At 46.4% G+C, this 62,838-nt stretch overlaps 4 protein-coding genes across 4 annotated transcripts in view; 3 read left to right on the forward strand and 1 right to left on the reverse strand.

The window, feature by feature from the left end:
• Positions 1–4,519, forward strand: part of RSPO1 (R-spondin 1) — a 21,501-nt gene extending 16,982 nt beyond the window's left edge. Inside the window, exons 3-6 of the mRNA XM_006099142.3 lie at positions 1–74; positions 2,291–2,440; positions 2,673–2,861; positions 3,835–4,519. The exon at positions 1–74 is cut by the window's left edge and continues 118 nt beyond it. Coding sequence (XP_006099204.1) covers positions 1–74; positions 2,291–2,440; positions 2,673–2,861; positions 3,835–4,007 — 586 coding nt within the window. The 3' untranslated portion in view covers positions 4,008–4,519. The remainder of the gene's footprint in view (positions 75–2,290; positions 2,441–2,672; positions 2,862–3,834) is intronic.
• Positions 4,520–20,214: 15,695 nt separating this feature from the next.
• GNL2 (G protein nucleolar 2) lies at positions 20,215–42,431 on the forward strand. Its single transcript, XM_006099144.3, has 16 exons — positions 20,215–20,442; positions 22,669–22,753; positions 23,721–23,815; positions 25,616–25,755; positions 28,644–28,828; positions 31,444–31,510; positions 32,398–32,556; positions 33,065–33,178; positions 36,576–36,704; positions 37,420–37,524; positions 38,313–38,471; positions 38,677–38,802; positions 40,047–40,498; positions 40,850–40,932; positions 41,509–41,594; positions 42,239–42,431. Exons 1-16 carry the CDS (start codon positions 20,379–20,381, stop codon positions 42,389–42,391), a joined length of 2,202 nt encoding a protein of 733 aa, XP_006099206.1. The 5' UTR covers positions 20,215–20,378; the 3' UTR covers positions 42,392–42,431.
• On the reverse strand, positions 42,392–52,035 carry DNALI1 (dynein axonemal light intermediate chain 1). The gene is given in 7 exon segments (XM_006099146.3): positions 42,392–44,085; positions 46,334–46,498; positions 46,819–46,997; positions 48,036–48,205; positions 50,487–50,629; positions 51,120–51,213; positions 51,215–52,035. Coding segments are annotated over 7 exon segments (972 nt in total). The 5' UTR covers positions 51,400–52,035; the 3' UTR covers positions 42,392–44,049.
• A 19-nt stretch (positions 52,036–52,054) lies between these two features.
• On the forward strand, positions 52,055–58,450 carry SNIP1 (Smad nuclear interacting protein 1). Its single transcript, XM_006099147.3, has 4 exons — positions 52,055–52,359; positions 54,016–54,115; positions 55,059–55,660; positions 56,803–58,450. The coding sequence occupies exons 1-4, from the start codon at positions 52,130–52,132 to the stop codon at positions 57,065–57,067; spliced, it is 1,197 nt and encodes a 398-aa protein (XP_006099209.1). The 5' UTR covers positions 52,055–52,129; the 3' UTR covers positions 57,068–58,450.
• Positions 58,451–62,838: the final 4,388 nt, after the last annotated feature.

A 62,838-nucleotide genomic window follows, 5' to 3' on the forward strand; every position in this document is an offset into this window, starting at 1 on the left:
GGTGGGCGTCTGCTTGCCGTCCTGCCCGCCTGGATACTTCGATGCCCGCAACCCCGACATGAACAAGTGCATCAGTGAGTGTGGGCAGGGCTGGAGACGGGCACAGAGACGCCGGACACTGCGGGAGGGTACTCTGAACTGTTGGTGGCCAGCAAGAGGAGGAGGGGGGACTCTGAGATGAGGGGAGATGAGGCTTCTGATTCAAGTATCTGGTTACTGGTCAGACATCTCCCCCGATATCCCTTCCACATTTCCAACTCAGTGCGTCTGTATCAGAACTGCATCTCCTCCCTCCAAACCTGCACCCACCTGTATTCCCACAGGCCACTCTGTGTCTCAATCCATCACCCAAGCCATAGACCTGAGAGCCAACCTCACATTGGGCTATTCCCCATCCATCCAATAACTGAATCATGCGTGCTTCATATCTTTTCGTGTGTGTGTGTGTGTGTGTGTGTGTGTGTGTGTATTGATTTTAGAGAGAGAGGATGGGAGAGGGAGAGGGAGAAATAGAAACATCAGTGCATCAACATTGATTGGCTGCCTCCTGCATGCCCCCTGCTGGGGATCGAGCCCGCAACCCAGGCATGTGCCTTGACTAGGAATGGAACCAGAGACCCCTTGGTACATGGGATGATGCTCAATCACTGAGCTGGGCTTCATCTTCTTTCTGTCCTCACTGCCGTTGTCTAACCCAGGCCCCCGTCATCTCTCTCCTGGACTATTGCAATAGCCTGTTCTGCCCTCCAACTCTCATCTGGTTCCCTTCTACCTGCCTCCACACTGCAGCCAGAAAGATGCCTCTGAGACACACAGCCTATTCCATCACACTTCTGCTTAAAAACCGCCACTGGCTCTACTGGCTGCAGAGAAATTCAAGCCCCGGTCAGCCTGCGTCCCCCTCCTCCTCCCCCTGGTCTCCTCACTCTTCAACTTTCTCCCACGCCAGCCACAGTTCCCAGGCACCTGCTGTCACCCCTGCATCCATCCCGGCTGTGACATGCTGGGGGTACGCGGTGAACACACTCCAGTGAACAAAACCAATGCCCCTCCCGTGTGTTCAGTGCGTTGGAGCTTAGAATGCGTTTCTGGATCTCATATCAGTTGAGTCCGCGACACCCCCTGGAGGGAGACAGGATCTAGGTGACGCTACCTTTTTATAGCTGATAACAGCGAGGCTGGAAGGGACACGACTGACCCCAGATCAGCCGGCTGGGGTTGTCCTCTCAGCTCTGCTACTAGTTCACTGTGTGACTTTGGGCGGGTCGTAACCTCTCCAAGATCTCATATTTTAAATGGGAGTACTCGCTTTTACCTCTGGGTTGTTGTGGGAGGCATATGTAAAGCCCTTCAAGTCTGGCCTTCAATACACGGTGGCTGTTATTGTTCTTACTGTGTTCCACCTGCAGCCAAACCCAGGCATCAGAGCGAGAGAGGAGGAGGGAGGGAGGGAAGCTGAGACAAAGCCACAGAGGCTAGGAGACACAGAGGAGGGTGCAGTGGGCGTGGGGAGCTGGTGAGGTTGGAGGTAGGACCCTGGGGCTGCCCTCTGGGTCCTCAGGGTGTTTGGGGTGGGGAGTTCCTGGCTGTGCCAGCTCCTGGGAAACTGGCAGCCCGGGCTCCAGGTGCCAGAGACGGGGAGGAAGTTAGCCCTGCCCACAATCTGGGAAGGGAGAGATTGTGAAAGACCCTGCCTGCTCCTTCAGCCCTGAACCCACCCTCCCCCCTCGTCCCCAGAGGAGGGAGAGCTGGCAGGAGGGGATGGGGAGGGACCCAGGAGTCCAACCAAGGCGGTTCCTGGAACTTGCCTTGTGGAGGGAGAGGAATTTGCCCTGGGATGGCTTCCCTCCTCCAAACCCATTCTTTCTGCCCCAGGCAGGAGGAGATCCGGGGTTTGGGTCTGTGGATGCCCAGCTGTGGGGGAAGAGGAGACCACACAGCCACGGTCAGGGGGTCACTGTATCCCTCAGTCCAGCTCTGACAAGGTGGCCCTTTGGGGTTCCATGAGATGCTGGGATCCTCCTCTCTCACCCCCACTAGTCCCCGGGGGTCCTCCCCCCTCCTCTGAAACTGGCTCTCTTGGACCTTACCTTGGGCTCCAGGGCCTGGAATTGAGTTTGGGTTGGGATTAGCTGACCCCGGTGAGTCCCAGCCAGCCCAGAGAGTGACACTTTGGCCCTTTCTCCCCCGCCCTGTCCTGCTCTCAGTGTGGGTGGGCCGGCACGGTGGGTGTTGGGATGGGGATGAGGGGAGGCTGAGCCAGAGGCCCCCACTCTGGTCCTCTCCTCAGAATGCAAGATTGAGCACTGCGAGGCCTGTTTCAGCCACAACTTCTGCACCAAGTGTAAGGAGAGCCTGTACCTGCACAAGGGCCGCTGCTACCCGGCCTGCCCCGAGGGCTCCGCAGCTGCCAACGGCACCATGGAGTGCAGCAGTCCTGGTACGCACGTGGGCACTGCGGGCAGAGGGTCCAGGACCCCCGGAGGAGGGCGGGCCAGGGAGAGTGTGGCTGAGGCACTGCCCAGAGAAAGCTCACCCACGACCACCCTCTGGGGCTTCTCTCAGGACTCTCCTGACCTCTGGGCCGAGCCCCAGGTAGAGAGCAGATGGGAAAGCTCCCCTGGGGTACTCTGTGACCCTCCTTTTCTCTCTCTCCTCTCCCTTCCTGTCAGCACAATGTGAAATGAGCGAGTGGTCCCTGTGGGGGCCGTGCACCAAGAGGAAGAAGCTCTGTGGTTTCCGGAGGGGCTCTGAGGAGCGGACGCGAAGGGTGCTCCATGCGCCTGGGGGCGACCATGCCATCTGCTCCGACACCAAAGAGATCCGGAGGTGCACAGTGCGGAGGACGCCCTGTCCTGAGGGTGAGCTGCAGCCTCCGCCTCCGCCTCCCCGGAGTCGGGGGCCAGGCCCAACCGCAGAGATGGGACCACCTCTGCTCCCTGCCTGTTGCCCAGAAGAGGGTCTCAGGCCAGGCCAAATGGGGCAGCCCCAACTCAAGAGCCCATGCCGTGCAAACCGGTGCCAGGCCTGGCCGAGACCCAGAACTCTGTGTGGTGGGAGCTGGAAACTTCCGTGTGGAGATCCTTTCAGTGTCTCCATTTCTCCTGAGCCAGCAGATGCGGGCACTGGGAGGGCCCTGCGAGGTCAGATAGGGCATGGAAGGGGGTGTGGTGATTCAAAACATTTTTTAACATGTTTTTATTGATTTAGAGAGAGAAAGGGAGAGTGAGTGAGAGACAGAAACATCAATGATAAGAGAGTCGTTGCTCGGCCGCTCCTGCACGCCCCACACTGTGGATTGAGTCCACAACCCGGGCGTGTGCTCTGGCCGGGAATCGAACCTTGACCTCCTGGTTCATAGGTCGACCCTCAATCACTGAGCCACACCGGCCTGGGAATGGTGGTGGAGGGGGCTAGTGATTTGATCAAGGTCACTGAGCCTGCAGTTGGCAATGATGTGGTGGCTGACCCCAGAGGAGGCGGGGCCATCCTGCGGGTCCTGAAAACTGCACTGAACCTATCGGCCCATTGGGATCCCAGGCCTGAGGAAGGCATGAGGAGGAGGAGGAGGGTGTGCGGTTTGTCCAGGGGTGGAGGATGAAAAGGCTCTTGGGACCCCTCTCAGTGCCCATGTCGCAGGGTCCTCTGAAGTGGCTGATGGTCAGAGGAGGCCTTCAGGGCGCCTGGCTGCCTAAAGGCAGCGATCCCAGCCTCCCCCCTGTCGCCCCTGCCCAGCTTCCTCATCACTCCCCTCCTGGGGCCCATGGCCATGCCTGGGGCCTCCCTGCTGTGGCAAGATGTCCTGTGTTGAGTCTTCCTACTGTTGGGTTGCAGGGCAGAAGAGGAGGAAGGGAGGCCAGGGCCGGAGGGAAAAGGCCAACAGGAACCCGAGCAGGAAGGAGAGCAAGGAGGCAGGCACTGGCTCTCGGAGACGCAAGGGCCAGCAGCAGCCGCAGCAGCAGCAGCAAGGGACAGTGGGGCCGCTCACATCTGCCGGGCCCACCTAGGGACCCTCCTCAGCCTCGAGGCCCGTGCAGAAAGAGGGACGGAAGCTTTACTGAACTGGAGCCCTGGAGGGCAACATGGACACACACTGCACACGTACATGGACACACACACACAGCGACCCCCATGTCCAAACATGGAATCAACAAACATGCAAACGTGTGTGTGCACACACACACACACACACATAAACACACATACACACTCGAGGCGACCGGAAGACACTTCTATGCCTTGGACATCATGATATGAACAGGGCAGGGAGGTGGACGGGTCATCTCTGCCAGGAAGAGGCCCCGGCAGCACACACTTGGTTTGTGATGCTCCCTGTGGACACGACGGAGAGAACATTTCCCGGCGTCCAGGTGCAGCCTTTGCCGAGGGGAGCCTTCGGGAGGAGCCGGAGCACCAGCCCCCTGTGGCAGACAGGAGCCGAAGCGTGAGGACTGTTCTGCATTTCCAGCGGTGTGACCTGATCGTTGTTACCCATCCATGATCTACATCAGGGCTGCCCGGACTCTGAAAACTGCTTAAAGGTTTATTTCCAATTAAAAACAAAAGCTAAATGACCACAGCGGCCCCAGGCACCACATTCTTTTTCAGGGTACAGGTTTTGGTGGGGCACGTATGGGAGCAGGAAGAGTCAGGGCTGAATTTTAAGAGACCCCTCTGGCCCCCTGGGCAGAGCAGGAAGAAAACTTTGGGGATACTCATGGCGGAGCCAGCTTTTCAATCCTTGTTTCCCAGAGTGCGGTCTGTGGACCAGCATTGACGGCATCACTGGGCAGCTTGTTAGAGATGAGAATCTCGGGTCCCGTCCCAGACCCAACGAGCCAGTGTGTGCATTTTAACGAGGCTCCAGGTGACTGGCGTGCACAGTCAAGTTTGAGAAACTCTAATTACCTGTAAGGATGGCAGGATGCTGGTCAGCCATAGAGGAGGACTCTCTGTCCGGGAGAGGTGCCATCTCTATCCCGAAGGGCCATAGTGGAACTCCTAGGCCAGGGGTGCTCAGGCTCTCTGAGACGGCTGGGGACCGTGGACCCAGAGGAAGGACAGCGGGTGGAAGACATCTTGTGGTATTTGGAAGTGTCCACTGGTGGCCACTCATGCACCAGGCTCTGGACTAAGTGCTTGCTTTCAGGAGGGGAACCAGACATGGCCCTTATGGAGCTTAGAGGTTGGTGAGGGTGACAGAGGTGAATCTAGTAATTATTCAAATAAATGTATCATTACAATGGGGCGGAGTTAAGGGGAGGCAACCACGGGCACATACACATAGCTATGAAAGTGAATAAATATAGACTTGGTCTCAGGGGAGCTTTTCTGAGGAGGTGATATTTGAGCCAAGCTCAGGACGAGTAGAGGCGTTAAGACGAAGAGAAGAAACGGCATTCTAGACCAGTGCCGTCCAATAGAAATACAATATGAACCAGTTATGTAATTTACATTTTTCTAGTAGCCACATTTAAAGAGAAAGAAGAAACAGGTGAGATTAATTTTGATTATATCTTATTCAATGAAATATATGCAAAATATCTTTTTAACATGGAATCAATACAAAAAAACTATTAATGAGATCTTTTACATTTTTTTTTTCGAACTGAGTCTTTGACACGGATTTTTTACACTGAATTTTCTCCAGAAATAGCTTACCTAGATTTAAATTTCATAAAAATTAAAATTGAAAAGTGAATTCACATACTCAGGTTGTTTCAAGAATAGTTGTTTGCCAATATTTAATGTTTTTTCAATTTAATTGATTCAGTTTTTCATTTGCACAAGCCATGCTTCAAGTGCTGACCAGACACATGTAGCTAGTGGTTTCTGTATTGGACAGCAGAGTTCTATATAGAGGGCACAGCACATGCAAATGTCCTGCAGTAAAATGGAGCTTGGTGTTACAGGAATTAAAAGAAGGCCAATATAGCTAGAAGGCCTAGAGGGCAAGTGAAAAGTGAGATCATCTCAGAAAGGTCATGGGTGGGGATGGTGCGGGGGGGAGGGGTAGAAGGACAGGGAGAAAGGTTACCCGGAGTTGGGTCTTTATTCTCAGAGCCAGGGCAGCTGCTGAAGGGTTTTTTAAATTGCAGGCCAATGCCATGACGAGATCTGTATGTTGCCAAGATCCTGTTGGCTGTAGTGTAGAAGACAGCCTGGAGAGAAGCTGCTTGGGGTTTGGAATAGGTTGACTAAAAAATGTACCAGGTGATGAGAGAGCTCAGGTCTTCAAGTATGAAGGTCAGATCATGGAGACTTGGTGGGAAAAAGTCAGAGGAGCAGGCAATAGGGAAACCAGGGGAATATCCTGTCCTGGAAGCCAGCAAGCAGAAGGGGAGATCAGGAGGACCAAAGGCTGCTAAGATAGCAAGTAAACAGGACTGGAAATTGACCTGGAAATTGATCTTTGGGCTTACAACATGTACCTTCACAAGAGGTCGAAATCAGTGCACACAATTCCTTCAGGAAGTTTAGCTGAGGAAAGGAGAGAAATAAGACGGACTACAAAGAGACAGGAGATCACGAGAGAGTTTTGTTGTTTTGGGGTTTTTTGTTTTTGTTTTTTTAGGTGGAAAGACTTAAAAATGTTTAAAACCTTCTGGGAAGGATCCAGTTAAGAGAATAAATACACAGGAAAGACAAGGGGAATCAGTAATGGAAGGCTCCAGGCGAGGGAGGGACAGCTCTATAGGAGCAGGAGAGCATGGTATAGGTGTGAGAGGTTTGGAAGGTGGGCATCTCCGGTCTGCATATCTGAAACCCCGCGGGGTCATCCCTCCCATACCTATGAGCCCGTCCCTCCCGTACCTGTGAGCCCCTTCACTGCTAGTCAGGAGCCTGGGTGATCACGGGCTACCCATGGCCAGCTCTGGCCTCTCCCCCAGCTCCTCGCCTTGCCTTCCTTCCCTGACCCTGGCTCTGTCTTTGCCAGGCTCTCTGGCCCTGTCGGTCTTCCATCTCTGGTCTGGTTCTCTCTGCCTTTGCCCTCTGTTTCTCGGACTGTCCCCTTCTCTGTCTCTCTTTTCATCACCCTGTCTTTCTCTGTTCCCACCTCAGCCTCTGATTCTACGTGTATGTGCCATTGTTTGTCTCTGTTTCTCTGTCTCTCTTCTGGGTATCAGTCATCAATCCCTGTGTGTCTTGGCTGTCTCTGGCTCTGATTTGCCCCAATCTGCCAGATCCTTAGGTCCTCGCTACTCAGAGTAACGTCATGGGGGTGTGGGGGGGCGGGGGGCAGGGAGGCTTGTTTGAAATGTAGAATCTCAGGGTCCTCCCAGACCGAATGAATCTGAACCTGCCTTGTAACAGATTATCACCCAGGTAATTTCTGTGCATGTTTAAAATATATATATATATATATTATATATAAATTTATATATATAACTATATATATAATTATATATAAACATATATATAATTATATATATTATAATTTATATATATTATATATATTTTTGTGTATATATAGATATTTTTTTATTTCAAAGAGGAAGGGAGAGGGAGAGAGAAATAGGAACATCAATGATAACAGAGAATCACTGATCAGCTGTCTCCTGCACATCCCCCACTGGGGATCAAGCCCGAAACTGGGGCATGTGCCCTAACGGGGAATCAAACTGTGACGTTTGGTTTGTAGGTCAACGCTCAACTACTGAACCATGCCAGCCGGGCTCCTGTGCATGTTAAACGTTGGTGAAGCATCACCTTAAGCTTTCCTCTAAAACAGCATCAAAACAAAAATCCAGAATCTTACCAACATGGGATGTATCTGCTGCATCACCTTGGGGATGCTCTGAGGCATTCGGCTTCTCTGCATCACCCCCTTGAGCCTCCCGAAGCTGCTCCTGAAACTCTAGGCAGCGAAGGGAGGGGACATCGTGAGCTTCGCATCTGCAAAAATGCTGGTGGGAGGGAATTCTCCTGATACTGATGCGTTGGGTGCCCCTGAAAACAGCCCTACCTGGACCTACTCCTCTCTGTCTCACTCTGCGCTTTCAAGAGTAAGCATAATTTTTTTCCAAGCCGGAGTTGGGGTGTGAGTTTCAAGACGTGGGCAGTTACCTGCTCATAGCCCTAGAAGCAGCCCCCCCTGAGGCCAGAGACCATAAGGATTGACCAGAAGTTACACGTGATTTTCAGAGTGAGTGGGGTGCTGGAGAGAGGGAGTCATGCCACGATTCCTAACCCTGCTCCCAAGAGTTAGGCAACACTAGCCTGTGATTTGTTTGTGACTGTTATCTGCCCACAGGTTCATTTGGAAAATGTGAGCCTTCTCCTCTACAGCAGTGGTTCTCAACCTTCCTAATGCCGCGACCCTTTAATACAGTTCCTCATGTTGTGGTGACCCCCAACCATAAAATTATTTTCATTGCTACTTCATAACTGTAATTTTGCTACTGTTATGAATCGTAATGTAAATATCTGATATGCAGGATGTATTTTCATTGTTCGCGACCCACAGGTTGAGAACCGCTGCGGGTCCCAGGCTTGTCCAGATTAACACGTTTCTTGGCCACCTGACCCAGTGTCAGCTCGGTATGTTTCAGACCAAGTCTCCAGAGAAAGGGTTTGTTTTCCATTTCAATATTTTGGGTGATGGGGTTGCGTTGTCTGGGTTTTGTTTTTTTAAGTATTTCTCTCTCTCCTCCCCCCGCCCCCGTTTGGTCTGGTTTAGAAGGGCTAAGAGGGGATTTAGGAAAAGGGTCAGCTTCCTAGGCCCCGAATCAGGTCCCTGACCCAGAGCCGGTCACCTAAGTGAATGACTTTTTTTGCCCCTGACACTTCCAGCTGTGGTCCAGACCAGACTGTAACAGACAACAGGTGGGAACCTTGCTGAAAGATGGTAAAGAAGGAAAAGTAAACCAGAGAGAACAGGTTCCATTTTCCAAGGTTGAGTGGGTTCATTGCAAAGGGCCTGGAGGACTGTCCGGCCAGGAAAAGTGAGTGAGAACAAAAGCCTTATTGTAGGGAAGTCGAGATCTGAAGATCAGATGCCTCAGGGGTTGCTGAGACTGAACACCAGAGTTGGGTGAACCTGTTTGGGTCAACCTCCTGGCTCTCCCAAGAGAAAGAGCCAAGAGGCAACGGAGGATAAAGAATCAACAGGTTTTGGCTGGAGGTTTTGTAGAGGCTCCTTCAGCTTCACATAGACCTGAGATGAGCAGCTGCTGATGGGGTGGTGGGACTGCCACTACCTGGGCCCCTTGGTCTAGTATCACTAGCCTACCAGGTTGGTGGTGAGGGGAAGAGAGCCAGGTCAATGGCTGGAGAAGGTGGCTTGGGTCCTACCCTAGAGCCTTCCAGAACTTAAGTAGGAAATTGCGAAACAGGGCTACATTTTAGAAGAGAAAGTATGTGAAATATGGTTCCTCCCTTGCCTGTCCGCTCTCCCGGAGCCTGGTGAGGGGAGGTCAGTGAGATGGGTTCCTGGCTGGGCTCAGTCTGGTGTGAGAACAAGGGCAGAGCCAACCCCCCAAAGGACCCCCAGGCCTGCCGCAGCAGCTGCCAGCCTTTGGTTATTGATTATTGTTATTGGGATGCACTTTTTCCATCTGTTGAGCATCAGCCCCCATGGAGAAGGCCAGCTCCTTCCTCTGGCTAAGTTTCATCTCCTGGAAGGGCTAGCTTCTGAGGGCTCCTTCTGCAACCCAATATGTACCATGGGCTGCTGATTAAATACTTGGAATGTCTTCAGGTCGAGCCAGGCCTGTCCATAAAATGGGAGGCATTTTGGCAGTTCCAAGGCCCCTGGCACCCAGTCTTGGCACTGGACCGGCTGTCTTCTTCAAGGAGCTGCGGTGGGCCTCCCGCCAGCATGCTTCCCTGGGAAACATCGAAGTGAGTTAAAGTCAACAATGAGTTCATCTCCAAAAGGAATAAGCCGGCAGCCTTCAGGGCAGAGGAATGGGAGGAGGGGGGAACAGGGATTTGGGGCAGTGGAGGGGGTTAAGTGATGCTGGAACAGCCAGACCAGGTCCAAAGCCTGTCAAACAAGCCGGCAGCTCAAGGAACAAAGAAAAGTGCTTTCCCAGGCCAGCCCTGGAACACTCACTTGGCAGAGTTGGTGACAATGAGGGTGTCACAATCCCAGGGACCATGGGAAGTGTCCTCTCAAGGATTGGGAGCTGGAGCAAGACATTGACATGGAGCAAGGCTGGGCCAGTGGCGTTGGTAGATCCTCGAGCTCTGGCTCCGCTGGCCCCAGGCCTGGGCACGTGAGGATGGCCATTTGGGCAGTTGAACTTCACTGTCTCATCTTCGAGGATTCAAAGAGGGAGGACTCAGATGTGAAGGCCAAGTGAAGAGCAGGCTCAGGATTGCAGAGCCCAGCATTTTAAAGCGATTGATCTCTGAGGGCTTTGCATTTGAATACGGTAATTGTTCCTGATTTGAGCCCAAGTCTCACTTCTGTGCTTTTTGCTTCCTGGAGCACAAAGGAAACCACATCCTGAAGGGCATCGGATGGCTCTCAACTCGGTTGGTCTGATGCACAGTGGGACTGAGGAACCAATGGCAATCAAAGCCCAAAAGGAGTCCCATTCTGGGACTGGCCTGACCGTGTGGAGGGAGGGGAGCAGCACCTCCCCACTTTGGGCAGAAAAGCCGGACGATGGCCCCACAGCTGCTGGTGCCAGTTGAGATACACATAACCCATCTGGTTCAGGCTTTGGATCTGCCCCCAGGGCTGGGAGACTGGCAACAACTGCCTTGAATATATACTTGGCCTTTCTCCCAAGGGCAGGACCATTACCGATAGACTGTGTTTGATTTCTCTCGAGCCCTCCCATTCATTTTCACAAGGTATTTTTTTGTACGAGGTATTTGCCTACCATGCATATTTACAATCCTTTTCCCAAACGAACAAAATGCCCACAGACATTGCATCTCGATTTCTCACAAACATACTCTCTTCGCATTCCCATGGTTTACCCTTCTCCTGTTTCCCTCTTTTAAAAAAAAAATTCTTTTTTATTGATTTCAGAAAGAAAGGGAGAGGGAGAGATAGAAACATCAATAGAGAATCATGGATCGGCTGCCTCCTACACACCCCACTCTGGGGATCGAGCCCACAACCCGGGTATGTGCCCTGACTGGGAATTGAACCGTGACCTCCTGGTTCATAGGTCGATGCTCAACCACTGAGCCATGCCAGCCGGACTCCCTCTTTTTGTTTTTAAACCTGTTTCACCCTTCTGGTCCTTCTGATTCTCTCCATGTTGGCTAACTTTGGCATTTCTACTCAACTCCCGAGAACTTTACGCTCCCTCCCACCACCATCCTTTGTCTTCCTTTCCTCCTCATGTGCAGCCACAGGTTCTTCATAACCATGGCTTGCCCAGTCTCCACTTCCCCTGTATATTTGACCAACTGCATTTGTCTTTTGTCATTTTAGGCCAGATGTTTGTTGCATGAATGGAAAGGTCCTACTGGCATGGGTTTATTCTCATATGATTCCTGGAGATCATAGTTATTGATAGGGCCTATTCCTTTTTCCTTCTGGGAGGAAAAACAAGGCCAGCATCAAAGTTCATTAGGGCACTAGACCGAAAGCAACTTGACTTTGATCTTTTTGTCATTTGGCCACAACGGGTTGTGACAGCCCAGCTTTTCCAGAATCATCTCCTACCACTCCCACCCCCTCCCATCTAAACTTCTCAGAATTACTCAGTGGTGCCCAATATAAATGAATTTTCAAATTCAGTGTCTTTGTTTAAGCTGTTTCCTCCCCTAATACTCATACTTCATATCTAGATCAAATTATTATGTGAAGGAGGTCCCCTCACTGGCAGTTGCTCCCCCCTCTGTGATTCTATGGACTGTCTACACACTTTTATCACATCTAAGTCTCTGCCCCTAGCCTAATGTCAACTCCTGAGAACAGGGGCTGTGGGATTCATTATTGCATCCCCTGTCCTTTCTCAAGTCTCACAAAGCTCTGTGTGCAGTTGGAGACATGACTTATAATAACAATAGCAGACATTTATATAGCACTTAGACTGTTAATCCCTTTCCTGGCCATTGCCTCACTCATTTCTCAACTCAGCCCTGAGAGGTGGATACTGTTATTATGCCCATTTTACAGACGAGTACACTGAGACACAAAGAAGTAAAGGGATGTGACCGAGAGCTCACAGCTACTAAACGGTGGAGCCAGGATTTGAACTCAGCTAGTTTCTCTGCGCTACTGCCTAGCTGTGTGAAAACTCACATTTTGCATGTCCTTTCCCTACCTGCGTGCCATGATACCCAGTCTGTTCAGAGTTTCACTCATTAATTGGGAAGGGGCGGGGGGGACCAGAGGATGGATCACATGTGCTCACAAATAATGCCATAAGGTCTTCATGGGCATCCACCAGGCCCTCTCCACTCCAGTCCCTCGTCGGCATCCTCACTCATGAAGCTGCTCCAGACCCTGGCATGGCTGTCAGCATGTGAGCTAGTGTTGGGCCTCCAGGCCACGGGGACGGCCTCAGGACACTCCTGAAGCTGCCCACCCTGGGTGCAGCCCCTGAAGACTCCAACGCACCAGAACCAGGTTGGCAAAGCCAAGAGTCTCTTTCCTACCTGTGTCATGCTTTGCCTCAAGGTCACCAAAACCTGTCTCACAAAGACTCGGGACCAAGGAGCTTTTTGGGTTTCTGCCTGAAGCCGCCTTCTTCTTTGGGCTCAGAAAAAAACAAAAATCCCAGGCTGGCCAGGGACTGACAGACCAGTGTTGCTCTTCCCAGACCCCATTTTCTCCTTCTCACAGGCTCCCTCTGTCTTCTCCCCATGAAATTTTAAACCTGGCAGAGTGCCCCTGCTGGTCCACTAAAGTGTCAGCTATACTCAGATGTGTAGTGGACCCCTCGTTTGAATCCTCAGAGCAGAAAATAAATAAATGAATAAATAAATAAGTAAATAAGTAAGTTAATAAATAAATAAATGTTCCTCCACATTGGGACAGGCAATGTTCACTCTCAGAGGACAATGGCAACCAGAGGGTCAGCTGATAGTCAGTTACATACCTATTCCATGCGCAGAACACACACCAGAGCCCTAGGCCAGAGTTGTGGGCAAGCTTTTCCTGTAAGGAGCCAGGTAGTAAATATTTCAGGCTTTGCAGGGCAGCTACTTTTCTCTGCCACTGTAGTTCAAAAGCAGCCATAGACCATCTGTAAACAAATGGCGTGGCTGTGTTCCAATAAAACTTTATTTATAAACCCTGAATTTTGCATTTCATGTCATCTTCACATGTCATAAAATGTTCTTTTTTAAAAACATAAAGACTGCCCGGCCAGTGTGGCTCAGTGGTTGAGTGTTGACCTATGAACTAGGAGGTCACGGTTTGATTCCCAGTCCAGGCACATGCCTGGGCTGTGGGCTCAATCCCCAGAGTGGGATGTGCAGGAGGCAGCCACTTGATGATTCTCTCTCATCATTGATGTTTCTATCTCTCTCTCCCTCTCCCTTCCTCTCTGAAATCAATAAAAACATATTTTTTTAAAAAAAGTTCTACATAACATTTGAAAAAAAACATAAAGACCATTCTAAGCTCATGGGCCACATGAAGACAGGAGGCTGGTGGGATTGCCGGAGTTTGATTACCCCTGCCCTTGGAGATAAACTACTTGTTTTATGCCTGGTGCACTGGGGAGGTAGGGGATGGGGGAGCACAGCAAAATCCCAAGTCCCCAGGTCCTGGGTACCGTGGCCAGGTATCCTGGGGATATGCTCAGCTCTGGCTGGAAGCAAAAATGACAACTCTAAAGTTGTTCAAATAGACATTTAAAGCCCCCAGAACAGTGGTTCTCAACCTTGGCTGCACATTAGAATCACCTGGCAATCTTTTTAAAATCCTGATTTCTGGGCCTCATCCTCCGGAAATTCTGTTTCTTTGTTATGGGGTGGGGCCACAACATTAGTAACAAAGAAACAGAATTTCCGGAGGACGAAGCCCAGAAATCAGGATTTTAAAAAGATTCCCGGGGGATTCTAATGTGCAGCCAAGGTTGAGAACCACTGCCCTAGAAGATTCCTCGACCTGGTTACACAGATGGAAGGATTGCTTTTTTGAGATGAAGGCGTGGTATACTTGTCTTTTTCTAATCAGGGCTCTAAAGAGGCACATGGATGTAGGTCCTGACAGCTTCTTCCTCTGCTGCTTGAGAAGGTATTCGTCCTACCTTTCCTCCACCTCAGTCTGAGTATCTACTAGGGAAGTAAGACTTTGTTCCCAGGCTAGACTAGACCAGACAAGAGAGCAGGAGGGGTGCAGGAGCCCAAGGAAAACCTGAGTATCTTGCTGGGCAGGAGCTGCCCAAGACTGACCTTCTGACAGACAGAAGTCTCCCTGACACGCTGGTTTTGGGGGTTGACTTTTCAGATTCTTTAACGTGACATTATTCTTCTGGAAACAATCCAAGGGACCTGGTTAACATTTTAGAAAAGTGTTTTCCTAAGGAAAAGGGGGTGGGGGTAGGCAGGAGATGAGCGGGTAAAGAATTACACAAAGATTTAGTCTAAAGGCTTAAAAATCAAAAGGATCATTGGACAGATAGGTATCTAGTATAATAGAAAACACACTGATCCTGGAGAGATGACTTAATATGGGCCCTCCAGCCATCTTGGAGCATAAACAATTATCTATGATTTGGAATTATACTTTAAATTCCCACATCGATGTGTGTTCTGGATCCATTTCTCAGGCCGCAGCCAGCAATCCTGAGTTATCTAAGCCAGGCTGAAAATTAGAGGCCATTAATAGCATCTCATAAAATGACTTCTCAGATTTTCTTAAGGGGCATATGCTAAGGACCACGGGGATTCAGTGATAGGAAGGAGCAAAATGCTGCTAGTTATTTTTCCAAAGCTTAATCTAGAGATCTTTTTGAAGAGCTCCTTACCCAGCAAGGAGATCACTGCCAAGACCAATACATACTGTTTTTCCCACTTAGAAGTGGTGACCAGATACATCATCCATGAAGAGAAGTTTCTTGGGGTTCCCAGAGGTAAGTCCCTCAGCCATTTTTCATAGCCATCCAGGCGACGAGCTTGCTGTATCCTTGTCCCAAAACTTCTCAGGCATCCTAGACTAAAAACTGAGGGCCATTTGGCCCACAAAGCTTCAATTCAATGCACCTTATTATTATTATTTTGTATTGATTGATTTGAGAGAGAGAGGAAGAGAGAGAGAGAGATTTATTGGTCCACTTTATTTATGCATTCATTGGTTACTTCTTGTATGTCCCCTGGCTGGGGATTGAACCTGCAACCTTGGTGTATTGGGACGATGCTCTAAGTTAGTGGTCGGCAAGCTCATTAGTCAACAGAGCCAAATATCAACAGTACTTCTTCAAAATAGACTAGCCCAGGCCGAAAACCGACTTCTGCGCATGGGCCACAAAGTTTCAATCACACTGTACGTGCACCCACACGTGGTATTTTGTGGAACAGCCACACTCAAGGGGCTAAAGAGCCGCATGTGGCTCGGGAGCCACAGTTTGCCGAGCACGGCTCTAACCAACTGAACTACCCAAGCAGGGCTCTGCACCTTATTTTCCTTAGATTTCCTTGTAAACTGTTGAGGTTGTAAGGCCAAGGACTCTCTTAATCTTTCTTTTTTCTACAAAAAAACACAATAACAAAACCCTGAAAACATATTCCAAGTGGTTTCCCTATTCTTCTAGGGTCCCAGAGCCTCTGCTTGGGGGCTAGCAACTGTTTCACATTGAGCGACAGCCCCTCCGGGGCCCAGCTCTTGGCCCCAGCGGGCAGGGGTCAGTTCCTCATGGGCTTGCCAGCGGAGAGACCCAGGAGGTTGCACAGAGAAGCCTCTGCTCTGGGTTCAACAGGGAAGGCTAAACCAACAAGCTGGCACTAATTAAGAGCTAATGGCCTTACAGTGGAGCGTTGCCAAAGGATAACGACCCTCCAGCTGCAGCATAAATATCAAGGCATTTGGGGCAGAGCCAAGACATATATTTTCAGAGTGCATTAGACACTGCCGCAGCCTTCCTCGCCCTGGCTCTGCTGGGAAAACCAGAGGATCTCGGATAGGTGGGGAAGGAGCTGGGCCTTACTTACCGGGGCCGCCTTCTGGTCATCGGGTCTGAGAGCCTCAGGGCAACTTTTGGGAAAGACTTTGCTTTTCAGATCTCAAAGTTTTGTGGAAACAAGAAGCATGTGAGGAGCTCCTTACAATGCATATTCTCTGGGCCCCACCTTCAGCGGGTCTAAGTTCAGTAGCTCTAGGGCGAAGCCCAGGAGTCTGCATTGTTAACCACTTCCCCCCAGTGATCCTGATGCTGAGGGCCCTCAGACCACACTTGGAAAAATGTTACTTTCGAAGCTGCTGCTCTTTGCCCATTAGATCCTAATGAAAGTGTTTTTACAGAATGAGGAAGACAGGGAGGTCAAGATCCTCTGCTTCCTGTAGAAACACCAGCCCATAGTTTCCTATCAGCACTTGGCCTGAGGCTGCTTCAGAAAAGTGGCATCTCCAGGCAGCTCCTTGGGGTCTTTCCATTCACACTAACCTGTGGGTTCCTGGAAGCAGGAGTCCAGGGAATGAGGGCTAACCATGAGTCTGCAGGAAAGGAGAAAGCAGCCCACCTGTATCATGTCTACAACGCTTTCAGCAGTCTTTCAGGGTAGTTACTATGTCCATTTTAAAGCGGAGCAGTTGTAGGCTTGAAGGTGTATCTTGCCTCATCTAGTTACCACGACATCAGAGAGGGGAGTGAAAAATAGTCAGTGTATTTCAATTGTGGTAAGCAGGGGAGGCGAACCAAACCAGTCACTTTAGCTTGACCCACCTGGATCAAGCTTATTTTTGGCCAGTAGAACTGAGGTTGGTTGTCAGGATCAGCAAATACTGTTGTAAAAGGATTGATGGACCAGGTTATAAAAATAGATGGAAAGTTTGTATGATAAATGCAAGCTGCGTATGAGAACAGGAGAGAAACAACCCACCATATCATCTGGGAAAATGAAACTCCTTGGCAAGACTTCACAACAGCTTGATTCAAAATTTCATAATGAAATTATGTCTCTGATCAAAGCCTGAATGAGCTCATGGGCTGATTTTTGCCATTCGTGTTTATTCTGGTTTGAACCAAATTGAGGCATCAGAAACACATTATCCTGGTCTTCTCTCTGGGAGTGGGCTATTGCACCCTCATTTGGGGGATCAAAGGGACAGTGTGAGGCAGAAGAGGACATCTTTGGATCCTCACTGGACAAAACGTTTCTGATCAGCTCTCAAGGACTCCCTGGGACACCGTGTCAGGGTCAGACCTTCGTAGCAAAATTGTGTTTAATCTCATGATACTTGCCCTGGGGGCAATAAACGTGAGTCTCAAGGGAGAGAAGGTACTTCCCGCCCTTGTTTAGGACACTGGCCTTCTTTTGCTCTAGGAAGAATGTTTTGGGGTTTGTTTGTTTCAGACTCAGAGAAATAAAGACTCAATCATACCTCCCACAATTAGAATAACTCACTTTATACTAAATTGTTTGTTTTTACGGAATGAGCTTCACTACAAGGCTGGAATCCGCCTTCCTCCTGCCTAACCTCCTCTTCTCTGGCTTATTGTGAAAGCATAGTGGTGGGCACTTCCTGGCAATTTGAGGTGCCAAAAAAAAAAAAAGAAAAAAAAAGAGGGAGGGATTATTGGTTGAAATGCTGGCATCTAGGAACTTTATTTTGACTAGTGGAAACAGAAACTGTTGGGTCTTACCACCCTCACTCCCCCTCCGGGCAAGAAGCATTCCCTTCTACTATTAACTAAGTGTTTGTGTCCCCTTAACGTTCGAAGGCTGAATCTCCAGTGTGACATTACTTGGAGGACAGGTGGTATGCAGGTGAGTAGGTTTAGATGAGGTCATGAGGGTGGAGCCCGTATGATGGATTAGTGCCCTTATAAGAAGAGGAAGAGACCAGAGCCTTCCCTGTCTCTCCAACACCTGAGGACACAGTGAGAAGACAACTGTCTGCAAGCCAGGAGGAGAGTTCTCACCAGGAACCCAACCAGGCTGGCACCTGATCTTGGACTTCCCAGACTCCAGAACTGTGAAAAATAAAATGTCTGTTGTTTAAGTCACCCAGGCTGATATTTTGTTACAGCAGGATGAGCTAAGATACCATCTATGCCAGCGGTTCTCAACCTGTGGGTCGCGACCCCTTTGGGGGTCGAACGACCCTTTCACAGGGGTCGCCTAAGCCCATCGGAAAACACATATATAATTACATATTGTTTTTGTGATTAATCACTATGCTTTAATTATGTTCAATTTGTAACAATGAAATTGGGGGTCACCACAACATGAGGAACTGTATTAAAGGGTCGCGGCATTAGGAAGGTTGAGAACCACTGATCTATGCATTCCTCCATTCAGTGAATAGTTTTTGAGTTCTTACTAAGTTTCAAGTGCTTTTCCAAATCTTGGAGATACTGCAGTGAACAAACTTATAAAGTCCCTGCGCTCAGGAAGCTTACATTCTAGTTTTGGGGAAGCAGCAGATGAAGTTGTAAATAAAATAATTTTGGCTACTAATAAATGCCAGGAAGTAAATAAAACAATATGTACCAGAATAACTGCAGAAGGGTGGGAGATGGCTGATTTAGACTGATGAGACAGTATTAAAGAACCAAATTCAACCAAGTAAATTTGAAGATCTAATTGATTTTATTAAGTTATGAATCAGGCAGCTTCCCATCTAGCAACTAGAAGGGCACTCCAAGGATTTATACAAAATGGAAGGTTTTTATAGGCAGAAAGAGAGTGGAACTAAGAAATTAAAAGAGTGGATGATTTCAGGCAGATTATCTCACTATTGTTGATCAGATTGATTGGTTTAAAATCCCATTCCTGGGAAAGGCAGAAACTGCAATTAGGTTAGCTTTTAAATTTTGTGTGGTGATGTAGCTTAGCAAAAGTGACTCCAGCCCTAACTGGTTTGGCTCAGTGGGTAGAGAGTCAGCCTGTAGACTGAAGGGTCCCAGGTTTGATTCTGGTCAAGGGTCAAGGGTCAAGGGTCAAGGGCACATGCCTAGGTTGCAGGCTCAGTCCCCAGTGTGGGGTGTGCAGGATGCAGCTGATCAATGATTCTCTCTCATCATTGATGTTTCTATCTCTCTCTCCCTTTCCCTTCCTCTCTGAAATCAATAAAAAAATATATTTTTAAAAAGTGAGTCCATTTTGGCCTGTTGTTTACTTTTTTAACAGCAGGAAAGACTTCTCCCAGTAGGAAGGGAGGCCAGATAAAATACAGGATGCCTAAGTACATTTGAATTTCAGACAATACATTTTTCTTAGTATAAGTATGTCCAAAATATTGCATCGGGCATACTTATACTAAACGTTATTCATTGTCACCCAGCTGGGCGTCACTTAGCAATTAAGCGTTGACCCAAGAACCAAGAGGTTACAGGTTCGATTCCCGATCAATATGCCTGGATTGTGGGCTCAATCCCCAGTAGGGGGCATGCAGGAGGCAGCCAATCAATGATTCTCTCTCATCATTAATGTTTCTATCTCTCTCTCCCTCTCCCTCTCTGAAATCAATTTTTTAAAAAAAGTTATTGTCTTTCTGAAATTCAAACTTAACTGGGCATATTTTTACTTGCTAAATCTTGCAAACCTACCAGTAGGTAACATTTGAACTGAATGACTAGGAGGAACTAACTAAGCAAAGATTTAGGGAAAGAGTGATTCCAGCAGAGGGAACATCCAGTGTAAATGTGAGAATAGTCAGAGGGAGGGAGGTACAGATGAAGTCAGATAAACAGGCAGGGGCCAGATCATGCAAAATTCTGTAGGGTGGACAAGGAGATTTCTGCGTCTGTCTGTCTCTCTCTAACTCTAAACCATTGGAGTTTTAAGGAGAGAGTGACAAAATCTGATTGATATTTAGCTGCTGTGTGGTCAGTCACTTTCAGAAGGTCTTAAAAGACAAATTCAGATAATTAAACTTAAGCTTGTGCCATTGGCTTGGGGCGAGACCCCTGTGTTTGGGGGTGGACCCAACTAGGAGCTCTGGGCCCTTGGACTCAGTCTAAGCCTTTGACTCTGAGTCTAAGGTATCTAAGCGGTTGCTATGGAGGGGCAGCTTGGCGGTTGCTAGGGAGAGAGAGGGGCACGGCCTCCGCGCAGGTCCTGGTCTAAGCGGCGGGCGGCGGGCGGGGGTGGAGCCAGGAGTGCGGCGGCGCGCTCCGCGCGTTCGCAGGAAGTCGCTCTGGGGAAAGACGGGGCGCGAGCGGAAGTGACGTCGCGCTCGCACACGTGTTCTAGCGTAGTTCACGCGGGTCACTTCGGCCGGGTTCGGGAAGTTACGAGCTCTTTTACCTGAGATAGGCCGGACCTAGCGCTCCGGTCCTCAACCCGTCGGCAAGATGGTGAAGCCCAAGTACAAAGGACGGAGCACCATCAACCCGTCGAAGGCCAGCACAAACCCGGGTACTGGCGGCGGGCTCGCGGAAGGCGGAGCTTGAAGGGAGCCGAGGGCGAGGCTCCGAGGGGAGGGGGACACGCGAGTGGTATTGCTCGGAGTGACCTGGAGCCGGGTGGCTGTTGGGGAATGAGCAGGTGGCTTCTTCTTTCGGAGGCACTGAAGGGGGCTGGCGTCCTGCACGCCTGTCAGGGCTGTGTGTCAGGCCCCGGGTCTGAGGTCGGGGCAGGGGGACATCCGGCCTGGCAGCCGCGGGGCGGCTCCCGTTGTGGGGTGCTGGGACTCGGAAGCTCTGAGTCGGAAGGGGCGGTTCACCTTGACCTCTTCTTGTGTTCTTGCGTGGATCAGGTGTGGCAGCCCCTTCCCCAATATATTGCAGTCTTGGGATGCTGCACCTTTTCAGCCCAAGGAATTTCCAGGAGTAAATTGGAGTCAGATTAAAAGGGGTGTAGGCCAGCCCAGGTGGCCTTTTATACTTGACCACGCTTGCCTGCACCTAAGCTTTGACCATTTAAATGAGAAAGACATTGTAGATTGGGCTTTTGGAGTCATCCCATGCAGTAAAGCGCAGAGAAAACCCTACATCAGTGGTTCCCAACCTTCCTAATGCCGGGACCCTTTAATACAGTTCCTCATGTTGTGGTGACCCCCAACCATAAAATTATTTTCGTTGCTACTTCATAACTGTAATTTTGCTGCTGTTATGAATCGTAATGTAAATATCTGATATGCAGGATGTATTTTCATTGTTACAAATTGAACATAATTAAAGCATAGTGATTAGTCACAAAAACAATATGTAATTATATATGTGTTTTCCGATGGTCTTAGGCGACCCCTGTGAAAGGGTCGTTCGACTCCCAAACAGGTCGCGACCCACAGGTTGAGAACCGCTGCCCTACATCAAGGTGTTTTTGAAGCTGTGTATGAGTTTTGTGGAGGTTCCACTTATCGGAGGAACAAGATAGACTTTGGGGGAGCCCCTTCCATTCAGGTTTAATTAGTAAAACTTTTTGTTTTTATATATGATTTGAAGTTTTTTTTTTTTTTAAATATATTTTATTGATTTTTTACAGAGAGGAAGGGAGAGAGATAGAGAGTTAGAAACATCGATGAGAGAGAAACATCGATCAGCTGCCTCCTGCACACCCCCTACTGGGGATGTGCCCGCAACCCAGGTACATGCCCTTGACCGGAATCGAACCTGGGACCCTTCAGTCCGCAGGCCGACGCTCTATCCACTGAGCCAAACCGGTTTCGGCTGATTTGAAGTTTTTGATGATTTTAACTCATGTCCAATGTCGTCTCTGGATTACCTATAAATTGTTCAATTTGGGTAGACTGGAATCTTAGAATGTGAGACCCCAAAAGGCCCTTAGAGATCATGATGTTATAGGTGATGACACAGCCAAAATAGGGGAAGTGGCTGTCACCGTTGGTACAGTTAGTGAGCAGTAGGGCCACCAGTCCTGTGATTTTAGCCTTTTTTTTTTTTTTTTTTTTTTACTGCATCGCTTCAAGAGTAGACGGGTGATTTGAAGGGATCCCAAAATGAGAAACTAGGCTAGTACTCCCATGCTTATTTGTCCTTCTCTTTCTCTCTGAGATGTAAGGCAAGAATTACTAGCTGTTGCTCAAACTAAAATCAAACATTAGAAAGTTAGGGAACCGGTACATTAGGAACATGACTGCATCAAGATTAGTCTCCATGGTGCTTTTCATGTGGCAGACACTCTATTTTTGTTCAGCTGAGACCCAGAGGTAGGTTCTTAGAAGGTAAGGCCACAGATGGTGATCAGATGCTTTTGTTCGAATGGTGGCTTTGCCATTTGGTACTCTGTGACCTTGGGCAAAGTGTCCGAACTCGGTGCATCGTTTCTAAGCCTGCAGAATGGTGATAGTGTGCCCATCTTTATAGGATTGTTGTGTGAATTGCATGAGATAGTGCCTGTGATGTGGTTAGGACAGTGCCATAGTTAATGCTCAAAGATATTAGCCATGATCATTATCAAGTACAACCCCACTGAGGATCAGAGATTAGGTCAGCTTTGTCATGCCATGTAGCTCCCAGGAATAACTGTTGGAACAACACATGGAGAAAGTAGAGATTTTGCCATGAGGTGTCAGCCTGCCTACTCTTAAGTGAACTAATTAGTGTGCTTGAAGCAATGTTCATACTTAGACTTGGTTATCAAGTAGTGTGCAGTCAGGCAGTCTACTTCTGTGTTTCCTAGATCGAGTACAGGGAGCAGGAGGCCAAAACATGAGGGACCGGGCCACAATCCGGCGCCTGAATATGTACAGGCAGAAGGAGCGCAGGTGAGCATCGGGCACTGTCATCTGTTCCCCTTTCCTCCATGCCCTTGACTTGTAGATGGAGACCATTAAACCTTTGATATTCTCACCCCTACTTTCCCCAGTAGGAGTAGTATGTTTTCATATGTCATTTTATATGGGTATTGTTATGATAAATTGTGAATTTTGGGTTCAAGATGAGGGTAGTGGGTGGTGTAGTTGTGTCATCGTACTCTACAACAATTAGAGGTCTTGTTCCTCACAGCCTTGGCCTCCACGAGTGGCATATTAAATCTCAGGTTAAGTATCTGTCAGACAGAATCTGGTTTTCTTTAACAAAGCAGATAGGACTGTAGTTATAAAAGCAGCCAGAAAACTTGTTTTTTAATGCCAAACGTTTGATCACAACGTTGTGGCACTTGAAAACTCATCACAACTCTGAGTTCTGCTGAGGCAGCCTCGATAGCCGGGACTTGCTGAGTTGTGGCATTTCGCTGGCTGGTCTTAATTTGTTTAGTAATTAGAATCTCCATCTGTTCTAAAAGATGTGTCTAAAACACAAATGTCAATGAACTTAATCTGCCTTAGTCACCTACCCTGTAGTGTGTTTTAGAATTTTGAGTTCCAGCATAAATCACCCTCTACTTAAAATTCATTTAAAGCAGCCTTCAAATAATTACTCAAAAAACTCAAGTATGTGATTTTTTTTTTAAAGCAAGAAACAGTAAACAGATTTTTAAACATTGGCATTATTTGTTACTCATCTAGCAGAAATCATTACGTGCTCTGTTGCAAGAGGATAAATGGCTTTTGGACAATCTGTTTCAAATGTAGAAGTACTTTTTGTTTACTGAAATCTGTATTTCATGATCATTTAAAACAAAGAAAGAAAAGAAAAGGTCCTTTTGATGGAAAGGGTGTTCTGTAAACCAAACTTTGCTGTTGCCTTTCTTCTGTCCTCACCCAAAGCCTGTTAATTTCCTCAATTTAGGAACAATCGTGGTAAAGTGATTAAGCCTCTGCAGTATCAATCATCTGTGGCTTCTGGCACAGTGGCAAGAGTGGAGCCAAATATTAAATGGTTTGGTGAGTATAATCTGTTACTTTTGCTCTACAAAATGTGTGCTCTGTGGAAAAGGGTGGGATATTCAGGTGTCTGGAAGGCAGGAGTTTTGGGGTGAGTGGAACTGTCAAGGATTGTATGAGAAAGGGAATGAGAAAAAGTGCATAGAAAAGTAGAGGTGAGAGATTTCATCAATAACTTCTTTTTTAAAAGAACTCATGGTTATTAATTGTAAGTGACTCTCTTAAGCAGGTAAGACCACCCTAATGACCACCATTCATAGACCTTAGAACTGTCATCTCTTCGTTTCTGGTCATCTGGACAGGTTACTGTTTGAGAGGTGCCTTGCGGGTGTGTTTGGGCTTCTGCTTGCAGAGTGAGTGCTTTCGCTTGGAGTTCCTCTGAAACACTGTCTGTAATGGGGCTGTATTTGAACTGAGTGACAGTGTGGGTTCTTCCCAGGAGTGAGTAGAGTATCTGCAGTCACAGAGCGATCAGGCCTCCTTTGGAAAGTCCACCTTCCTTTCAGCCTGGGCTTTCAGGCTCTCCCTTAGCCACTGCGAGGTGTGTGGGCCTGCAGGTGATTGACCCCTTTGTCTGTCTCGTGTTTGACCTCTCTGCTTGGAGGCCGAGGGCAACTACCTTTGAATATCTCCAACATCTTTGGATGGGATACCCCCTAGGAAACTGCAACATAGAAAAGCGTCAAAAAAAACTCCATAGATGCCTTCAGCATGGTGGCTGGATACTGTGACTACAGATCCAGATCACTTGGGTTTGAATCCTCCGGAAGCTACCATTTCTGTGACTGGGCACGTTATTAAGTCTGTCTAGTAATCAGTTTCCTCATATCTAAAAGGAAGATAAAAATGGTACCCATTTTTAGTGGTAACTAAATGAGTAAACCCACGTAAAGTGCTGAGAATAGTGTCTAGCTATCTGTAAGTACAATATATATAAGCATGAACTGCTGTCACATCAGAGCAGTCATAATCCACATCTTCAGTTTTGTGTTGTGCTGCACCATACCGCTTAATAGAATACATTCTTGGGGATCTCTCCCTTACAAGGTGTTCTCCAGCTGGTGTTATATACCTTTACTTTGTTCCCTTACAGTGATTTATTGGTTCCTTTACTAGTCCCTTCAAACCCTAAAAACAGCAGCCGACTCCTAGGTTCTGTGCTTTGGGATTCCTTGTGTATACCAACTAATCAGCTGTGATTGGCTCCAAATTTCTTTGTCAGATCTAACAGGAAGTAGGACATTTGTCAAATCTGAGTTCCATTCAGTGATGTTTATTTTTCAGTTTCATCCAGTCAGGAAATTGGGCTTGGAAATCTATTGAAATCCTTTATGTGTCTGGGTTGATGGATTAGTTCATAGTGTAATGAGTGCTGGAGAGGCAGTTTTTGTTGTTGTTTCCTCTTTTTTTGTTAATCCTTACCCGAGGATATTTTTTCTATTGATCTTTAGAGAGTGGAAGGGGGTGGGAGAGAGAGAGAAACATCAATGTGAGACAGACACAATGATTGGTTGCCTCCTTCATGAGCCCCCACTGGGACCAGGGATTGAACCTACAACCCAGGTCCAGGAATTGAACCCATGACCCTTCAGTGCATGGGCGGACAGTCTAAACCCCCAAGCCTCACCGGGCAGGGCTTTTTCCTTTTAAGTTTTAAAAATGACTGCATGGATGAATGTATTAGGTGTTTGGGTGAGCAAGGGTAATGTAAAATCTTGCCTTTCACTCTGTCATTGGGAAGATGGATGCAAAAGCAAAAAGAAGTTTTTTAGTAAATGGCAACATTCTTTTGTAAAACAGGAAACACACGTGTGATTAAGCAGTCATCATTACAAAAATTTCAAGAGGAAATGGATACAGTTATGAAGGATCCTTACAAAGTTGTCATGAAGCAGAGCAAGTTACCCATGTCTCTTCTCCATGATCGAATCCGGCCTCATGTAAGATGGAGATATCCCTGGGAATGGAATTTCGTTGGCAGAGCCATGCAGATTCTCTCTACCATATCTGTCTATTGTTTTTTCCATAGAGAATAGTGACTTTAATGCAGAATTGGTGAGCTTCCTGAGACTTCCCTCTTCACTGTTGTTAGGGGAGTCTCACCTTTCGTATGAGTCGCATTCTGTCAGGGCGGTTCAGTAGTCTGCTGATCAAAGCCCTGGCTTTGGAGTGAGATCTGGATTTTATCTTTGCGCTACCCCGTCCTATGGCCTTCCGTTACATTTCTCTGAGCTTTCACTTCCCCAGCTGTAAAATCAAGATAACCCACCTGGATGCAGATGAGACGTCAGTAAAACTCCTGGCACATAGTGAGCACTCAGCCCGCCACCTAGTAGATCATAGCTATCGCTAATACTGTTTTAAATTTTTTTTGTAGGCAAACTTGTTTAAGTGGCAATTCCATCTAACTTTGGGGAAACATAGAATTAGGATTGGGTTGTTAGGAGGGAGGGTTTTGGTGGTGTGTATTGCAGCTTTTGTGAGATCCCGTGGAGATTCTTTTGAGCTGAAGGAAAGGATGCTGGTCAGATTGATTGTTAATCATTGAAGTTCAAAGTACAGTAAGAACTGAATCTGGCTTGAGTAGAATGAGTTTCACACAGAATCCAAAAAAAAAAAAATGGCCTAATGTTTTCCTGCACATTTTTACTTACATTGAATAATAATTCCCAGAAACGGAGCCAGTGCATAAGCTTCAGTTCCAGTATAAGGAGGGGAGGAAAACATTGACATGCATACATGGATTAACAGTTCAAAGAAAAGTGTTTACTTGCAGAACAAAATAAAAACCAAGGCCTGGTTATTGCCTCAGGTTTTATCAATTAGGCTTTGTTTTATGACAGACTGGAAGAATGGCACCTATTAGGGGAATGACTGTTTTCTTTCAGGGAAACACATGAGTGTAATTCATGAACCACAGACAAGTTGCTCATTTCCCTTGTTCCCTTTGTCTGTTCTCCCTAAAGCCATCTTTCAACAAACTATTGAATCCTGTTTATGGGAAGAACAGAGAGGTTCTATTATGGATTTACTGATTTGTTGCCCATTCCAGTCTTTCAGTGCTTTCAAAACCCAGTGCTTAACTATCTGCTCTGAAGAGCGAAGGCTCTGCAGCCAGAGCAGTCAGCTTGCATTTTGATGCAGATAGGCACTCAGAGTAATTGATGAGTTTTCTGCTTTGGTCTCAAGAAACTACCTCTTTTTTTTTTCTGTTGTTGTTTTCTTTGTTAATCCTCACCCGCGGATATTTTTTCCATGGATTTTTAGGGAGAGTGGAAGAGAGAGGGAGAGACAGAAACATCGATGTGAGAGAGACACATCAATTGGTTGCCTCCTGCGCACAGGCCAGGGAGGAGCCTGCAACCGAGATACGTGCCCTTGACTGGAATTGAACCCAGGACCCTTTGGTCCACAGGTCAACGCTATAGCCACTGAACCACACTGACCAGGGCGAAACCGTACCTCTTTTATGTTAGCATGACATCTGCTACATGTTATAAAATCTAATTTAGAGATTGCTGCAGAGTGGAGTCAAATCAGATATGGTTTTCACTTTTGCACACTTAGCTAAATGTGCATTATAATTATTGTATTTCTGTAGCATTATATTAAAACTACTTATTTTGTGTGTGCTTCATTATGTACCACATATTACTGTTTTACTAATGTGTAGATTTATATACACAAGTCCATGTCTACTGTACTTTTTAGGTTAAGAGATTTTCAATGATAATTTTGATCATCATTTCCCCAGTGACATTAGAACCGACTTCCCATGTAAATGCATCCATGTGTGGAGATGTTCCCTTGTTGGAAGGTAGCAAGTAAAACTGAACTAAGAGCTGTGTTAGAGGATTTGAGGAAATGATAACAGCTTAAGGGTCTGTAGGAGTTGGAGGGAGGATCTGTTAAAGTTTAGAAGCCACTGGGTTGTTCCTTCATCTGTGTTAGTAGCTGTGCTTACAGAGGAGCTTGTACTGAGGGGCAGAGGGTGTTGGGTTTTTTTGTGTGTGTTTTTTTAAGAATATCATCTGCCGGCTGTTAACATTCTGTTACGTGATAGACGCTAACTCAAACTCTGACTTTTATCCGGCTTCAAAAATTCCTATGCCCGTGACTCCTTTACAGCCACATCAAGTTCTAGTTAGTATCAGGTTCCTTTTATCACATCTAAACTATTATTTTGGACTTTTGCTAGATGTTTTTCATCTGAAGGCTTTCCATGTGCATTTAATAAAAACGTTACCTAAATTAGGGAAAATGTTATCTGAAACTAAAATGCATCTTACAAAACAAGCAATTCCTTTTAGCCATGAAAGAAATGAACTTCCAAGAAAAAGTTGGCATTTACAGTTGGTTTAAAAAAAAACATATTCGAGTATGATCGTCCCTGACAAAATCTGTGAATTTGGCGTATTTTATGCACTTGTTTGAAAGCTCACAAAAAAAAAGTCAGAAAAGATAAGTTAATTTTCAGTATTGTAGCTTTAATTACATTTGACTAAATTTATGATAAATGAAATAAAGCAGAGTTTTTGGCAGGTCTTGCACAACTATTCATATTTGCTTTGACTTTTTTTTTGCTTTGACTATTTGTATTACTTTTGTATATCTCCAAGGAAGTTTGCAGAACTTCAGAGTAGAGGAGCAAGTGCCTTTGCTATTTAAGTAATCATTTCTGATTTGAAATCGGGCTGTATCCATGTTGATTTTGGTGTGGTTTGAGCTTTGGGAGAGTAAAAGCAGAAAGCCTTTCCTAGGTAGGTTTTTAATTTTTTGTCTTATTTTAGTGTTTTCCTTAGTTTTACCAATAATTCTTTCTCTTTAGAACTCAAAGGTGCACATTCTCGATACTGAAAGCTTTGAAACTACATTTGGCCCTAAGTCTCAGAGGAAGCGACCAAATTTACTTGCCAGTGACATGCAGTCGCTTGTAGAAAATGCAGAAATGTCCACTGGGAGCTATGACCAGGGCAAGGATCGGGACTTGGTAACTGAAGACACAGGTGTGAGGTACAGTTTTGAAGTTCACACAAGTCTCATCATTTGCTCTTCCGCAACAAAACACTTTATCTGCACTTACTCTGCCTGTGCGAAGCTCAGTGACTTAACTCATAGGTGGAGAGTCACCCTCTTCCCTTAGACTAGAAACTGTAGTGAAATTGAGGCCAGCCTGAATAATTTAAGGGGACTTGTTTACTACAGGTCTCTTCGTCCCCAAAGTAAAGGTAAGTAACATTTTCGTCTTCATTTTAAGACCAGTATATTCTGTCACGGACAAATTAGGAAGTATAGTTAAGGTTGAAAAGCAGCAAAAAATAAGAATTCATAATCCCAACCTCTGTTAAGTGTTGTGAAGATCAGGGCTTCCTTAACCAGAAGTCTGGACCACTGGGGATTCATGAGTGGCCTCTGAGGTTTCTGTGACCCTTTGAGGATTTATGTACATATATATAAATGTGGTGAGATTTTTTTTGTTTTTATTTTTGTTTTGTATTGTTTTGGGGAGGTGGGAGGAGACAAAAGGTCCATACATTTATCATATTCTCATAGGGGTTCCATACCCCAAAGAAGGTTAAGAATCAGTCACCAATACTTATTTTCTTCTAGATCTTTCTTAGTTTTTATTTACAAATATAATACGCTAAGACTGTACTTGAACTTGCCTTTTAATACATTTTTTCAAATGGCTAAGAGTATGTTTTCATGTCGGTCCTTAACAGCAATGTAATATTTAATGTCAGAGTAGTGCTTTGCTGTGGCCAGTCCCACTGTTGGACATTTACACTGTTTATCGTTAGAATAAACCATCCGTGTGACCACACCTTTCTCATCCTTAATTATTACCCAGAGGTAAACTCTTATGGTGAAGGTTACTGTATCAGAAATTGTGCCTGCATTGATGAGCGGCTGACACATTACCCTCCAGAGAGGGGTCACCAGTTTAGTTTTCTCTGGCAGTGCCGGATAGTCCCCATTCTTTCTCTTGTGTCTTTTGAAAAAATTGACTTTTAGAGAGAGAGGGAGAGAGATTTGTTCCACTTTTTTAAAAAATATATATATATTTTATTGATTTTTTACAGAGAGGAAGGGAGAGGGATAGAGAGTTAGAAACATCGATCAGAGAGAAACATCGATCAGCTGCCTCCTGCACACTCCCCACTGGGGATGTGCCCGAAATCAAGGTACATGCCCTTGACTGGAATCAAACCTGGGACCTTTGAGTCCGCAGGCCAATGCTCTATCCACTGAGCCAGACCGGTTAGGGCTGTTCCACTTATTTATGCATTCATTGGTTGTTTCTTGTATGTGCCCTGATCAGGGATAGAGCTGGTAACCTTGGCATATCGGAACGATGCTCTAGCCAACTGAGGTACCCAGCCAGGGCTCTCATGTCTTTTAAGGGCCTTAGCAAAGAGGTGTTGTCTCTTGAGTGCAGTAACGCCACCTTAGTGCTGCTGTTAGCCCATGCCAAGCTGTGGGCCTCCTGGAGGTAATGTCAAGCCATTTGAGGCCTAGCAAAAAGAGGCAGCAAGTTCATTTATTCTTATAATTGTTTGAACTTTTTAATTGACTGTGTTCTGCTGATTTGAATTATTCCCCCAAAAGGTACAGTAGGTAATAGGAGAGGGCCGGCGGGCGGGGGAGGGGACGGTGGCACAAAACTATTTTTGTTTCAAAGTCATTGAAGCTAGTAAATAAACAGATTCTTAATCAGAAAAATTCACTTTACATAGGAGCGATGGAGCATAGATTATGGTTCATGTCCTGCCAATTCGTTTTCATAATTCTCTGATATATTACCTGATGACACGTGCTTTAAAAAAATTTTTATTATGGTAAAATATACATAATAAAACTTACCACTTTAACCTTTTTTAAGGGTATAATGTAGTGACATTAAGTTCATTCACATGGTTATGAAACCACCATTACCCACTCCAGAATTTTTCACATCCCAAACTGAAACTGTTAAACACTAACTCCTCATTTTCCCTCTCCCCAAACCCTTGGCAACCACCATTCATTCTATTTTCTGTCTCTGGTGAGTTTGACTGCTCTTACGAGTAATTCTTCATGTTAGTACAGTCATACAGTAGTTCTTTTGTGTCTGGCTTATTTCACTAGTATAATGTCTTCAAGGTCATCCATGTTATAGCACTAATCGGTGCTTTATCCTTTTTTATTACTGAATAGTATGCACATTGTTTTTAATCCATTTATCTGTCGATGGACATGTGGATAGAGTCACTTTTAAAATTAAGTTTATTTTGCCTGGCCGGTGTAGCTCAGCAATTGAGCATCAACCCAGGAACCAAGAGGCCACCGTTTCAATTCCCGGTCAGGGCACATGCCTGGGTTGTGGGCTTGATTCTATGTGGGGGACATGCAGGAAGCAGCCAATTGATGATGTTTCTCTCTCATCGATGTTTCTATCTCTCTATCCCTCTCCCTTCCTCTCTCTCTTAAAAACAAACAAAAAACCATAGTAAAATTAAGGGTTTTTTTGGTCCATCTGCAACTACTTGTGACACCCTTTTCCTTTGGAATATGGTTGACTTTCCCCCCAAAATCCTTTTAATCTTCACAGTGCTCCAGTTGCTCACTTTGGGTGCTTTCTTCTTTAGAAATGAAGCCCAAGAGGAGATCTATAAAAAGGGACAGTCCAAAAGAATATGGGGTGAGCTCTACAAGGTAAGACTTCAAACTCTCTCATTGAGTGGTCCCTTTGGCTTTAGAGTCTTATATGAGAAAACTGATTCTGATGTATTGAAACTGTCAGATAAAGTGCAGGCTCTCTTACCTAGTCCATTCTCTTTCTCCCACAGAGAAACTAGCATCGTTATAGCAGTGAACATACTAGCATCGGTCTCAATAACTGCATTTTTATTACTTGTATAATAGTAACAGCTGCCTTATATACATTCATATATTCTGTCAATATTTCTTTGGGTTACCTACTAAAATGATAGTCCTGTTTAGATTTACTATTCTGTGGGAGAATTGTTAAGTTATTTAGTCCAGGCCTTTTATTTCATAGAACACAAATCTAGAAAGTTTGAATACCTTACCCAGCTCACCAGCTGGTTAGTGGAAATCTTTGTGTGTCCTGAGTCCTGGTCCAGTGCTTTACAGCTGGCTGAGTTTTATCTACACACCGGTAACATTTCAGTAACAAAGACCTTCAAGCTTAGTTGCATCATTAAACGGTAACATAATAGGTAACTAGTACAGTGAGAGCAAACTAAATGTTGTAGTTTTTTGTAAAATATACAAAAGCTGTAACAGTAGAAACTTTTAGAAGTCTTAAGAAGTAAATGATTCTGTTCAATAATGCATAGTAGTCATGAAATAAGATGGGTTTCATCTAAGCTAGTTTTCCTATTTGAAATTCGACAAGTTTCAAATACCCAGGATGAAAATAAAACTTTTGGATTTTGATCACTGAGCATTGAGATTGTCTACATTCAACTCTCATAAGATTGCTATAGTTTTATTTTCCCCATGTTCCCTTAAATGTTAACCCTTGTTCATTTGCCCCTGTATGTTAGCAAATCATTTTCACCTCTTTGAATTTGCAGGTGATAGATTCATCAGATGTTGTTGTTCAAGTTCTTGATGCTAGAGATCCAATGGGTACCCGTTCCCCTCACATCGAGACTTACTTGAAAAAGGAAAAGCCCTGGAAACACCTCATTTTTGTTCTTAACAAATGTGACCTTGTTCCAACCTGGGCAACAGTAAGTACAGCTGCTAATGCAAAACAGACTTCCCAGGCTTTTCAACTCATGTAGGCCTTGAGTGTCCATAAATTATTAGTTTTGTGGCTTCTAGGACTTGGGACAAGCATGACACTCTTGCGATTGTAGTCATTGAAGTGTTCTCATTGAAAACACAACTGAAACGGGCTTCACTGATTGGGCAGCTTTACCTTTTCTCCTCTGGTGGTTGGTAGCGGGGCAGCTTCAGAAGGAGGCGGCTGCCACAGCCACTGGCCTGTTCACATGTTACATTAATTGCATTTAGTAGCAATGAGGGCATTTTTGGAATATTGTTTTGCATTTAGAAGACAAAAGACAAAGCATTAACCGTCATACTTGAAAAAAACATTTCAAAGAATTATAGCTAACATTTTCCATAGACGGCTGTGTATTTTGAAGCACAATCCTGTAATTCAAGCTCTGATTCTTCCTGTATTGTAAATAAACAAGTTACAATTTACCAGCATCTTTTCTTTTCCCTCTTTAGAAACGATGGGTTGCTGTCCTCTCCCAGGATTATCCAACACTTGCTTTCCATGCAAGTCTTACTAACCCCTTTGGCAAAGGAGCGTTTATTCAGCTTCTACGGCAGTTTGGAAAGGTATTTCTCCGGTTGTGAAGCTGTGGGTTTGTGTTAATAATTTCTCTTGCCAGTTTGTCAGAAAGTTACACTCCTTATTTCCTACATCTTCTTTGTAATGAGAAACGTGTGTCCTACTGATGTAAAAAACCATAGAGCCTCATGATTATAAGGGGTTACTAGGTCAGCCTTGGCTCCCACCCTGACCAACGTTGCTTCCCTTTCTGCCATATCTCTGCATCTTATGGCCCAACCTCTCCTTGATGGACCCCGGAGCTCACACTCTGTTCCCTGCCCCGGGCTTTCAAGGCCTGCCACCCGTCCTTTGCCCTCAGGGCCTGAGCTGTTTCTGTCCCCTCTGCCAAACTCCTGGTCAGATGTCGGTTCCTCAGGGAAGCCCTGAAACCCCATCGGATCACCCTAGCAAATGTTCTCAAAGCTTCATATTCTGTACCTGCAACTTCGCGTATTTAATTGATTCTACCTGGCTTCTAACAAAAGACACATGTTCTCTGTCCCACCCTTCCATATTTGAATACATGCTTATGAGTCTATTTCTTGATTCCCCTTCCCCCCACCCCCACAGCTATAGATATTTAAGTTCCTATGATGGAAAATGAGAATTAGGTTTCTTACACCTTCCCTGCACACATACTTACCCTCCCTCTGTTCTTCCTATATCATTAATGTTTGGCTAAATTCAGTGTTTGCATCATGACTGTAAAATATCAATTGCAGCTGATCCACACGGTACTGTGATAATAATTGCCTTCTAATCAAACCTTCTGTTTTCTCTGATGTTAACTTGCTCTATTTTATATGTCACTAATGGCCCAGCAGATTCCCTGGTGGAGTGGGACCTCCTAGGATGAGCGGGCACCTCCCTTCCAGGGGCACCAGCTGCAGGGTCTTCCTGGTTTGCCTTTCACCACCATCTGCTGTTTCCTGTGTGGGGTCCCTTATGCATTGATCCCTTTTCTTGGTTTACTCCTGAGTAGCAGTGTTTAGAAGAACATTTTTTGAGACCTTGCAACATTTCTCCCCAGCAGTCGAGGGTATTGCTGCATTATTTTCTGACATGTCTGTGGAGAAATCAGGCCATTCCGACTCCTAATCCTTTGTAGCTGGAATTTTTTAAAAAATTTCTGTTCTAAAATTTCATAGTTATGTGCTTTAAGGTGGCTCTTTTATTATTCAGTGAGCCAGACATTGGATGGGACTTTCAGTCTGATATTGTCCTGTGTTATTTTTTGGAAATCCCCACCCCACCCTCACCCCCAGTCATCTCTGTTCTCATTCAGGAATTGGTTTTCTCTCCTGGTTTAATTCTTGGATTTTTTAGCTTTATTTCATTACATTTCTGACATATTGCTCTATTTTCTTGGCAGTTTTTGAATTGATCATCTACCTGTTTTATTGCAAGATTAATTTTACCTCTCACTTTTAATTCCTGAGATCTCTTGTTTAACTCTGAGTTGTCCTGCCCCCCTTTACAGCCTATTCTTTTTTTTTTTTTAATATGTTTTATTGATTTTCTACAGAGAGGAAGGGAGAGGGATAGAGAGTTAGAAACATCGATGAGAGAGAAACACCGATCAGCCGCCTCCTGCACGCCCCGCACTGGGGATGTGCCCGCAACCAAAGTACATGCCCTTGACCAGAATCGAACCCGGGACCCTGGAGTCCGCAGGCCGACGCTCTATCCACTGAGCCAAACCGGTTCTGGCTACAGCCTATTCTTTTTTCACAGATGGAATATCATCTGTCTCTGAGAATGATAGTGGTGTTTTGAAATTTTCCTCTCTTCTTACAGTGACTATGTTTCCTCCAGTTTCTTCGTGTGTTTTCTGTCTTTTTTATTAACACTTCAAAGGTTTGGTTATTCTTGGCTCTCCATTCATATTTAAGAGTGAGCCACTACAAAAAGCTGATACGGTTTTGTCGGGAGCGGGAGGTTGTTGAATGATAAGACTTCACTGTAGGGCAGTGGTTCTCAACCTGTGGGTCGCGACCCCTTTGGGAGTCGAACAACCCTTTCACAGGGGTCGCCTAAGACCATCGGAAAACACATATGTAATTACATATTGTTTTTGTGATTAATCACCATGCTTTAATTATGTTCAATTTGTAACAATGAAATTGGGGGTCACCACAGCATGAGGAACTGGGTCGCGGCATTAGGAAGGTTGAGAACCACTTCTGTAGGGTGATTGGATAGAAACCCAATGTTTTGTTGAAGGACACCCTAGATGTCTGTGTCTATGGGTCTTTACTCTTGAGCCTGTGAGTTCCCCCAGAACAAAGTCTTCGTTCTCCAGCTCAGAGGTGGATAAGCCTGGCCAAGGTTCTGGGAACTCAGTGAAAGTAAGATCCTGAGGGTCTCACTGTTCATTATTTAAGCTTTCAGGTAATCATTTAGGGAACACTTGCTTTCAGCCACTGTTAACTCTAAATCTAGGGTCCCTTTCAGGTCTGAAAATTAAAGGTCTTTTCAGAAATGCAGGGTTTCAAAAATACCATTATCCCCTAAGGCTCGGGTTTAGGGAAGTTTTGTGCCCATGATGAGTGAGGGCAGGTGTGGGGAAGTGACAGTTTCTACAAACTCTCCATGTCTCCTTGATTTCTGTCCAGCCCTCAGAGCCATCTGCATTGCTAATTTCCGAGGTCTTTTGTGATTCATTGACATCATTTTTGCTGGATTTTTAGTTTTTCTTCCTTTGTAGCCACTTAGTTTTTGTATTTTATAGTGGGCCAAATTAGATACTACTTTTTAGCTGCTAGTGTTTTGTTAATATCACATGTTAGTGTTTATTGTCTCATCTCCAGCTCATTTTTGGTTTTAAATGTTTGGTTCTATGGGTATTCATTCCCACTGCTGTCATTCTGGGAGAGTTGGGGGAAGCAGTGAGGTAGACATGGATGTTTACTCTGCCACCTTTAGTCAGAGTCCCCAAGCATTTGTAGACCCTCTTCTTGAGCTCTGCCTCCTTCGTTTCTTCTTGGCAATGAAAACACAAAATGTATTGTGCAGTGAAAAGGGATGGGACTGGGGTTGGCAGTTGGTGCATCTGCTGAGGTTCTCTTCCCTGAAGACATTTTATCAGTGGTTGGTGTTCTTCTAAATTGATGACTAACAAACTGTTTCTTCCTTTGTTTCTTGACCTACATACTTTTAACCTTAAAACATTCAAGAATAATTTCACATAGATGACTGAGGAAATGACTCACCTCTGATTTATTAATAAGCATATGTATCCAGTCTGCTCAGACTACGTAGGTGGTGTGTGTCTGTGCTTTAAATAAAATACTAGCAACAATTTCACACTATATTCTTGATATTAGCAAAGTAATACAACCTGTTTGTCCAAAGGGATTTTCATGACTGCGCTTATGTAGCGTGTGTTCTTTTTTCGAACAGTTGCATACTGACAAGAAGCAGATCAGCGTCGGGTTCATTGGCTATCCGAATGTCGGCAAGAGCTCTGTGATAAACACGTTACGCTCCAAGAAAGTGTGCAACGTGGCCCCCATTGCAGGTGAAACAAAGGTACGTCTGGTTTGAGGGGATCTTATTTACTTCCAAGATTTTATCTCCATGGAGGGTGAGTATGTAGGACATGGACATTTCTATTGCTGCTCTTGCATGAAGACTACCATTAAAGTGTTAGTCTCAGCATAATAGTTTGGAATGTGCTGAGTGGTTTCTGCCCATTTCAGTAAGACTAAGAGTACTTTGTATGCTGCTCTGAGGCTTTGGCATTTGGTAAGTGCTGTTCATATTTAAGTCTGTTTTAAATCGTCACTGCAACCTTTTACTTTGATACACAAAGCTAACTCAAGAATATCCAATGGGTTAAGAAAGAAAGCTCAACTTTAGGGTAGTTTCTGGCATTTGGGGTCATACCCTGGAACACAGAATATTTGGGGGGCAGCATACTGCTGCTGAAAGGAAGAGAGTCCAAACAGTATTAAGCTTCCAAGAGTACTTATAAAATCAGGGAGAGGTTTGCTGGATGCTATTGCACAATACTAGATGAGGATCCTGCCTCTGCATTATTTTTAGACCCTTAGCTGATGGGAACTGTGGTTTATACTTAGTGAAGTGCCTCGTGCATGGCACACGTAGAGGAGAGTCTTCTAGCTTCGTTACTCAGCAGGTGGCTTCTTTTGACTCTTCCTCCTCCCGCGCCCGCCTCATAAGCATCAGGGGTTTGTGAAATTAGTGTTTGACCTGGGAAGTCTCTGGCTTTTTTCTCTCTCAGGTCTGGCAGTATATTACCTTGATGCGTCGGATATTCCTTATCGACTGTCCAGGCGTGGTTTACCCCTCTGAGGACTCGGAGACAGACATTGTGCTGAAAGGAGTTGTAAGTACTCTGGTCCTCACAGGCTCTTGGTTTGCCTTTTGGGGAAAACGTTCTGTGGGGGACACTGGATACCTTTGCTTTTCTCTCCTTTAGAAGACAGTTTGGGGTCAAGCTGTCTGACCAAACTTTAGGAACATGATGCTGAACAGGGCACCCTCTCCATTCCCCTTAAGCCTGTTTGAGGAGTTAGTGGAACCATGGCCATATCTGGTTAATGTCATCCCACAAAAAGAGTTTGTAGTTTACACATGGGATCCGAAGGGAAGTCGGGCCTGTTTATGTTTAGTGATAATTCATCTTTGTGGGTTTACGGGTTGAGTCATTTTGGAGCTCAGTCATTTCCTCACTTGTTTCTGAATACAACCAAAAACTTTAACTGGTTCCACTTAACCTTAACCAGTGCTGCTGGCTATACATCCCAGTGCACATTCCTCCCCTCCTGTCTCAAGCTACTCCGTTCCCCTTGTGTGCTGGGATTGGTAGACTTTTAACCATTTCTGCCAGTGAGTAGCATGAAGCATTCCAAGTTTAAACTGCTTGCGAAGCCACTCAGTTAGTTTGTGGTGAACTGGGATTCAAGCTGAGTCCTGGGCTCCGTGGCTGTGGCTGACTTTCGGTGGCGCTCCTTCTGGCCCACCACGTCCAGCCACCTCAGAGACAGGCTCCTGCCAAGACCCACTTGCTATGTGGTTTTGAAATCTGTTTTCAGATATTATTACAAACAGTACTGCGAGCTTCCTGCTCCCATAATGAGGTTGGTAAGCAAGAGCTTTCCTATTAACATCTAGGTTCAAGTTGAAAAAATTAAGGCTCCCGAAGACCACATTGGTGCTGTACTTGAACGAGCAAAACCAGAGTATATCAGCAAGACATACAAGATTGATTCTTGGGAGAATGCCGAGGACTTTCTTGAGAAGCTTGCTTTCCGGACAGGGAAGTTGTTAAAGGTGAGCCAGGGTTTGTGAGGTTTCAGACGGGGACATCTGCAGGCAGCTGTGATGTGGTCTGGACCTTCCTTTGTCGGGGAGGTGTGAGCAGCATGAAACCTGGTGGCAAGTAGATGGTGGTGATGAGCAACTGCTGATGTGCCTCCAAACTGGATGCTGGTTTTGGTCTTCGAATTTAATTGGGAGTCTTTCTGTGATATTTCAGGGCGGCGAGCCTGACTTGCAGACTGTGGGCAAGATGGTTCTCAATGACTGGCAGAGGGGCCGCATTCCTTTCTTTGTCAAGCCACCCAATGCAGACCCCCCTGAAGAGCCCCCCACAGCCCCCCAGGTAAGGACAGGGTGGGCCCACCTCTTGGAAAGCATGGTGACTGGCCTAGGTGTGGTGTCTTGATTGCCCCCCTTTACCAGCTAGGTATTTCAGTTGCAGTGTCTCCCAGTCCAGAATGCCATCACCATGACCTTGCAGGGGTGGCATTTGGAAACCAGAAAGTAGGTGCATGGCAGAAGACCAATTTTAAAAATATATTGTCTTGTTGATTTCAGAGAGGAAGGGAGAGGGAGAGAGAGATAGAAACATCGATGAGAGAGAATCATTGACCACCTGCCTCCTGTACGCCCCCTACTGTGGATTAAGCCCACAACCCAGGCATGTGCCCTGACCGGGAATCAAACTGTGACCTCCTGGTTCATAAGTCAATGCTCAGCCCCTGAGCCACCCCGGCCGGGCTAGAAGACCAAATTTAAATACTAGTCGTTAGGGTCTTGAAAAAAGAGGGCTTATTAAATGTAAGTGCTCTTCTGGTACTTGTGTCTTTTCCTACGCTTCAGGAACAGAGGCATTGCCAAGACTCATTTAACTGACATTCATTAGACCCGGCTTTGTGGTGGCAGAAACCCCCTTAAGAATCCAAGAGCTAAAAAATCACTTTGCTAGAAAAATGTACATAAATATATATATACATTTTATAAAATTTCCTGAATTTTATAGATTTCTGAACTATTTAGCACTTTTTTTGGAAAATCACTTAAGTTCTGTGAGTTTCAGTTACAAGAATAAAATATTGCATCTGAGAAGCATCAGTATAAAGTCTGGTACATACTTCTCTTTACATCGTTATCTGAAACAGGCTCGTCATTTTCATGTTCCTGCTCCTTCTGAACTCACCTTATACCTTCCTTTCAGATGTCTCCCCAGTGCCTCTCCTTAGCACTGGTTACTTCCTAAACGAATGCTGCTTATCTCCACAACACCCATTCCTTACAGTCCTCAGGGAAGTTGTAGGGAGTCTTACCCAGCAGTAAGAAGGTGTTTGGTTGTAATGATTAAATACTCTTACAGTGGGTCCTTCCTCTGGAACTGCAAATATCATTCTTTGATCTTTAATGCTGGGTTCTGAGTTTACTGCACATTGGCGTAAAATAGATAGTGATATGTCACATATTTGGGCATTCTCAGCACTCCCCCTTAGTCCTAAGAAGAGGACTACTCATTTGAGAGCAAGGTATAAATTCAGAAATTCCATTTTTCTTTTCTGATTTCTCTCCCCCACTTTTACCCTTTGGCCTGAAAAGCTTCCATCCTCATCTTTGGAAGCTGCCACTGAAACAACCCAGAACAACCCAGAAGAGGACATCACAGAAACTGTAGGTGAAGAGTCAGAATCTGTCCTCGAGAAGGAAAAAGGAGTGAACAGTCCCTGTGACGCCAGCTCAGAGATGCAGCAGATCCTTGCGCGGGTTCGGCAGAACTTCGGCAAAATCAACGTCGTGCCGGAGTTTTCTGGGGATGACCTGGTTCCTTTGGAGATGTCAGATATGGATGAGGAGCTAGAGAGCTCTGCAGAGGAGGAGGAGGAGGAGGAACAGGCGCAACAGGGGGGCGAGGAGGAAGAGTATTACCCAGAGTCCCGGGAAGAACACCAGGAAAACGACACCAAGGCAGTGATTAAAGCCCTGGATGAAAAGATCGCTAAATATCAGAAGTTTTTAAACAAAGCCAAAGCGAAAAAGTTCTCAGCAGTCAGGTATTTCCATCTCACGAATTGCAGTCTGCTCTTTTCCTTCCAAGAAGCTTGCCGTGAGCACTAGAGTGATATGTTTATGGGGATGGGGGGTTAAAGGGTATTGCCCACAGTTTTAAAAAGTGATCTGTTAGATTTTCAAAATTCAGCTCCTTAAAATATGAGAAGCTTCATTGTTGTTTTTTAGAAATGCTCAGGGAGCTGCGAAACTGGCGTGTTGCCTTCTACCTGCCAGTGGTGGTAACTGAACAGGAGTGGGCTGTCTTAACCTGTAAGGCTGTCTCAAGTCAGCGTGTGGCTTGGGCAGTGGAGGGGAATGTCCGACAGCTTCATCATTTTGCTTTTCTGTTTCAGAATATCCAAGGGACTCAGTGAAATGGTTTTTGCAAAATCTGAAGAGCAAGAAACAACAGCTGAAGAAGATGTGGAAGATACGGGTAGAGTTAAATTATTAAATCATTTAGATGTGATTGGCATCTTCAGGAAATCCAAGCTAAATCTTTAAGTTATCTCTTGTACCATCACTTCTACACAATTATTTACATCTGGCAAATTACCTTGATTCCACAATCTATAATACAAATAGAATTATCCACTTTTTATTCTGCCCATTTCTTAGGATTAAATTGGTAATTCAGGAAACCCTCTTCAACAGGGTACATTATTAGCCTTACAGTTGAAGGGTGGGTCTGCAGGCAGATTTTACTTTTTGTGGTGGGCAGGGTGGTTTATGCATTTATTTTTTACTCCATTGGACTAACAGCTTCTAACTCAAGAAGAGTGTGTTTTCATGACATAAATGCACACCTTGCCATGGCCTGTGGGGTCCCTCCTGGCCCGATGCCCTCCCCTTCTCATCTGCTGCGCTCTGCACTTTGCTCGCCATGCTCCATTCACTCTGGCCTTTTTCCTTCTTCCAGCGTATCGAGTTCCTTCCCATCTTAGGATTCATAAGCATATTTTGAATAGAAAATTCCTGTTTCTTTTTGTGTGTGTATATTCGATGTTTCTAGCACCTGCCAAAAAGGGCAAGAAGAGGAAGGCACAGAGGGAAGAGGAACATCCAAATAAATCTCGAAAGACGCTGACATCTAAGGAAGTACGTGTTTTTTTACCTTACGCATCACCCAGGTATAGAAGGTAGAGAGAAGGGGCCTCGTTCTTACCGTGCGTTCTTTCTGAAACTAGTGACCTAGAACGGAGTTCACAGAACCCCACTCCCAAGTGACAGAGTTGAAGACAGTTAAATAGGATCAGGAGTTGGCCCAGTGGATGAAGGTCTTGTTCTCAAGTGTAGCCTATCATCTGGAAGCATCAGTTGGTTTTGTGTGGCCCCAGGGAAATGACACACAGTGAGCAGAGCTGTTACAGGCAGACGGATCTCTGCTCCCTGTGAAGTTAGCTTTGTAACTGGGCTCTTCAGAGCTGGAACGGGCCCTCTTAGGAGGTGGAGAGCTTGTCGGAAATGTTTGGCCTTTGACCAGGGGACCACATGTCAGGGGTGCAGTAGAACGGATCTAAACATTGGATGAAGGCTGGACCAATTGAGTCTGTAACTTGGACTTGTCACAAATCACAGTGGAAGCACAAACTTGGTCTGGGAGATGGACCCTCCCTCATTAGCACTGACTGCTTCTAGTAGCTGTGGAGGTGGCACGGGGATGGAGCACAAAGAAACAGGGGCCTGTCTTGTGATTTTCAGAGTTTGAATGGTTTGCCTTTTTTGTTTTGCCGTTTTTACAGCGGAGGCGAGCAGCACGGAAGCAACAATCCAGAAAAGTTGGTGTCCGCTACTATGAAACACACAACGTGAAAAATAGGAACAGGAACAAAAAGAAGACCAATGACTCAGAGGGACAGAAGCATAAACACAAAAAATTCAAGCATAAGCAGTAACATTTTAAAAGCTGTTTATTAAATTATACAAAAATATGCATTAGAAACTGTGTTCAATTTCTTCCTGCCCAGTTGGCATTTCTAAGGCCACAGTGCATTTGTTCTGAGGTTTGACAGCTGAAACCATTCATCAGTGCCAGCCCCCAAGAATTTCAGCGATGGAGTCCATTGGCATTTCCGACACGGATCAGCCCTGTGGTTCCTCCAGAGAGAAGCTCTATCACGTGAATGTCTGACAGAAACAGGATGATATCTATAGAATGGGAAGGGTGGTGGTTCTTCTGTCCCAGCAGTTAGCATTATGGAACAGAAGCTGTTGGAACAGAACAGTAAGAACAAAATTTCAAGGATGTAGTGGGCATGGCCTGGGCTTCAAAATATGAAGACAAGGCTGCCGCAGCTTCTCTTGTCCCTCACTGCGTCTGGTAGGTGGGTCCGGCTGGGATATCCGTGCTATACTGTTAAGGAGGCGTGGCACTAGTACATCTCAGTGCGTGGCATTCTTTCCCATGAAAACGACAGCATGCAGAGCAGAGGGAGCCTTGGAACTCCTCAGGACCCTGGACAAGGGGAAGCTGTGCCTTCAAATTTGAGTCAAATGGGGGTGTTTGACTTGGTGGAAAGTGAAGGTAGCTCTTGGTCTGCAGTTTGTCACTGAGCCTGGAAGCCCTACCAGGATGGTGGCAGATAAGGCTCCACTATAAGAGCCCTCACATCTCCAGGGGAACACAGAGCACTGAGAAACATTCCAGCTGAGGGGGTGCTGAAGTCATGCAGCTTGCTGCCCTAGCCCACCCTGTCGCTTATGTAGTCTGGGTCTACGAAGCCAGAAGAGTCCTGCAAATGTTGAGTTTAACTTAAGAGGAACAGTAAAATGCAGTTGCCTGCCAGGCATAGCCTGACGTTAATAATTAGGACTGCAGGTAGGTTTGGGCACCTCTCCCATTGTTAACTAAATTTAGCTACTTAGAGGGGTATAGGGCCAGGGTTTGATTTTCAGCAGAAGAAAGTGAACAAAAAGGTTTTGGGGGAAGAGCTGAGGTACAAGCAGTTCACCATGGACACAGTTCTTTCCAGGAAACATTTACTTAAAAGTCATGGGTTTGACTCTCCCACTGCCTTCTCACCTAGGCAGTCAAACTAAGGAAGGGATCCAGTTGACAAGCGGGGATCAGATACAGTATAAATCTATCCTTCAAAAGGAGTTACTAGAACTGTGTTGGAGCCGGGATGGTGAAAAGACATCAAATAAGGGAAAGATTGAGGCCAGAGGAGCCCAAGTTCAGGTACAAGATGAACTGGACCAGGAATGGGGTGGAACCAGCTGCGTCCTGCTAGGATTAGTGATGAGAAAGCAGTTGCCTCACCAAAGAGGGATGCAGCGGAAAGGGGTGGATGCTAAGTCTTACTATTTGAGTTGGCAAATCCCAAGGCTGGCCAGAGACAGACTGCCTGGGCCTCACCACCTTCCATTGCCCAACCAGGAGCCTGGCTGCCAGACTTAGGTGTTTCATGACACTGGGTCAATGGTGTGACTTCTGACAAATATGTAGGTGGTGATCAGGGGAGCGTATGGCTTGTTCATTTAGGAAACTAGCTTTTTATTACAAAGGGCTTACGATGGGGTAGTCGTGTTTGTGGGACCCATATGGAAATTATCACTTCTTTGGTGCAATAATGCCTTCCAGTTGGGCCTGCAAAGCAAAAACAAACTCCATTAATATTTAAAACTTGCAGCCTAACACAAATAGCTGAGAGGTGATAAAAGTCTCTGGGAAGGATAATCCCAATGCTGCCACTCCAAAAACCCCTCCCCCGCTTCATCCCCAGCTCCATATTTTCTAGATTAGCTGGTTTCTGGCTTGACATACTGTCTTGCTACATTAGGAGAAACCAGAGCTGTCCTGGTTTCCATACCATAATGGCTCAGTGCATAATATAAAGCAGTGAAAAGGAAATTGAATCAAAGTTGTTGAAATAGTGGTTTTTCATGGCTCAGATTTCAGGCCTGAATATGTCTGCTAAGTTAAACTTTGGGATCCTGGGAGCTCTGTGCTGGGACAAGAGGTTTGGGAAACAGCAAATTTTCAGCCACTGAGACAACTTGACACCCAATTAGAGAAAATTGCTACCAGTGAGTAGGGAGCTGTCTGTCTTGCATGTAGAGCCGAAGACACTTGGGAGTTATTTGCTCTGCTCCTCTGGCAGCCAGTAACATAATTTACTATCATGGTGTGTGGACAGATCTTTAAGTAGGTCTATCCTGGGGACTGCAAACACTGCTTTATTTGCAGTGCAGTTTTGAGCCAATAAAAATAACTCACTTCTAAAGAGTCCTTCACCCTGGGGATTACAGCGTTGCTTGTTAATGTTAGAGAGATGCCAAGGTGCTCTGCTTTGCTCTTGCTGCCAGTACTATAGAGGAACTGAGGAACTTGGGCTTAGGGTAAAGGAGATAAGGGAGGCAGCTTCAGAGGCTGCTAAGTAAACATGCACATCTGGCAGTGAACGTTTGTAGCTTTTTTGTTGTTAAACGCAGCAACGAGAAAATCTGTGTCATCCTGCACTAGCACTAGCCACTAATACAAGCCCTTCTTTATCTCAAGTGCCTGTCTTGGTTTGTAGTGCCAACAAGCCTACCAATCCCAAGAATGTAAGTTTTCTATGAGACTAGGGTGGAGAGGGAGAAAAATTCAGGGGCCCCTTCTGGCCAAGGGCCATGGGAGACAGCCACTAAATGTCAGTCGGCCCTATATCTAGAACAGTGGTTCTCGAGCTTTAGCAAGCATCAGAATCACTTGGAGACCTTGTTAGAACAGATTGTTGGACCCCCAACCCCAAAGTTTCTGACTCGGTAGATCTGGCACGGGCCCAATCATCTGTGATGAGAATAATGCTGGTCTGGAATCCAACCTTTTAAAAAAATCCTCACTTATGGACATTCTTCATTTTAGAGAGGGGGAAGAGAGAGAGAAACACCGATGTGAGAGAGAAACATTGATCGGTTGCCTTCCCATATGCACCCGACCAGGGATCGAACCCACAACCTTTCAGTGTATAGGATGATGCTCCAACTGCGCCACACTGGCCAGGGCTGGAATCCAGTCTTTGAGAACTTTTGGACCAGACAGCCTGGAGTTTCAGAGGCCTGGCCCCTGCTCGGCCCTTTTCTTCACCAGCCCCCCTTCCCTTCCCTCCAGCTCAGCTGGATAAAAGTATACACCTGCAAGAGGGCTTTGAGGGAAAACACGAGTTCCTCTGACCACACATCCTGGTTTGAAACGGTTCTTCTGTCTCAAAGGGCCTTCCCTGCCTGCCCCCAATGCAGGGTCTAGGCGGGGACTGACGGCAGGTGGGAAAGCACTGAGAGCTCCGCCCACTCTAGGAAGGGCCAGACACCAGCTGCCTTGGGGAGGAAGTTCTGCTTTCTGCCATATCCACCCTCCCAAGAATGGGCAACTGTTTTCCAAGGGGAAAAAACACTGCAGAGCCAGTCTGAGGGATCACGGGGATTCAGAGTTAAGAACAGAGCCCCCTCCAGAACCAGAAGAATGGAGAATCTGGGTAATGAACCCTCATCGTCCCTCACTCACCCCCTTTCCTCCCCAAAAAAGTCAGCTTCCTTTACTCCTGGGTAGCGCATATAGATGGTATTTAAAGTCATCTGACCCTGGGCGGTTTAGGTCAATGGTTAGTGTTGGCCCTCGGACTGAAGGGTCGTAGGTTTGATCCCCAGCCTGGGTCAGGGCGTGTGGGAGGCAATGAGTCCATGTGAGATATCTCCCCCCCCCCCCCATTTCATTCTCTAAAAATCAAGGAAAAAGTGTCCTCCAGTGAGGATTTTACAATAGCCATCCGTAGGAAAAAGAACCAAAGGCTTGGCCTCTGTGGCTTGGAGGGCGGGTGGACCTGCACCTCCACCCGGGTCTGTGTGATGATTACCTTCAGCTGCTGATTCGTCCGCTTCAGGAACTGAATTTCCTCATTGTGCTTCTTCTCCTCCACCTGTCTCCTCTCACTCTCCCGCTTCTCCGTGGCCTCACACTTTGCCTTCTGCTCGTTGACTTGCCTCTCCAAGTCTCTCTTTTCCGTTTCTAACTCTGTAATCTGAGGACAGAACCCCAGTCATCCTGGGACGTTGCCAAGTGGATGGGGCGGCTTGAGTGCCCTGGTGGAGGGGCCCTGGAACACACTGTCCAACCCGAGACATTGGCAGGGTCTGTACTGCCACCCAGTGGGAGGTCAGTGCCTGACACGGCACGTCCAAGAGGAGACAACCCCGCGGCGCCCCTTACGCTCTGAACCAAGGGTCCTCACTGAGGTGATGGAGAGCACCCTAGGAGGCCAGCCTGTGGTGCCAGAATGACAACCATGTGACCCCGAGACAGAGGAGTCCAGGGCCAAAGGCTTGTGTAAACCCCACTCACTTTCCTCTCCATGTCTGACTTCCCCTGTTCAGCCTGCAGTGCCTTCCTCATGCCAAACGCCACGCTGCTCTCGTACAAGGTCTGGTAGGCAGCGATGGTCATGCGGATCTCGTCCCGGACTCGCAGCAGCAGCAGCCCCCTCTCCGCACAGTTGATGGTGACCTCACGAATCAGCTCATCTTCCAATGCACACACACACAGAGGTCAGAGAAGGTGGTCGGGGGTGTGGGGGTGTGGGGGGGAGTGGAAATACACCTGTCTACTGCAAACCACCCTTCCTATGGGAAGGTGTCCTCACTTGGAGACAGATCTCAGGGAGGGGACTTCAGTGGTCCCAGGAGCCTTGCCATGTAGCCACTGCTCTGAACTTGGCACTTGGGAGTTTGGCAGTCGGCAAGCCCAGGGCAGAAGGAGACAGGAGCCCCAGGTTTGCTTGCAGCATGAGGCCCCTCTCTTCCATCTTCAGCCAGGGACTGGGTACTATTCAAAGAAACCTGACTTTTCAATTGGAAGATAGTGGCCGCTTTGAAGCAGCTGGGAAATCCCACATGTCTCCTTGGCTGGGCTGGTTTGGGGCTGGAAACAGCACAGTCCACAGCTTGCCCACCCCTCTCCTCCATAAATGCTGTCCTGGGGGACAAACCACCATCACACTCAGACCGCAGGCAGCCTGTAGCCCTTGCAGCTGCCTCAGGGTTTGGCGGTGGTTTGCATGTCCCCGTCCATGTGGGCCAGTGACATTGGGCAGAGGACAGCCACTCACACCTGCACTTGAGGAGGGAGAACTTAAATCCTCTGTCTGTTAACAGCAAATTACCCTGAAGTGCTTTCTGGACCAAGGGCTGAATGTTGATAGAGGGATATAAATATAGCACATTAATTTTTCTGATTAAAAAATTAACACATGCTTATTATAGAAATCTTTGAAAGAAAACAAAGATTTATAATGGAAGTTCTCATTTACTCCAATATCTGCTAAGAGGTGAGGAACCAAGTTGTCAGGTTGACCGGCAAGTGGGGGGGACTGGTGGGAGAGGCAGGGCTGGGAGGGAGAAGAGGGTGCATTTAGCGGATCCAGGGGGAGACAGGGAGTGGGGCACAGATGATTTCAGGATGGGGTGGGCTTCAGCTCAGGGATACTCAGAGCTTGGGGCTGTGCTGAAGGGGAAGAGAAAGAGGTAGCAGAGTGTAGTGCACCCTTCCCCCTGGCCACGCACCAAAACACTGTGAGTAGAGCTCCCGGCGGACAGGGCAGATACCAGTCTCCCGGGCCTGCCGCTGCTGCAGCTTCAGGTCCAGCTGCTCCTGAAGGTGCACCACATCCATCCGGGTGCTGGGCGTGCTGGACACCTGCTGGATCCATAGCTGTGTGTCTTCCACCCACTCCCTGCGGCACAGACACAGCCAGGCTGAGAGAAACCCATCGCCAGAGAGGGTCCTCAGGACATGAGCAGAGATGGCCCTCTGAGCTCTCTGCCTGGGCAGGAGTGAGGGGCAGCTCTGTCACCAACCTATCAGGATCCCCCATTCTTCCTTCTTCCTTGGGGAGTGTGTGGCCCCAAAGCCACACCCACTCAGCTGCCTCCACAGGGCCCCTCTCTCGGGGCTGGGCAAGCTCCACTCTCCTCCAGCCCTCTGAAATCATCACCCATGCTCCAGATCTTACCCTCCTAATGTGTCCAGGACAAATGTATGGTTGTTGCTTGATATGAACAGAAGGCCCAGTGGAAATTGCCCACTGACTTGTGGGGTGGGAGACACGGCACCATAAACCATGTGCCAGTCAGAAAGAGGGTCATGTGTGCAGTGGGGGGTAGGGACGTTCTTAAAGGCATGTAGCTCCTCATAGCAAACCTTGGGTCAGAGGCATGGCCAGGTTCTAGAACAGGGGTCCTCAAACTACGGCCCGCGGGCCACATGCGGCCCGCCGAAAACATTTATCCGGCCCGCCGGGTGTTTTTGCCGACGCTGCCTGTCCTGCTTAGCAGCCAACTCGTCCCGGGCCCACAGTGCGCATGTGTGGAATGTCTGAGGGACAGTGAACTGGCCCCCTGTTTAAAAAGTTTGAGGACCTCTGTTCTAGAATCACAAGGAGGGAGCCTAAGGGCAGAATCACCATGGGGGAGAGGACTTCCATGCCGTGGTGGGAAGGAATCCGCAGGAAAATCAACCCTTCCCCTTTCTTTGACTTCCACCTGAGAGGAAATTGCAGGCTCTCGTTTCATCAGAGCCTTAAAACTGTGCTGTCAACGGATTATATAAAAAATAGTGGAAAAGGCACATCAGCGAGGGATAAGTGTGGCTGCAGAAGAAAGAAGCAGAGTAAGGGGATCATGGAGGGAGAAGGAGCTCTTTTATGAGGATTCTCAAGGAAGTCCTCCTTGAAGAAATGGCATTTGAACAAGACCAGAGTAAAGGAAGGACGGGAACCAGGTGAATATTCGGGCAAGAGTACCCTTGGCAGTAAGAATATCAGTTGTCAAGGCCCCGAGGTGGAAGAGCGAAGTGATTCCGAGACAGCAAGCAGTGGCCCCTGTGGCTTTAGCACCGTGAACAAGAAAGAAAATGACAGGAGATAAGATCACGAGTATGTTGGGGCGGGATCATCCCAGGTCTCACAGACCACTGAAAAGACTGTGGGTTTTGGTCTGATAAGATGGGAAGCCATGAGTTTCTGGCAGAAGCCTGGCATGGTCTGACTTATGATTTGGGGGCTGTGTGGAGCATAGATTGTAGGGGCAAAGAGTGGAAGCCAGGTTTGCAGTGGGAGGCCACTGCAGTAGTACAGGTGATGAACAGTGACTAGAAACAAGATGATGGAAGCAGAGCTGGCGAAAAATGGTCAGATTTGGGATATGATTTCAAGGTGGGGCCAAAAGAAATCAATCAAGGATAGCATCTGTGATGTGAAAGACCAAGAGGGATGAGAGGTGGCCTGAGCCCCTAATAGAAAGGGAAGACAGGATGAGCAGGTTGGGGTAAGGAAGAAATTATGAGTTTGGACATGTTGAGGTGTTTTGTTTTTTTTTAAATCCTCACCCAAAGATATTTTTTCCATTGATTTCTAGAGAGAGTGGAAGGGAGGAAAGAAGGAGAGAAAGAGAGAGAGAAATATCAACGTGAGAGACATCGATTCATTGCCTCCCACACGTGCCACTACCAGGGCTGGGAAACCTGCAAACGAGGTACATACCCTTACCAAAAATTGAACCTGAGACCCTTTGGTTCACAGGCCAATGCTCTAACCACTGAGAAACCCAGCTAAGGTTGAACATGTTGAGCGAAGTGGATGGGGTGGCTTGAGTGCCCTATTAACATCTCCATGAAGGTAGGAAAGCAGTAGCAGAATATATGGCTCTGGAGTTTAGAGGAGAGGACAGATCTGGAAATATACATTTGGGAGCCTCAGCACATAGATGGTATTTAAAGCCATGAGCACTCTGGAAATGAGGGTAGATAGAGAACAAGGTAGCCCCACCTTCCCAGGATCCAGCCATCTGTAAGCTCTAGGAACTCAGAGACACTGGGAGGAAAGATCAGCCAGGAACAGAGACAGCGTGCCTCTTGCCATGTTCCCAAGTTCTGGGATGCAAAAGCCTGGGCCTTCTCCTAGCCACTACCCCTGCTTATTTATTTATTTTTTTTTAGTTTTTTTTTTTTTCTCTTACCTTGGTGGCAGGATAGCATTCAAGATTTCTTCTGCCTGCTTTGTAGGATCTGGGACACAGGAAATTGAGAGCTTGGTCTTGGTTGGCGGTGGGACTGGACCTGAGGGTCCAGGCTGCTGGGGGGTGACTTTCAATGGCCGAGCCTGGGAGGAAGAGACACATTAGGGCAGGAGGTGATACTGATACTAAGCACCTGGTCCTTGCTCCAGGTCTCCCACACAATTTCCCCATCTGTCTTCTCAGCAGAAGTTATGTCTCAGAGCTAAAGGAAGCCAAGAGTCTCTGGGCCCACCCCAATCCAACGCTTGTATCTCCTTGAACCGATGTTTCTGGCCCGGGTGCTCAGGCCTCGGCTTTCGCCACCAGATCTATTCTTGCACCGGCTACCATGAAAAACGGCGAATCTCATTCATCTCCCTGTGACTTCTTTTCCCGTCCTAAATTTACCCTCTGGAGTGGCCCAACATCTGGGCTTCTGGTTCCGCTCTCCTATCCTCCTTTCCCTATCCCAATTCTCTTTACTCTCAGTTGCTTCAGCCTCTATTTCTTGGGACTCCGGATCTTCAACGCAGGCATCTGTCTTTCCCCATAGGAGTTCCGGGGTTCCCCTGCCCCCCTGAGACCCATCCTTACTTTGGGGCTCCGTTTCTCTGTATTCCGGCTCACCAGCACCGGGGTGTCATACTTGAGTAAAGAGTCCGCGGGGGGAATCATGGTGCCGGCGAGTAGCCCAGCAATAGCCCCTCAAAGGCAGGGCCTTGTTTACTGTCACCATGGAAACCTCGCCTCCCTGCCTCCAGGCCTGGGCGGGGCTTTGGAGTTGGGCGGGGCCAGCATCGCGCGAGTTTCTCTCGGCGCAGCTTCCGGGTAAGGTTCTTCCTTGCTTAGCTCGGCAGGCAGGCTTCCTGCTCATCGGGTCGCTCCTCTGCTCTTGGAAGTAGGGAAAACGGGCTCGCGTTCCTGTGCCACGCTTAGCTCGCAATTTGAGTGAGGTGGCAGATCACCTTCTCTGACTCCCGATTTTGTCATCTGCAAAGCGGGAGTCATAGAGGAAGACATCTGGAGTTCCCAGGTTTTAAAAATCAATTGTCTTTAATTAAGTGGCGAAGAGACAACGTAACAGTTGGAGAAATACTAATGGTTTGCCCACGGTATACTATCAATGATTGCATTTACTCCCTTCTTGCTTTCGCATTTCCAAACATAAATGTAAGCACAGTTTGCGCACAACTTTGTATCCTCTTTCTTTCGCTTAACGTCTGGGTTTTGTTTTGTTTTTGTCATAATAGAGTTTGTAGATAGCATTGCAAATGGCGATATAACATCCATCCGTTGGCTAAATGCCCGACTGCTGAGCTTTTCGGTTGTCTCGGGGTTTAGGAAGGACTAATGACGCGGCAACAGCTTGGAGCATAGCTTTTTCCCAGGAGTTGGTTTTTGAAACTTGAAACTCCCGCCGCCCGAGCTGCGTCCTGAAGGCCCCGCCCACAACAGAGTCGTCACGTGTTTAGCCTCTGCATCGCGAGGGTTTCTGGGAGAGCGTGTACTCCAAGAGCGGAAGTCCCGGGGTCTGGCACGTCATTTCCTGTCTACGAGGGGAGTGCAACGGCCGAGTTTCCCCTGCGCTCCGCGGATATCGCATCATGAAAGAGGTGAAGAGCGAGCGGGAGCGGGGGAGCCGGCGCAGGCACCGGGACGAGGACGCGGTGGCGACGGCGACGGCGGCGACGGTGGTGGTGAAGCAAGAGCGCCTCAGCCCCGAGGCCGCGCCTCCCGCTCACCGCCGCCCGGACTCCGGCGGCAGCGCGTCCCCGCCGGCCGGCGAGCCGGGCCGCCCTGGTCACCGCGGGAACCGAGCGCAGAGACGTAGCCGGTGAGTGGGAAGCCGCGGGGCGGGCCGGCGGCGTTAGAAACACACTTTGAATGCGGAGCGCAGGGCTGGCCGTACCGGTCCAAGTACCGGCGGTGCTGGTGTTATTGTTGAGTTGTCACTAGCGTTGTCGCTGCGCGTGAAGGGCCTAGTGGACAGGATCCCACCCCTTCGGGTCTGTGTGCCCAGCACTTAGCGGCCAGCAAGGATCATTTTAAGTTGAAACGAAAGGTTTTCCCCATCTGCCTGCGAATGGAGTGTGGGCGGTGTCTTTCTAATGATCTGCGCCCAAAGGTTTCCACATGGAGCGCCCAGGGTTGTCTTGCTAGGCGCGTTCATTTATTCGTTCCACATAGTTTTACTGAGTACCTGTCATGTGCTGAAGACTGCCCGGGTACCGGTGAGAGCCTCGTGTGGTTCCGCTGGATCCCGGGTCAGGGCACAAGAACCAACCAGTGGATGGTATAAGTACGTGGAACAACAAATCGATGTCTCTCCTCCTCTTCCTCCCTCTCTCTCCCAAAAATAAAATGAAAGATAGATGGACATTACCCTCTTGAATTGATGTCCTCTGACCCTGAGACAAAATAGCTAGCAAATAAAGAAAATAGTTTGTTAGTAACAAGTATTACGAGTAGGTTAAAACATTTAATGTGACAGAGATTGGAGGGAAGTGGGAGAAGGCTGCTTTGAAAAGGTGCCAGTTGAGCTGAGACCTGAATGATAAGACCCAGGCAGGGGAAACAATGTGTGCAAAGAACCTGTAATGGAATCAGTTCTGATTGTCTTATTTTTTATTTATTTATTTATTTAAACATATTTTACTGATTTTTTTTACAGAGAGGAAGGGAGAGGGATAGAAACATCGATAAGAGAGAAACGTCGGATCAGCTGCCTCCTGCACACCCGCCACTGGGGATGTGCCCTCAACCAAGGTACTTGCCCTTGTTTGGAATCCTACCTGGGACCCTTCAGTCCACAGGCCGACGCTCTATCCACTGAGGAAGGGCTTATTTATTTTTATTGATTGGTTTAGAGAGGGAGGAAGGGAGAGAGAGGGAGAAACATCGATTTTTGTTCCACTTATTTATGCATACAGTGGTTGACTTTTGTATGTGTCCTGGCTGGGATGGGACCTGCAGCCTTGGTGTATTTGGATGACACGCTAACCACCTGAGCTACCTGGCCCGGACAATTGTGATTGTCTTAGGAATAGAAAAAAATCCAGTGTGGTGATCAAGGAGAGTGGTTGGAATGAGGTAGGAGAGGGAGGAGACGGCAGAGGACTTGCTGATGGGTTGAACGTGACTGGGGGAGGGGTGTGGACGCTGTTGGTGAGGGGAAAAAGGGGTCAAGGATGACTTCTAGGTTTTTGGCTTGAGCAGGGTGGTTGGTAGTGCCACTGACATGGCAAAGACTGAGAGAGGAAACGTTTTAAGGGGTCGGGAATCAAGAGTTATGTTATCTAAGTGTGAGAAGGTTTAGTAGGCAGTTATGTCTGTGGGTCTGGAACTCAGGGGAGACTGTGGGCCAGGAAGGTGAAGCTCCTGACTCCTGTAGTGTGAAAAGCAGAGACCTTCACAAACCTTATACTTGAAGGTAATTTACATGGGGGAGGGAAATGGAGATAAAATCCTGTGTGTGCCATTCTCTTAACAGATCCCCAGCCAAAAAGAAAAAGTCCTCAGGGAGAAGAAGCAAGTCTCCTCGGAGTAACAGAAGCCGAAGCCCTCACCACTCGACAGTCAAAGTGAAGCAGGTAAGTGGATTGAGATGTTCTGGTGCTGGGTCTGAATCTAGAGCCTGTTACCACCATCGCTAAAGTATTGTGCATATATTCACCTGCATCTGCCATGGGATTTTCTCAAAACTGGGTGACTTTTTTTATCTGCTTTTTTGTTGAATGAAAGAGAGTATATGCCTGTAGTTGTAAAACTAATATAGGCGTATACTCTTTACCTTGTTTCTTGCAGTGGTGACCTCTATATAGTCAAGACATAAAAATATGCCCTGACTGGGAATCAAACGGTATCTTCTGGTGCAGGGGATGCTGCTTCAACCAATTGATCCCGGGCAGATCTTACATATTTCTTAAGTGTATTCCTAGGTATTGAGTAATTTTTGTTACTGTTGAAATGAGACATTTTTAAACTGTTGGCATAGGAGAAAGCTAGCTTTTTCTTTACACATTTATCCTGTTTGTGACTAGTTAGCTCTCTTTGTTAGTTCTATTTTCTGTATAGGATCCCTTTTAAGTTTGCCTGCAGGCACTCTTGTTTCTAGAGCTCTGAACATGGGCTGGCACTGTTAGAGCTATAATTGGGCAACAGCATGGGATACACAGTCAGTGTGGCCTTTCATGGAAACATAACCACCACTGATAACCTTATTTCTGTGGGGCATTTTGCTTTTACAATATATATATTTTTTTATTGATTTCAGAGAGGAAGGGAGATAGAAACATCAATGATGAGAATCATTGATCGGCTGGGGATTGAGTCTGCAACCTGGGCATATATGCCCTGACTGGGAATTGAACCATGACCTCGTAGTTCATAGCAGAAGCTCAACCACTGAGCCAGGCTGGCTGGGCGGCATTTTGCTCTTGAATGCCAAAGTCCAAATCACAAATGACTTTTTGAATGCAGCTTGTTCATAGATTTTGGACTGCCTTGAATTTACTGAGTCTGCTCAAATTTCAGGAGCGTGAAGATCATCCACCCCGGAGAGAACGGGAAGATCGGCAGCACCGGGAAGCATCAGAACAGGAGCACAGGCGAGCGAGGAATAGTGACCGAGGCAGGCACAGGGGCCACTCCCACCAGAGGAGAACCTCTAATGAGAGACCTGGGAGTGGGCCGGCTCAGGGACGTGATCGAGACCTTCAGAACCTGCCGGCTCAGGAAGCAGAGCGGGAGTTTTATAATGCCCGAAGGCGGGAGCATCGCCAAAAGAATGAAGTCAGTACCAGCGGTAATGAGTCTCAGGAGTTGGTTCCTCCACCTAGTGGCAACAACAAAAACAAAGAGGTGCCCGTCAAGGAAAAGCCAAGCTTTGAACTTTCTGGGGCACTTCTTGAGGACACGAACACCTTCCGAGGTGTAGTCATTAAATATAGCGAGCCCCCCGAAGCACGTATCCCTAAAAAACGGTGGCGTCTCTACCCATTTAAAAATGATGAGGTGCTTCCGATCATGTACATTCATCGACAGAGCGCTTACCTCCTGGGGCGACACCGCCGTATTGCAGACATTCCAATCGATCATCCCTCTTGTTCAAAGCAGCACGCGGTCTTTCAGTATAGGTAAGTGCATTTGCAGAAAGAAGGTCAAGTGTGAGCAGAAGCTAGTGTCTCAGGATTACTAAGTTTTGTGTGCATGTATATGCAAAAGAATCCGTACCCCTTATACCTAATATTCGTCTTGACTATTAATCTAATTACCTTTTAAATGATTACTTATATTTATGTAAGAGCATTGAACTTGGTGTTGGGAATCCTGCCACTCCCACTTGCCAGGTGTTTGACCTGGGAGAAGCCACTCTCTGGGCCTCAGTTTCTACCTACCTCACAGGGTTGTTAAATGGAAATATAATTGAGAATGTGTTGGCTGTGTCTGTATCTTGACAGTTTGCATAGTACATCTGCTATGGTTTGATCCTCCCATCAATCCTGTTAGGTGGATAGCATAGGTACTAATGCCCCCATCTGACAGGTGAGAAGACTCACGTTCAGCAAAGCCAAGTGACTTGCCTTAAGTGGTCCCCGTAATAGAACTCTGGCTCAAATCTAGTGCCCTTAACTTTGAAGTTATAAACAACCCAAAAAATTTTAATTATGGCAAATTTATTGATTGATTTTAGAGAGCGAAAGGGAGAGAGAAACATTGATTTGTTGTTCCATTTATTTATGCATTCATTGGTTAATTCTTATGTGCAACCTGATTGGGGATGGAACCCATGACCTTCACATATCAGGACAATGCTCTAACCAACTACGTTACCCGGCAAGGGCTGCATTTTAAGCTTTTGATTTACCATGAATTTCCTATCCACCAAGTACCAGGTCTCACCTTTTTACGAAGTATTATTTAACTTGCTCCTAATTTCTAGATTTAAGGTCATGTCTTCTCCTTGTTTCTTAGTTTGAACTTGAGCTGTATTGAAGCCAGGTATTTACCACATCTAGACTTTGTTAACAAAAAGCTGGATGATCTGAGGCAAGATTTGGTCCACAGTTTTCTCTCTTTTTTTCTTTTTTATATTGAACTTATGGGGGTGACTGGTTAATAAAATTATAGGTTTCAGGTGTACAGTTCTATAATACATCATCTATATATTGTATTGTGTATTCACCACCCTATGTCAAGTCTTCCATCACCATTATCCCCCCCATATCCTCCTCTACCTACCCTCACCCCCCTGAGGCTTCTCTCTTATCTCTTCCAGGCTTGTGGAATACACCCGTGCTGATGGGACAGTTGGCCGCAGGGTGAAGCCCTACATCATTGACCTTGGTTCAGGCAACGGAACATTCTTGAATAACAAGCGCATTGAGCCACAGAGATACTACGAACTGAAGGAAAAAGATGTACTTAAATTTGGGTTCAGCAGCAGAGAGTATGTTCTGCTGCATGAGTCCTCTGACACCTCTGAAGTAGACAGGAAAGAAGATGAGGATGAAGAGGAGGAGGAAGAAGTATCTGACAGCTAGCAAACTAATAAACAACCCAAACTCTTGAGAGACCTTTCCTTTCTGCGAAGGCTTTGTGATTGACTCGAGCACCGTGGCGCTCTTTGTAATGCCTCTTATTGCCTTAAGTCTCTCTTCGGTTGCTGACCAGCTTATGTTATAATGTAAGAAAACTGACTTGTGTTTGAACTTCTTTCTGTGGCACATTAGCCACTTGCCTGTGGGCATATGTTTTCAGAACAGTCTCACCAACACATTGTGTTCTCGTAGAAGCATTGTGGCTTTAGTTGGTGCTTTCAGAACTGCTGCCTAGGAAACTATAAACCCTTGTCTAAAGGGGAATTGTGGCTTGTTCTCTTTGTACAGTTACTTTATTTATAGGCTTTGTGGACTGGGTTTGTTTTGTTTTTGTTCCTGGGGCAAATCCCTTAACAGAATCTTTCTAAGCTTTGGTTATCACCAAAACAGCCTCCTGTATATACCAAAGCTTTGACCTGGTTGAGCTCTTGAGTCACAGAAGTTGATTTTGCACTTCTTTTTTTGGGGGGGTGGGGGTGGGAATTTACCACATGACCTCATTATTGACTGTTGGACTTAAACAGATGCTTTAAGAGCCTGCTTAAGCATTTGACTGTACAGGAAGATCATGACTACTGCCAGTGGGGGCCGATTTAATGTCACGAGAGGCTGAGACGCATCGAGGATCTGTTTCCTGTGAGAGAATTCTCGTTTCTCCATGGAGCGTGTACATAACAATTTTGACCATCTTATCTGTTCTTCAACTTCGCATTTTTATTCAAATGTTATCTCTTTCTCTTTTGAGAAACACACTATTATTTATGTGGCAGGGTCCTTGCTTTCTTCTAGCAACATGTGTACATGTCTAAAGGAGGTTGTGTAGTTTACATGTTTCATCTTTTTAAAAACATCTAGAGAGGTTGTATTTACCTTCCCAAGGCTGGAAAGCATGGGAATTTCCTAATTTTCCACTAAAGGAATCTGTGTAAGTAGATAATTCATAACTACTTACATATATATAGTGTGAATATATATCTAATTGTGTATGAAAGAGCTGCAACTGATTTTCATATGAGGATGTTTTGTGATGTAAATGTAATGCTACATTATAGGTAAAGTCTCCCTGCATTTGAAGAGCAGGTTTTCATTTATATGTATTTTTGGGATAAAAAATAATAAAATTTGTAAATATAGCCCCATATCTTGGCAAGTGAGTGTTGGTCCTTGTTGAAGCAGCAGTGCTTTCTGTATTGGCAGTTAAGGGGTTTTCTTTCTCAGAATAGAGTTGGGGCAGGTTATATGTAGTGGACCTTGTACCAGTTTATCCCTGCCCTCACTAATTCACCCTCAGGTGGTGATGGGTGTGGGATGGAGAGAAAGGAGAGATCATACAACTCAATCATTGCTGCTGCTAACTATTCCTCTTGGGTTGAAACTTACGATACTATTAGATTGTCTTTATATTGTTTTTCCATTAAGGTCTCACCCATGTGTACTCGGGGGAGCAGCTGACTAATGTTTACTCAAAAGAAATGAAAAGATCCTCTTTGAAGAGTGAACACTTAAGGTTAGTAAGATGAAAGGTTAGATGAAGGGAAGCTATAACCATGTAAGAGCAATTACCATTTCCCCACTGTGTTCTACATGGGCTACTGTAATGGCTGTTTTTCTAATTTTTATATGTGCCATAGGTCACAAACTACATGTGTGCATATCTAAAAGGTGTGTTTTACTGTGATGGATTTTTGGATTATTCTGTTGATCCAGACTGATGGTTTTGTCTTTCAGGGATTTAGGCACTAATCTTGCATCTCACCTCTGGGCCTCCTTGTTCAGTTTGTGCTACTCCTACAACTTCCTGGAGGCCCTGGGCTTTGCTTCAAATGCAATCCTGATGGGCACTGTGGTGACCATTTTTGCCTACATATTCAATAAGAGGTCCCAATTGTGGAGTAAACTTTTGCTTCCTGGATTAAGAGATTCTTCATGTCAAATATCTAGGAAGGTGCTCTCCCTCCTTTTTTTTTTTTTTTTTGGAAGAAAGAGGTTAAAGGAAAGACATTATCCATCTCCAGAGCCAGATATCACCAGCAGGCTTCTCATTTGAAGTTGACATAACCCTAAAACTTGCTTTTTTAGTACATTTATTGCTTAGAAACTCATGTTCTTCTAAGCCAGCGGTTTTCAACCTGTGGGTCGTGACCCCTTTGGCGGTCGAACGACCCTTTCAGAGGGGTCGCCTAAGACCATCCTGCATATCAGATATTTACATTATGATTCATAACAGTAGCAACATTACAGTTATGAAGTAGCAACGAAAATAATTTTATGGTTGGGTCACAACATGAGGAACTATTTAAAGAGCCAGAAGGTTGAGAACCACTGATCTAAGCTATTTGCAACTTCTTTATTCCCTATCTTTTCTCCACCCTGGTTGGCTTGTCTGTAAATCATTGTCAAAATCAAGTAATATGTAAAACAGCCCTTCTGGGGCCCTTCCCCACATCCTCTGTGGTGGTTCTACATTTCTGCAGAGGTATGGGACAGGATCTTCAGATTTTCTCCATCAAACTTTCCTAGTCATCTTCTCATTCCCTCATTTTAACCTTGACCAAGGACAGCTCATTAAGTGCAGCTGGTAATTGTTTTTAAAACATATATTTTTAGTGATTTCAGAGAGGAAGGGGGAGAGAGAGAGAAAAAGAGAAACATCAATGATGAGCGAGAATTATTGATCAGCTGCCTCCTGCACGCCCCTCATTGGAGGTTGACCCACTGGGGATTGAGCCCGCAACCCAGGCATGTGCTCTGACTGGAAATCAAACCATGACTTCCTGGTTCATAGTTCGATACTCAACCATTGAGCCATGCCAGCCGGGTGTAGCTGGTAACTTTAAAATACTTTTATTGTATCCTGGTGATAAGTGAAAGCTATCAATTCAGATAACTGAAATTTTAAAAATTATGTTACTGTATTGAGTATATTAATATACAACATGGCTTGGCTTCAAAAGGCTTAGAACTTACATATGTTGAGTTATCATTTAATATGTTGCCCAAATGGTAATATTTTTTAACATCTTTTCCCTTTGGGGAAATTTGTGGATGTGAAGAAAGAAGATACGACGTTAATCAAAGGGTGACACACTCACCATGCCAGCAGTGCCTGCTTGTGAGCCCACAATGTTCCTGGACATGTGAGTTTATATGAACTGAAAGGGCTACTTGATTTAAATTAAAGCTTTGGAATTGAAAGCTTCATTCAGTCTCTTGGGTGGTTTCCAGTATATTTATTAAATGGTAAACAATTTTATATGACAGTTGATTTGTTCACATGTATTCTAAAGTTTAATTCACTAAAGCAATAGTTGCATAAGCTTGCTATGCTAGCACTTGGTTTACAACTGTAAGTTACAAGCAGGGAGCAATAATATGGAGGCGGGCTGCACCGTGGGCAAGAGATGGCATGTAAGGTATGTCTTGGAGACTAAGTGAATTTTGAACCAGTAGTGGAGGAGGGCATTGTTTTACACCGAGCAGTCCAGGGGACAGCAGGACGGGTGAGGATGTGGAAAGGATCCTATAAAATTTAGCTGTTTAGCTGAAGGCCCACAGCAAGTTGTAGAGCTAGGAACCTCAGTCCAGGTTCAGTGGTCTTTCCTCTGGACCCTTGCTTTTCACCTCCCTAGCAGAGCTTAGTGGGGAGACCTGAGAGAAATAGGCTGTCCTATTCACAGAGGGTTCAAGGAAATCAGTGGGTGGGATTTTCAGGGGAAGAGTGGCTCAGGCAAATCCTCACTCCACCAAGTCATAGCCAGAGCTGCTTGGAAATCATGTTGATGAATAAAAATAGACAAATATTCAATAATTGGGTGCCTAAGAAGTGCTATGAACTGAGACCTCAATAATAAAACTGGCCAACACTTAGGAGCACTTTCTATGTATGAGCACAGTTCTAAGCATTTCACATGGACACTAACACATACTTTAACTCATTTCTTCATAATCCTGTGAGGCAGGCTTCTTTCATTGTTCCACTTTGCAGATTGGAAAACTGGGGAAGAGAGAGGTTATGTTCACAGTGGTAGGTAGGATGGATTCAGACCTAGTCACTCTGGTTGCAGATGCCACATTCTTAACTACTATGATATATTACACCCCACCCCTTTTTTTTTAAGAGAGTGGCCCAGCCAGTGTGGCTCAGTGATTGAGCATCGACCTATGAACCAGGAGGTCAAGGTTTGATTCCCAGTCAGGGCACATGCCCAGGTTTCTGGCTCAATCCCCTGTAGGGGGTGTGCAGGAGGCAGCCAATCAATGATTCTCTCTCATCATTGATGTTTCTCTCTCTCTCTCCCCCCCTCTCCCTTCCTCTCTGATATCAATAAAAATATTTTTTAAAAAAAGAGAGAGAGAAACATTGGTGTGAGAGAGACACATTGATTGGTCGCCTCCCAAAATCGAGCCTGCAACCGAGGTACGTGCCCTTGACCAGAATTGAACCCGAGACCCTTAAGTCCCTGGACTGATGCTGTAATCACTGAGCCAAACGGACTAGGGCTATATTGCATTTATAGTTATGAGATGCATAAGGTCTGGCCCTCGCAGAACAATATAAGCAGGAGCTACACACAGTGCTAGATAGAAGAAGCATTGGGAGTTACGGAAGCTCTGAGAAATAGTATTCAACAAAGCCTCAGTAGTCAGAAGAATGAGCAGTTACTCAAAAGAGGCCAGTGGGGATGCGAAAAGAAAGGAATACATATTTCTAGGGGGAGAGACTCGCACTAGAAAATACCTGAGGTGGTAAATTAATGAGGCTTTGGAAGCACTTAAAGTTCAGTTGGGGAGAAGAGGGTGAGTGTGACTTCTGGATTCTGATAATGAGGAACTAAGTTATTTTTGAAACCACATTTGATCTAAAGGCAAACCATATTTGATACTAGCAAATCAGACCTTACTCTAGGTTGCATGAGATAGAAGTCAAAACCCACACACAATGGGTAGTATAGTAGATGTTTCCTATGAAAAGCTGGCATGCCAAAGGGCTGTAATTTTCAGAATAAAAGAGTGCATCAGAAATAGAATCCTCCCAGGTATTTGTAGCCTGGGAGCTCAGGAAACATCAAGCCTTGAACTCCATTAAAGATGACCTTGTACTATTAGTGCCTTCAGGTGTCTGACAGAAATAGGTGAAATTACTCTTTAGAGGGACTTTTTAATTCCCCTCCAGTTATTTCCAAATTTCCCCCCAAATGATACAATTTTCTTTTTTTAAAAAAGCACACAATAAAAGACCCTGTAGTCTAAAAATCACCCGAACTCATTGTGAAATCTTTCCTGCACAACGTCAAGAATCACACACACTACCGCTGGCCCTAGGTAGACCCGCACAGGGCCAGGTCCCCTTTCCAGTAACAATGGAAGGGAGGGAGGGAAGGGAAGGAGGGAGGGAGGGAGGGAGGGAGGGAGGGAAGGGAAGGAGGGAGGGAGGGAGGGAGGGAGGAAGACAGGGAGGGAGGGAGGGGAGGAAAAGAGGGAGGGAAGGGAGGGAGGGAGGGAAGGGAAGGTAAGGGAAGGGAACGGAGGGGAGAATGAGGGAAGGCAGGGTAGGGGAGGCAGAAGTACGTAGCGGGAGGTGGTAGGGAGGACATATCCTACCTAGATCATGTTAGTGAAATTTTGCAGAACCCTGAAAACCGAAGAGACCTGAGGCTGGAGCAGTACGCAGGTCCAATGATAAAAAGTAAAGAGACTGGAATTAATGTAAAGCT

Source organism: Myotis lucifugus, unplaced genomic scaffold, assembly GCF_000147115.1.
Source record: "Myotis lucifugus unplaced genomic scaffold, Myoluc2.0 scaffold_260, whole genome shotgun sequence".
NCBI classification, from domain to species: Eukaryota; Metazoa; Chordata; class Mammalia; order Chiroptera; family Vespertilionidae; genus Myotis; species Myotis lucifugus.

Excerpts from the sequence above, each read along its gene's own strand:
- GNL2 (XM_006099144.3), top strand. The coding sequence starts at position 20,379 with ATGGTGAAGCCCAAGTACAAAGGACGGAGCACCATCAACCCGTCGAAG. Across the intron at positions 38,472-38,676 it reads GGACAGGGAAGTTGTTAAAG|GGCGGCGAGCCTGACTTGCA; the intron begins GTGAGCCAGGGT and ends GTGATATTTCAG. Across the intron at positions 40,933-41,508 it reads AGAAGATGTGGAAGATACGG|CACCTGCCAAAAAGGGCAAG; the intron begins GTAGAGTTAAAT and ends CGATGTTTCTAG.
- SNIP1 (XM_006099147.3), top strand. The coding sequence starts at position 52,130 with ATGAAAGAGGTGAAGAGCGAGCGGGAGCGGGGGAGCCGGCGCAGGCAC. Across the intron at positions 52,360-54,015 it reads CGAGCGCAGAGACGTAGCCG|ATCCCCAGCCAAAAAGAAAA; the intron begins GTGAGTGGGAAG and ends TTCTCTTAACAG. Across the intron at positions 54,116-55,058 it reads CGACAGTCAAAGTGAAGCAG|GAGCGTGAAGATCATCCACC; the intron begins GTAAGTGGATTG and ends CTCAAATTTCAG.